The 71,877-nt window shown below is 34.0% G+C and overlaps 4 protein-coding genes and 2 long non-coding RNA genes across 7 annotated transcripts; 1 reads left to right on the top strand and 5 right to left on the bottom strand.

Annotated features, from left to right (window-relative positions):
• Positions 1–1,149: 1,149 nt before the first annotated feature.
• On the bottom strand, positions 1,150–3,696 carry LOC128159746 (uncharacterized). Its single transcript, XM_052822934.1, has 4 exons — positions 3,111–3,696; positions 2,477–3,025; positions 2,069–2,306; positions 1,150–1,905 (listed from the first exon to the last, which is right to left on the bottom strand). Exons 1-4 carry the CDS (start codon positions 3,666–3,668, stop codon positions 1,412–1,414), a joined length of 1,839 nt encoding a protein of 612 aa, XP_052678894.1. The 5' UTR covers positions 3,669–3,696; the 3' UTR covers positions 1,150–1,411.
• A 9,586-nt stretch (positions 3,697–13,282) lies between these two features.
• On the top strand, positions 13,283–31,929 carry LOC128156771 (uncharacterized). 2 transcript variants are annotated; one of them, XM_052819061.1, is made up of 14 exons: positions 13,283–13,442; positions 15,396–15,515; positions 15,774–15,903; positions 16,876–16,973; positions 18,612–18,717; positions 23,470–23,596; positions 27,819–27,822; positions 28,230–28,325; positions 28,597–28,714; positions 29,200–29,288; positions 29,766–29,874; positions 31,385–31,554; positions 31,684–31,789; positions 31,876–31,929. In XM_052819061.1, exons 1-13 carry the CDS (start codon positions 13,374–13,376, stop codon positions 31,771–31,773), a joined length of 1,326 nt encoding a protein of 441 aa, XP_052675021.1. In that variant the 5' UTR covers positions 13,283–13,373; the 3' UTR covers positions 31,774–31,789; positions 31,876–31,929. The 2 variants fall into 2 exon arrangements, 1 of the variants encoding a protein (XP_052675021.1); XR_008239765.1 differs by lacking the exons at positions 13,283–13,442; positions 15,396–15,515; positions 15,774–15,903; ... (8 more) ...; positions 31,684–31,789; positions 31,876–31,929 and adding exons at positions 19,192–19,361; positions 20,127–20,205; positions 20,476–20,564 and having other exon boundaries at positions 18,606–18,717.
• A 2,858-nt stretch (positions 31,930–34,787) lies between these two features.
• LOC128157984 (uncharacterized) lies at positions 34,788–37,512 on the bottom strand. Its single transcript, XM_052820658.1, has one exon. It carries the CDS (start codon positions 36,478–36,480, stop codon positions 35,002–35,004), a length of 1,479 nt encoding a protein of 492 aa, XP_052676618.1. The 5' UTR covers positions 36,481–37,512; the 3' UTR covers positions 34,788–35,001.
• A 9-nt stretch (positions 37,513–37,521) lies between these two features.
• LOC128157995 (beta-lactamase domain-containing protein 2-like) lies at positions 37,522–44,705 on the bottom strand. Its single transcript, XM_052820667.1, has 8 exons — positions 44,526–44,705; positions 40,899–41,090; positions 40,723–40,822; positions 40,436–40,541; positions 39,577–39,699; positions 39,235–39,431; positions 38,442–38,687; positions 37,522–38,128 (listed from the first exon to the last, which is right to left on the bottom strand). Exons 1-8 carry the CDS (start codon positions 44,669–44,671, stop codon positions 37,928–37,930), a joined length of 1,311 nt encoding a protein of 436 aa, XP_052676627.1. The 5' UTR covers positions 44,672–44,705; the 3' UTR covers positions 37,522–37,927.
• A 13,364-nt stretch (positions 44,706–58,069) lies between these two features.
• Positions 58,070–59,287, bottom strand: LOC128177472 (uncharacterized). The gene is made up of 3 exons (XR_008242836.1): positions 59,185–59,287; positions 58,750–58,843; positions 58,070–58,200 (listed from the first exon to the last, which is right to left on the bottom strand). It is a non-coding gene; the product is annotated as an uncharacterized LOC128177472 (long non-coding RNA).
• A 4,347-nt stretch (positions 59,288–63,634) lies between these two features.
• Positions 63,635–64,311, bottom strand: LOC128177671 (uncharacterized). Its single transcript, XR_008242861.1, has 2 exons — positions 64,215–64,311; positions 63,635–63,766 (listed from the first exon to the last, which is right to left on the bottom strand). It is a non-coding gene; the product is annotated as an uncharacterized LOC128177671 (long non-coding RNA).
• Between the last annotated feature and the right edge of the window lie 7,566 nt (positions 64,312–71,877).

Raw genomic sequence — 71,877 nt, 5'->3', positions numbered from 1 at the left:
CGAAAATGAACAAACAAAGGTACATTTAAATACGTGGAATCCTGCTTTTCCTTGAGCTTTCAATGAATTTTCAAATTTATCATATTTGATATTAGACATTTTGATATTAGACATTTATTACATTTAATATATTAGCACAAGGGTTTGAACAATTAAAGAGATGTATGCAGTCCCTGTCTACCTGGGGCCCGTTTCACAAAGTTGTAATAAGATTTATCATAAGACATGTCTTAAGATTGTCATAAGATTTGACTTATGATTATCATAAGATATGACATAGCTGTTTCACAAAGTTGTCTTAACTTTAACTTATCTTAAGATTATCTTAAGATAATTATTATAGGAGCGATTGCATAAAATTCAATCAGTAAATTGTAAAGTAAAGAATTTATTTACGAAATCTGCAGCATAAATATATATGTGTAATAACAGTAATGGGTACTTTATAAGAACAAGGTACATTTTGCACCAAAATCGGCCCAGTTCCGAAATCAAATGAAGATATTAGTGAATAATGTCTAGGATTTCCCTGTTTTAAATCAGTTTATATTTTTTAGATATCTCAAGCTATTCTCCTTATACAACTCACTAAAATTACTATGTCTGATGACGAAAACAACGCTCACGACGTCATGACGTCAACTTGACGTTATCAGATTTCAATGTAATAACATCTGTACTGCGTGAAAAATTGTAGATTTATTAATCAATTTTATGCCGCTATTGTGTGTTTTCTATATATGTATGTGTTCTACTCTTAACCTTTCAGTTACTTCATAAATTGATAATCAACTTTTGATTTGATATTAGTATTATATAGGGTCTTCATGGTGATAAATTCCGACAAATGAAAAACGGTTCAACCAAAACGCAATTGGTAAAACATCTACCGGTACATGTATAGGAGACATTGTTCTTCTCCATTTACCTGACACTCAATTCAATTATGTAATACAATACCTGTTTATCTTTTACTTCATAATATTTAAATATTAGGTATATACATGTATGTTTATGTACATACATGTACAGTATATATATACATACATAATACCTAAGATTGTAGGCGACTTCATTGAATTTATGAATCAAGAAATTATAATTTTTGTATACATGTAATTAAAATGATAATTTTAATTTTTGTCTGTAACTACCTACTATTAAAAAGAGTACCAACATGAAAATAACTCTCTCCCTCTTTCTCATCGAATATATTTAAACATATTGTCAAGGAAACACTTTTTGCTAAGCACGTTGCTATATATTTTCCCCTCACACTCTCTCCGTAAAACTTCTCAAACACTATAGTACTCTCTCTCTCTCTCTCTCTCTCTCTCTCTCTCTCTCTCTCTCTCTCTCTCTCGCTCAATTCAAATGGAACCAAATATAAAACACAATCATTTTGTTCATATTATTCCTCTTCATTTCCGACAAGACTGTCTTCTTCACTATCAGAATTATCCACAGGCAACGCTGCAGCGTCATCAACGTAGCTGCACCAATTGCGTACACCAAGGTTTTGAATGTCTTTGTATTTTGCATATGACAAAAACCATATAACACTTGTGATGTGGGCGCACATACCCACAACTCTAGATCCTACTTTGCATTTACAGAACCATGACTTAATGCTCATCTCATCAAAACCAATCCACAACATATATTTCTTTGCCGAGACATGTCTGCTTTGAAGTTTGGCGCATAGGATACCATCATGGTCATTGTTGACAAGAATTTCATAGTTTCCATCTTTATCAACATGTTCTTGGGCATAAGACTTAGCTAGCTTTATCTGGTATACCCCCATCGTTAACTCTCGTATTTCTTCTTCTGAAAGTTGAGGAAATGCAATACTTGCATCGCTGGCGTCGATCTTCTGCCATCTTATTTCCCGTTTGTCCAGACCTATTGTTTAAAAATCCACGTTAACATATATATCAAAATTAATAGTAATCATTTTATAAATTCATATCAAGTATGACAAAAAAAATATTCTTCAGATATGTAACAATCTAAACAAAATGACCCTAATGTAATGATTTTATGTCGAGTAGTTTTAGCAAATTACCGTTTCTTTCTACATATTCTTTAAGTACATTCGCTTCCTTTGAAAGAAAACGCATCTTTGCAGCAGTGGATAGGTCGCTCTCAACTGCTACACTAACATCAGGCCTGAATTTATTACATATGGCGCTTATGATGCGAACATAGTCTCCGATGTGTGGAATCTGACTATTAGGAATTGTCCTATCTAAGTAGTTCCAGGTCTTGAGCCTACCATTCACACTTTCCACAACCCATCGCAGCTACAATAATTCAAAGTGTAGATTTAATTGATTTACAATAATTTTTACTAAATAGGAAATTTTTCTTATAAGTTTAGTCAAAATACAATTGAAATATTGTTTTTAAAATTTACACTTAAAATACATGTTTATACATGTTTTTTAATCCTAATTTTCAACAGTCATCTTACTTTTGTAACTAGACGTGTTGCATTAGACTCTTCTGTTGAGTGTTGTTTTGCTCCACGTGTTAAGAAGGAAGGCATTTCAATGTGGATTCCAATGTCACTCAGTAGAGCTTCTGCATCCCTAAACCCTCTATCGACTATGAATATGTCGTCTTCCTGTATCCAGTCCTTAATTTCTTCTACGTTCGTTTCTATCATATGCTTCAAAATCTTTGCATCCGAATTCTTAGAGTCAGCCAGGTATGGACCAAGTACGGAAACAATGTACCCCGATGTTGTGACCACTATCATGGGTTTAACCAACGGCCTATGTTTATGAGTACTGTATGATCTTCTTGAGAATGTAAAATTGCCACTTTTCTGCAGGTAAATATACGTCCCATCAAGTACTAGTATTACTGGATTTTCAGCTACATTGCAGAGTAGTTCTTTAGCTAATGGACGGGTGTGGTTTTCTTTAACGTCTTCCCTAGCAATGTGGGGAAATCCCAAATGATGGGGAACAAAGTTTGACATTAGAGCATGTTTTGCTGTCAGTACCGCACGCCTTACCTATGAAAGATAATACAGTAATATATGGTCGTTCTTTAACAAAATATCTTAGTTAACAATGGATATTTTATGTAAAAGAACTTACCTGCCATTTCTGCAAGCCAAAGAGGGTTCCGAGTAAGTGATTACTCATTCCACAACGCAGTTTTGTCAAAAGAATCGCAATACAAGTCCTTGCACTTCTGGTCTTCGATGCTCTGATGTCAACATCTTTCAGGTATGAGAGTAATTCTTCAAACTGGTCCTTCGTCAACCCAGTAAGGTTATAATAGTCTTCATTATCCATGCTATTTGGGTTGTCAAAGTTAAGTCTAGTATTTTCATTCCGTATAGCAAAGTCTCTGGTTTGTTGAAGCAATTCCACAGTCGCTGTTCTGTTGATATTTGTGTCAGGGTTAGTTTGCTGCATCTTTTGTAGAGCATCGACAGTAAACTCATTGTCTGCAATATGTTTTGGGCAACACCTCGAACCGGCAGGAACAAACATTTCTTTCCGTATGAAGGCTCTGACGCGGGCATACTGAGTCACAACAATGAGCTTTGGACCAGGTTTTTTGCATATAACACAGTTTGCATGACTCTTCGACGTACTAGGAATGCTTAGTGTAATAGAGGGTGGACTAGCACAGCCGGATGTTTTCATTCTCTTGCATGGTTCACTTGGACCTGAAGTATCAGATTTACTTTTTTGCGTTGCAAATGATTGAGTTTCACAGATATATCTGCATTTCCTGCAAAGAACATCTTCATTTGTTGTCTTCTGTAAAAACTTTTTTTCTATTATTGTAGCATGCTGACTTTTAATTTTGTATCTGTCATTTGGTGTTGTCCTTTTGTTACATAGAACACATGGATATGATTTTGGTCCTGTTCCTGGCATGCTGCATATATCAGACAAAAACACTTTAAATTTCAAAAGAAAACATTTTAAATAAATTATATATATATAATGCAGTAACCACAATAACTTAAAACCGATAACCACCACCACCACCAGAAAATATTGTTTCACCCCATCACATGTACACCGACCGTATGTACAGTTTAAATAAGTGCGTGCATGTGTAAGATATGAGATGTTTTGCCACCCTCCCCCCCCCCTCCCACCCCTTTTCCCAGTAAACAATTTTAATCGGCTGCTTTACTTTTCATCTTTTTATCAAATTATTCTCTCTCTCTCTCTCTCTCTCTCTCTCTCTCTCTTTACATTGTTGCTGTCTCTCTGAATTTTTTGAGCACTGACACATAAATATATAAAAAAGTCGTATATAAATATTAAAGATACATTAATATAAATACTAATGATATATTATTACGATCTTGAATTAACAAAAAAAAAATGACGAAAATTGAAAAAAAAAACTGAAGGAAAGGAGCTTTAAAAAAAAGTCATATCTAAATATAGACACATTACGTAGGTGACTATATTTACTTGGTGGGCATGTTCTGTATGTAGACAAAACACACACATATTACGCGAATTTCTATCAAACACGGCAACCAACAAAAACAGTTCTGAAGATGGCCATATATTCTGTATTTTGATGTTAACGATTTCTACTGTCCGGCGTGTTTGAAATATCATTCTTTGGAGCTACATGAAAAAATCCGATCCCGGGGTCTTCAATTGAGTTGTAATTATGATTATCCCATGTTTCTTTAGTATCTAAATAAACGCCTAATCTGGATAAAAAGGTGGAATAAATGTATCTGTACATATTTTCATTAACCTATTGCTTCATCGCCGATTCATACCGGCATACCCGCTTACTAGTATTTCATAAAAAGAGGGAAAAATCAATTTTCTACATTGATGCGCAAATTGTTTTAAAATCCCTTGTTCAAAAGAAAATGTTAATGATTCAAGTTTATAACGGAGAGATCACACAGTAAGTACTTTTGAAAAAGAATTAAGCACGCATGCGAATTTTTACATTAACAAGCGTTTAAATAACTTTTATCTGCCAATTTAAATTTATCTTTATACAGTACATTATCATGCGATTAAAAGATATATGTACTAAAAAAATCAAACTTTTCGGGATTCGAACCCAATCGAAAAATCCAGACACGGATAGAATCTATTCTAACTGCAATACCACTTGACTTATCTAGATATGGCTTTAAAAGGGGGGGGGGGGGTTCTTAGATTACAAAGATATATTTACATCTACCAAGTATTATTCCCTCTATATCTTACGAAAACTTATAGTTAATTCATAGCTCTATAGAAACAGCCAGACTGAAATATACATGCCCCGTTTATCGATTGGTCAGTCTAAAGTTATAAAATTTGCTCTTAGTTTGTAAACTCTACAAAATCGGGTCACTTGTTTTGTAATTTTTGTATGTGTCTTAATTAATTAGTCAAAAACTTCATTATTACACTTATGCTAATTCATCATAAAGAATACCTGCATTATATCAATGTAGATAAATAAATAAAAATGCGCATTACAGAGAAGATTTTAGAGTTACCTCTCTTGTCCCTTTTGTAAACAAAAGGGGAAATAATTTTAACTCAAATCCCTGTTGTAAACACTGGAGTTACTGTGCAAAGTGAATTGTTTCCAATGGTCAATTAAGGTAATGATGAATGATTTAATGTATTTTATTGTATGCTATTATAGATAATCAAATGTGAGATGGCACTTTGATGACACTGGTTTAATTTTGGACTTTAAGTTTTATGATGATTAAATTTAATCCAATTTTCCTCTGTTAGTTCATAACACTTTTCATTTTCATGATAATTATATAGTATTATGCCAATAAAAGTTTACATCAAAGTGAATAAGGGTATGCAGTGTAAGTGGATTACGGTATGCTTTACAGTATTACCAAAGAAGTATGTTGCTTAGAATATTATGCAACAGAAACAAAGCATCTTGCTTAGCTCAGAAAATTAAGCACATTCTGTAGAAAATTCTTAAATTTTTAATTCATACGACTCCAGCACATTGCACGGACATGACATCGCTAACCACTCAGCTATCGAGTCACTTACTACATACTGTATAAATATAAATTTACAGTCAATTATGATAACCAATGAAATTAAGTTTATTTCACTCTATATACCTAAATTCTCTTAAAATATCTGTGATCAAATAATAAAGTTACGGTCAATGTTTAGTTTAACTTATTTTGAATATCATTGTTCCCCGTACGTGACTCTCACATCCAATGACGTCATATGATACATATTATGTACAATTGTGAGACTTATCAGACGACAAAAAATGTTACTATAAAGAAATCTTAGCAGCATGAACAAAAGAATAGCTATATTAAGGGCTTTATATGTATTTATGTAATTATGAATTAAATAGTTACCTAAAGTGCAGCTTGCAGACAATCCATCATCTGTTGTCACGGACGCATTTGTATATAGCAAAACAAACCAATCTGGTGTTATTGAAAAACCCGTAAAAGAAATTAAATTTTCAAGAGCAAGGAGGTTCTTGTTGTAATGGAATGTATTTTGATAAATTCAAATTTTACAAATTATTTGTATATTTATTAATTTTTAAAACTATAAGGACGATAAAACTCTCGAAATAAGAACAACATACGCGTTATAGTGTATTCCGGAATAATCAAAACTTGATTTTTAACGATGGCCGCAGCAAACGCGATTGACGGGATGGTTATAAATCAAAACATTATAGTTGAATGAATAACATATATAAGTTTCATGAATCGCGTTCGATGCGACCATAGTAAAAACTGTGATCAAATTTCGAAAAACTGCGATATTTAGAAAAAATATTGGTACATGGTAAGGTTTTGGAATCTACGTAGTATATGTGTGACGTTTTGGCGCCATTTTAATACCGTATTTTGATAGACCCAAAGGTGTAGAAAATAAACGAGCACTATAGAGCTGCTGATGTCGGCGTTTATTTTTTTCATATTTACTAGGCCGATATAGGTAACAACCGTACTTTGTTCTTTACCGTATGTTTTTGTACTTTCTTTTGATAAGAACAATAAAAACAAACCAGTGAAGAAAAGTGTCCTTTTATTGATTAATGATTATTAAGGAGGCTGAATGTTTGAAAGATAAATCTATAAAAATATAAAATGATAATTTTGAAACCATAGAATCTTAATTTTTTCTATAGTATTTCAAAATTGTAACTTACTGTCCATTTGGACTTCTAAATACCTGTATACAAATGCATGTCTCGCATTAAAATGATGAAATATCTTTAAATCACCATTACTTTATCATTACCAGTATATAAAGCAACAGAAACAATTTTGAAATTTTAATAAAATTTGAATGAACACAATATTCAAAGAAAATATGGCAATTACTTAGTTCTCAGAATCGAGTTTGAATTAATCTTCTTCTAACTTCGGCACCGTCATTGTTTACTCCTTGGAATATAACATTGTCTGGTTGTTGAAAAACACGATAATTATTTATGTTTCGGGGCACATGGACGTTGTTTTTGATGCAAATGTTATGTAGCACCATACAAGCAGTCACGATTCCACAAGCTCTCTCGGCCGGAAAAGTAGGGTCCCTCCGGAGCGATCGATGAATCGGAACCTCATTTTAAGGACGCCAAACGCTCGCTCAATGGGGGCCCTGGTTTTAGCGTGGGCATCTCATGGGGTTGCTTGGGTTCAAGACGGGTGTGAGTAAGTGATTCTTTACCGGGCACGCACTGTCACCAACTAGACAACCTCTGTTAATGTTGCCATTCTCAAACATTTGACACAAAACAGAATTTGAGAACACAAATGCGTCATGAGATGATCCAGGCCACTTTGCTACACAATTCAAAAATTTCAAATTGAAATTGCAAACTGCCATCACATTTATTGAATGAAAGTTTTTTCTGTTAACAAACAAATACTAATGAGTTGAAGGTGCCTGAATAAGAATATGTGTCCCGTCTATTGCCCCTATGGCATTTGGGAAATTACATATATGAGCGAAGTCCAGTATTAGTATTGTTTATATCTCTGTCAGTAGAAGGAAATTTAATGTAGACAGGACTTAAGGCAACTAGAGTAGATGTAACAGCGTAAACAATTCTGGACACACTTGCTTCACTTATACCATGCATAGGCGTCGGAACCGGGGGGGGGGGGGGGGGTTGGGGGCTAGGGGGGATATTATTGTTCCTAAATTCACCTTGAAAGATTGAGAAGTATGGAGAAGCATACTAGCCCCCCCCCCCCCCCCCCCGGATTAGGAATTTCATGATTTTGGGTAAGTAAATTTTTTTTTCTTTTGGAAGTATAGGTATACTCCCCCCCCCCCCCCCCCCCTCCATGATTTTGGGAATTACTTTTTTTCTCAATATTTCTGAGGATTAGTCTAGCCCCTCCCATTTTCAATTTGCTTCCGACGCCAGTGCCATGAAGATCTGCACATACAGCTTGAAAACTTCTACTTGCATAAAAGCAAAGCGCAACCATGACTTGCAATGATGTTGGAAGGGCATGTAATTTTTTGGTTTGGTGCTCTAAACGATCATTAAGCTCATTACATAAGTCAAAGATAACATGTCGTGGCAAACGGAACTTCTCTAAGATGTCACAATCGTCCATTTAATATAATGGGTTGATTCTGTCCCTGAATACACGCTCACGCCTTTTACTTATCAAAACATGTTTAAAATTGTCTTAAGAGAAGTATCTGGGTGTCTTAAGATTTTGAACAATCTTAAGATTATCATAAGTTAAGACACTTTTGTGAAACAGCTATGATAAAAACTTATGATAAATTTTGGTCTTAAGACAGATATTTGTCATAAGATAGCTTTGTGAAACGGGCCCCTGAACTCTAAGGCTACACAGACACCTCGTGAACACATGACCACAGTCAGTACGAGGACATCTTCTTTAATGAAGAAAACATGGACGATCAATATACACTCAACACGACTTTTAATTGTTAACCCTGATAAATAGAATAATTTAAAAATTGCGAAATAAAAAAGGGTAGAATTTGAATCATTTCGTAACTTTGATGTATTTTCATCAATAGCATAAAACAACGATTGAAATAAATTACCCGTGACAAAGCGTATTTTGATACTTTATAAACAAAAGCATTAATATGACAAAAATTTATTTTGACCTTAACATTGTTTTAAATATTAAGCAATCCGAAGGAAACGTGATTTTGATAATTATTTTCTCTTCCTTAGGCGTAAAGACATTTACATTGGTAACCTAAACAATCAAAATGCTTTGAGCAAAACTTGCCTAAAGCGGGAGTGTTTGTGATATTTAGTAAAGGTCAAGGTCTCTGATAATAACCAATGGTCAAGGCTAATGCATCATTCTTAACTATTTAAAGGCAAAAAATATTTTTTTACAATGCATCGTTCTTAACTATTTAAAGTCAAAAAACACTTTTTACATGTAATAAATATACATGTATATACATATTGTTAGGTAGATATATGTGAATGCTGCTATTTAAGCTTAAAATGGTCAAAATTAAACCGCTGTGATGGCGGTTGGATTTCATTCTGCATGAAATCCAATTGGCGCAATTTTGACATATAACCATTTGCTGAGGGATACCGTTGTCTCCAGGTCCCCCAGCTCTGATATGGTTTGGTGAATGAATAATTTGTGAATGCTATGCTGCCAAAAGCTTACAAGTGGTAAGATCGGCGCATAGAGTATGAACATGCAAGTGGTATGTTAGCTGTGAATGTTGATATGAATAAAAAGCCATGACAGTTCTGCCATATATGTGTTTGAGTAATTTTTTCATATGTTAGAGGTGATGTTGGATTAAGTACAAATTCAATTTAAGATCAATAAGTGCACAATATATATATATAATTGTGCAAGAGTGGTTCAATATTTATGCATTTCGAAATAATCAAATTTATCCCTTACAGATGAATACAGTTATTGAGAATAAATTAGGTATTTTAAATCTAACAAAATATGCAATTTTTCCGGAAATGTTTTTTTCTATACATCATGACTGATACTTTATTTATTCCTGAGCATGCGCTCTTGGCCTTTTCATTTCAATCCTCGGCCGAGTGAACACGAAAATACCCTCCCACCCCTCCCCTAGATATTATGGTTGGTTTGAACATCTATATACCTAGTTTTGTACATTTTGCATAGCTATTAAGATACTTTTTGCTGCTGTGTATTTTTATTCAATTCGAGATATCGTCATAGCGTTTGAAAAATTGGAAAAGAAATCCATGGTTGTGGTGATGAGGACAGATACATTGATGAGAGTGTTCGCGCAATTTTGACATATAACCATTTGCTGAGGGATACTGTTGTCTCCAGGTCCCCCAGCTCTGATATGGTTTGTTGAATGAATAATTTGTGAATGCTATGCTGCCAAAAGCTTACAAGTGGTAAGATCGGCATATAGAGTGGCATGTTAACTGTGAATGTTGATATGAATAAAAAGCCATGACAGTTCTGCCATATAAGTGTTTGAGTAATTTTTTCATATGTTAGAGGTGATGTTGGATTAAGTACAAATTCAATTTAAGATCAATAAGTGCACAATATATATATATATATATATATATATATATATATATATATATATATATATATATATATATATATATATATATATATATATATGATTGATGATTGATTTTTACATTATGTTATTGTTCTTTCATTTCATTTAAAAAAATGTGTTGTAGTTCATATTGAAACTGAAAAGACTGAAATTTACAGGGCGAAATAAACGACCTGTTTACAGAGCTGCCACTTTTCATTTTCTGTGCTTGTCCCTGCAGTAAGAGTTGCGTTCTTATTGGGGGGGGGGGGGGGGTGTATAACACCATAATCAAAGACAATGATAGTACATTCTATATCAATTCTATAAATCACAAATTTTTCTTTCTTTTCCTGTCCCTATCCTGGCAGACAATACCGATTCCCGGCAGTGCTATCAAAATCATTTACACATGTTCTCTTGAGAAGAAAAGATTTCCTGTACAATTGATGGTCACATCAATGTCTTACTTTGTGTTTATACGTTTACAGCGTGTTGATTGTTTTGTGATCGATCTAAACTTAAGTAACATAGAGAGTACGAACTCCAGGGCTTTACATAGGATGACCTCCGACTTACAATAATTGGAATTAACCATAAGCGATTGTAACCTTAACATACACGAACGACTTTGGTTCTACAGCTGTGCAACGTGCGTGCTGAACGAAAAAAATAAGAACAATATCTAATCTGGCCAGTTATATTTTAAGTCTTCATAAACTCGTTTATGCCTGCGTGCTCACATCTATACTATTACGTAGCAAAATTCAACTCTTTCGTAAAGAATAAAACAGGTCATTTATTGAAGAATACATAGCATAAAAGTTGCATGAAACATAATGCCGTAGTCAAAGTCACAACATAATATAATACGAAATGAAGAATAAGTGATGTGATGTGACAAGTAGGAAATAGGCATATCTTCCAAAAAATCACATAAAACTCGAAGAACAATATTCATACATAAAACCTTGAAAATATCACAAAGTATCCTGAGAAAGAGACTAGTAAAAGTTTTAGACCTTTGGCAGGAATAGATGTTTTGTCTCCATTGCTGCATTATTTGTTACCGTTTAATTATGCATGTTCCAAATTTAAAAAAAAATTATTGTGCTACTTTGTTAAGTTTGATTAAAGTAAAATATTGTGAAACTTTTTATTAAAATAATTGTTTTATTATCAAACATTTTGTGGCCATCAATAAATTGTTCTTGTATTGAACAATCTGCGTTAAATTTTTATTTCTTACACGCATATAGTTAATGAATCACCATTCTTTTAAATCTTCATATAATTATCTAATTATCTAATATTCGGGACGTTAAGGCCAAGTAGTTTCTATTTTTTTTTTACCAGGAAAAATGATATCCCTACAGAAAGCTGATATCTCGTTGTAAATGTAGTTGTCTTAGTGTTTCGCTTGCATTGAACGCATGCGCTTGTAATCGTTGACCTGATTTTACCTGGCGACCACCAGCTATTTCTTTTTCCGTCTTCCAGAACTCACTAGGAAGCCGCCAGATAATTTTCTTACCTGGTACCTACCATTGTTCATACTTTAGGGTTACCTGTTGAATTTATTACTCTAACAAATTTTATGACTTTAATTTCGACGAAACTTTATATCAAATTCAGTGGCTCGTGAGGTGATTTTATGAAAAAAAAAGATTTCTTATCGGATGTGATGTTGTTTGAAATGTTAAAATTCGTGATCGACTGCAAAGATTTTATCATTATTGCTTGATGATATGTGTCAGTTATCAACAAAACACGGATATGTTAATGAGCTTCCAATTAAAACAGTTTTATAAAAGTACATACTGCACAACTATGTTTTGTCAAACATCATTAATAACTGGCATCGTGTCCTTTATTCAACGCAATCACACCCACCATATGAAAACACGGGCCATGATATTGTCTTTGGTGCCTGAACTCGGTTAAACATTGTTCTATAATAGAATTTAAAACAAGAGGCAGACAAAATTACCACATCACTAAAACGAAAATGATTGATAAATTTAGCAAAGATTCTGAACTTAGGTGGAAAAAGGAGAAAAAACGCCAGACAGTTTGATCGTAAAATACAATGTCAATATGTTTTAATAATTGCTTCAGATTTGTTGCTTCGTATACATCAAACCTAGCATTCAAAAAGCAAAATTTTGTGTGGCATTGTAAAATGTCTTAATTAAGGATGTCGAAAATCAAAATGAGCCAAATTGAACCCCAAGTTAACAAAAATCGGCCGTTTTTTTTTTTAGCTTTGGCCCTAAGACAATAACTACTAACACATTCAGGTCAAAATAATAGGTTTAAAAAAAAGTTTTACATATCTGTATGTACTAACATTCTTCTAATATTTTTTTTAAAACGGATATTATGTTAAAAAATATAATGTCTATTTCACGATGAGTCATCCTCAAAGTTTGTTCAATTCTAATACGTGTTCATTCTTCAAAAAAGCAGAATACCTAACTTATATAAGTTCCTAACAATAAAATACGTTAAAGCATTGATAATAATAAGATAATTTGTTTACTTCATTAAGCTACAACAGAAAACATTCCTCTGCTAATTGGCAACAAACCGAGTATCCTAAGCAATACAGTCAATGAAAACGTTTAGAAATCAAATTATAAATCTCTAAAATCATAGATTTGACATTTGTTAATTAAGTTGAGGCAAACAGTTGTGATACTCATCTTTACGGAAAAGGGAATTAAGTTGGATTGAGTTTTATCAGATTTTACTGTTCCGGGAGTTTGTGTATATAAGGAACATCAGCCAAAGAAAGACAGAAGCTTGTTCACTACAACGGTTACCATGAAGAAAGCCTTTACTCTGCTGCTCCTAGCAGTTTGCCTTTTGGGAGTTTGGTCTCAAGATGGAATCGTAAGTTTTGAAACACTTTGTGTCAACCCTTATCATAACACATTGTAGTTTAGATGCTTAACGTTGTTTCACTCTTTAAGGTATCCGATGTACAATTGAGCCAGAGAGCTCGGGATTTTCCGGGATGAGCTCGGTAGATTACTGAGCTTGAAATAAATTTTCAAAAAGTCGCACTATTTTTGATCTGACATAATAAACGATAAATAATAAACAATTGATGCATAAAGTCAAGCAATATTTTTTTTCCTTAATTTTAAAACGAGTTATTTTAACTTTTCCCCCTTACATTGATTGTGACGTTGTAGCAGCTTTACGTCATTTGCCGTTGTATGACGTTATTTTTTTCCCGCGGCGCTCTTGCAATAACGAGAAAAAAAAATCCTAATTTATAGAGTAAAAGTTGCAGTGCACAAGTCACGTATTTCGTCGAAAAATACTGAGTAGGTCGTTTTAATAATTGATTTCGTAGATATTGTGACTGTGCATAACTTGAATTGTTAATTGTCTGTTAATCGTATGCCCCTATTCAATCTGTTTAATTTTTTGTATACCTAATTTCATTAAAAACATACAGAGTGTTGCGGACCTAACATTTGTATAACGGCGTATTTGCTACTATCTATTTTAAATAAGTACTATGCATACGGATTTCGTGGTTAAAATGCTTGTACACGTTTATTGTAATTATTGTGTTAAAACATCTCCTTGTTATTTTCCGTACGTCAAGTTAACAAGAGTCAAATAATGAAATTTCTAATCATTGATTTATTTTTTATCGGGATTCAAAACGATTTTCATCTCTCGCATTTCATATCACATGTCTGTGCATGAACGGTACATTTTTTACTCCTTTTCAAAATCGCTGGATTTTATATCATCCAAATAATACTAAAAGATGCTGATTCCGACTGCTTTAAAGTCAATTCGTTTCATTTTGCTGTTTACATAAAAGAGGCGCGTCACCATCCAATGAAATCAAATACTCGAAATTTGATTGACAGGTTCAGCCAGATAGCCGATGTCCGATGCATGTTATGTGTGGTATAAAAATTTGTACACAATCTTATCGTGTAAAAATGCATGCTTATTACAACATCACAGCGTCATTTATGGTTGATTCATGTTTTGTTATAACTGTGTACAGTAAAGCATGTTGATGTACATTCCACAATTGTACCGATACGGAAACATCGTAGTCAGACTTTATCGACAGTCTCCATTTTAAAACTGACTTAATTTTTTTGTTAAAAAGGATAAAATTTTGAGTAAAAGATAATACAATATATATTGTTTTCTACGAGTTTGGAATGAATTGGTTTGGAATTAATTCTAATAAAACATTTCACACGGTTCTTGCACACTTTGTTCCTAACGCTTTACACACCTGATGTGACCCGCAATTCACGACTTCGTTGTATTAGTAACAATATTTTTTGTGCAAACATTTTGCTGAATGAAAAAAAACTGAACAGTTTAGATTTTTAATTCTAAAATTACAAGTTATAAATGGTAAAGGTATAGAAAACAGGAAAATTACCAGGTAACGGGAATATGCGTTGGATTATGAATGCGACGGCTGACGGGGGGGGGGGGGGGGGGGGGGGGGGTTAAAATCGCGTGAGTCGTCATGGTCATTGTAAAAAAAAAATTCGCAAAAAATAAAAAAAGATATTGATAAAGGTAATCGATTTATTTAAAAATTTTATTTTTATTAAAATATGTTGGCAATTTTTATTTGATAAATATTAATGATTACACATGTTTTCGTCAAAGAAAAGTAGTATTTTACCATGCGTGATTTGCAGAGCTAGAGTTACTTCCCCATAGTGATTTGGCGGGAAAAACATCTATTTTTAGAAACTACATATTCTTACCTATCAAACGAGTACATTGAATATATACCTTACCAGGCATCATTTTTTGGTCATTTGTACATCGGATACCTTAATATAGGGTCCTAAAACCAAGCCACGGAGCAAACGGCAGACTAACTCGGATGATGTTGAGTTTCTAAATGCACATAACGACAAGCGTAGAATCGTCAATCCATCTGCCGCCAACATGTTAGAAATGGTCAGTTGTTTGTTTATTTCACAATAGTTATGTTAGCGATGATAAAAGAAAGATTTGTCCTGTTTGTTTGTTTGTTGGAATCCGATGGAACTTCATATTAATGAATATTTCCCTGCAGTATATATCCTAGTAATTTTTGTTTAAAAGCTCTACTTTCATATATTCATGAAATAAAGCTTTCCAACAAAGCTTGCTTATAAATAAAATCCACATGTATTTCCTTTTTTATTATTTGTTGACTCATTATTATTATTGTAGAAATGGAGTCAAGAACTGGCAGACATTGCTCGCAATCATGCACAGAAATGCGTGTTTGCTCACAATGGACAGCGTTCTGCCCAGTCTACAACCTTTACCTATGTCGGTGAAAATATCTACATCGGACCAGGTAAAGTTTTATCAATACATTGCAGTTTTTTATTGTTATTCCTTTTTTTTCTTATCAAAATTGTGAAAAAATTAGAATCTAAATGACTATGCAGAAATGTGTTTGCGTGGGCCCTGAGGTCCACGCAGAAAATATATAAGCGAGGTTAAACCGGATGCTATGGGGAAATTCAGCCTGCGCATGAGCTAGCCTGGTTCCTGTGCGTAATGGGTAGCTCAGGAAACCATGCTAGCACACGTTTATCTGAATCGGGATCGGGATTCCGTGCCATATGTACACTTATATAAGTTCAAAGGCGCTGTTATTGTAAAGTTGTCGGTAAACAATACAGAAACAAGTATTCCTTTAAAAGAAATGATTGGCATGTGATATGAACTGTCAGTAATATGAAAGTTAATGTTATGCCGAAACTACAACATGCATCAAATAGCATAATTTGCAATGTATTGTTGTTTTCGGAATACACATGTAACTTAACTTTACCTTTATAGTAGGCGAGGCTAGAGTACTTCCCGATTAAATTTTTTAAGCATTTAAGTATGATTGAATAATTATGTCACTGTATAGAAGTTTAAATGTTAAGAAAAATGCATTAAAATATGAAATTTTTAATTTACACAAAGCTGTCCCTGCATAGTTAACAAAGTAGTGCAACTCGTAATGTGTGAGCAAATAGTAGAATTCACCGAATGCCAGATACTATACATGCAAACTTCATCAATAGATAGATCATGATTATTTAGGAAGTATGAAGCCTTTTAATTCTGAGATAAAAAGTCAGGGCTATACATACATGTATACGTAAACAACGTACAAATTCAGTGGTAAAAAGTAAGCGGCTAGAGTCAGAGGAACCTCTGATAATCTATTAGCTTTCACGTTTTCATTGGAAACACATGCAGATGGTCCACGTATTGTAGTCTTTTTTAAGGACAGCAACTTGTTTATAACATTCGACTTTACATAAATCAGCTTCAGCAGCCGCTGTTGTGAAAGAATGGGATGATGAAAAAGCTGTTTACGGATTTTCCGGAAACACATGTAGCGGTGTATGCGGCCATTATACACAGGTATGATTATCTTTTTTACTTTTCATCTAACTTCGACCAAACAATTAAAGCGTTCTTATTGACTTTACGTGAAGTTTTAAACACTCTTGATACTCTGGCTTATTTTATATGCTTAGAATACCAAATTAACAGCCAACCACCTATCGAGAACCTGTCCAAAAGTTCTATGGAATGAGATTGCTCTCTACAGCGTCAACTAGAAATCTATAGTTCAGAAAAATAACCTTAATGTTCTCAATATTGTTTTTATAAATTGTGAGGTATTCAAGATTCAACTTTTTGAAGAGTGCCTGTGGTGTATATCGTTCAGGTAGCATGGCATAATTCTGAATACCTTGGCTGCGCACGAGTTGAATGTGGAAACAACTATTTCTACAGCGTTTGTAATTATGGACCAGGGTAAGAAACTGAAGGAAAAACTTCATCATATAAGATTTTGACGATAATGATATAAATGTATGGAAGAAAATAGGGAAATCAAAACATCCACAAATGTTTGACCCCAAATGAAGCATTTTGTAACGCTACGGCAACTGTCCGCACGAGAAAACGTGCCAGTCATTCCGCCGTTATTTATTGATTATGCAAAGTGATTAATGATAATAATGATTTATTTGAAAGTATTTGCTTTCAATTCTAAAGATTAAATTAATTTTTCCAAAAAGATGAAATAATATGTTATGAATTTGGTTATATTTTAAAGATAATTAAAAACAATTCTATTACTAAAGCGGGAACTACAATGGTCAGCAGCCATACACAGCTGGTAATTCATGCTCACTGTGCCCCGACGATTATGGATGTAACAACCAACTATGCAGCAAATCATCAAGTATGTTTTTAAGCATTCAGACATTTCTTGGATTTTAAGCCATTTTTCATTTTCGTGATGATCATTTAACATCGCCCGGGTATTGTAGCTACAAGTAATCCCTGTAACCCGAACCCTTGTTTAAACGGAGGAACTTGCGCACAATCATCTACCGGAAGCGCGGTTTGTACATGTACTCAGGGATGGACAGGATCTGTATGTCAGACACAAGGTAAACTGAAACAAAGAAAGTACCATTTACTGAGTACCATTTACTGTTACTATAAATGTCACCTTAATCCATCCTTGTCAGAATTGGTTAAGTAAGAGTATGTAACGATTAGAAGAGTAGAATTGTGACATATAATGACGTAATTTGTTTATTGTTTTACCTTCTTATCTAGTTTCCAGTGGGAATACCCTGCACACCTGTGATTTTGAGTCCAGACTTTGTCTCAATAATGAAAACACCGACACTGCTAATTTCTTCAGACTTCAGGCGAGTGTTTTGTATTCTACTTTATGATTATACATGTAATATGCATTTGTCGATAAAACAGGTTTGAAGCCACACCGTTACACCGGCAAGGAATCGTTCTTAAAGAACATAAAGGAAATAAAGCTTTTTGTTTCAAAGAAATTTCTGTAGACTTGAAAAGAAATGTTAAATGATTACAAAATATGTATTTGAAATCACAAATTGGATACAAAAACATCAAGAACGTCCAAGTAGTTTTCTGTCGAGTAAAGCAAACTGGGAAATATCGTAAAAAATTGTTCATTGAATGCTTTGAGGGCGTTTGTTTATGTTGGAATTTGTTCTTCAGTCGTATTTCGGAATTGGTCCATCACAAGGGTCGTATTACGCTGTGTTCACCAGTTCCTCTACAACACAGCAGTATGCCTTTTTGGTCGCAGAGGCGTATCTCCCAGGTAAGTTGCAAAAGGTGTCATATCATATCATATCAAGAAAATCTACCAAATGTGTCGATCAGCGCTGTTAAGGATACTCCAGATGTTTTGTGTATAAACACGTTATGAATTATTAGTGACTGTCCATTTCAAAATTAAGAAATATTCGTAATCTTTATTTTCGTGAATCTTCGCAAAAGTTCTAAAAGACTCTACCCATTTCATTTATAGATATGGCCCAACATATAATACATTCATGGTCAAGTTGTTGAGTCTTAAAGTTTATTTTAGGAAGCATCCTCATGTGAAGATAATAAGTTTGAATTTTTGACGAGTTTTGTGAAAAAATCAGTGGTATAGCTCTAATGTGTGAGTAAATTAAAAGCTCACTCAAAAAAGAAATTACTATAAACAAAGTATTGGTATTCTTATAAGTTTGTTGTTTTTCTCTTTTATTCTAAAAATCAGTTTAAAAATCATTTATTTATCTTACAGAATTTTCTGTACGCGTGACCTTCGATTACACAACCTATGGAACAGGGAAGGTGTACTTTTCATATGGTCAAGGGGAAACAACCAGATATACAAGCCTGTTCAACTCTTCTGGAGATAACAAAGTATGGAAGACAGCAAGTGCTACCATACCAGCTGGCAAGAAGAGTTTCGTGAGTTGAATACATAATCAAAGTACTGAAGAACTGGCGGGAGTTGATTTTGTCGATGTTTATTTATTTTAAAATCAATGATATGTTATTTTGCATGACAAGTACATGTATACGTAGTTTCTAATTTGAATTACGCATATTTTTATAATATGAATTTTTGAACTTTTTCGACTAGAATGTCGAGAAACCTCCATACAAATCATGTTAAATAATATTTAAAGATAAAATTAATTCAATCAAACTATGTATCAGTGGTAGAAATATTTCTCGAAAATTGTATGGATCCAAGCAATATTGAACTCTAGTCTCGTTCAACCAAACGCTCGGCTGACACCGTAAATCTCCGACAAGGGTTTACGGAGACAGCCGAGCGTCGAGTTGAACGACACTATATTGAACTCTGGCGTAGGAATACATACGACTACAAAAAATATTTAAATTGTTCGTACCATTTAATATCTGACTATTTTTAAGGTATTTGTAAATAAGTTTCCTTGAAAAACAATGCTTAACATACATTACATCGAATTCATCAATTATTTTCAAGAACTAAGTCTTGTCAGGAGCAATGATTTGTGCTGAGGTCCAAACACTGTTTCACTTTCGGTTTGTCCGAGTGACTGCATAGGAGAGTTGATTAAAAATCAACTCCCAAAAATATTATTTCAGTGCGAACTAATCGTTCTTCTTCTTCCTCATTGAGTTTAGAGTACCATTATCGTCATATCCTGACTTAAACGGCATTACTTTGATTTAACATTACAGTATTATTTCACTGGGTATGCTGGTGGTAATGGCTTTGGAGTGGTTGCCATTGACAACGTACGAGTCACACAACTTTAGGGTAAAACTAATCTATTCGAGATTTGTTTTTAGTTTTTTTTTTAAATATCATGCTCACAACGATCAACAGTGCTTAAATCTGTTAAATGAAATAGTACATGTATAGCAAAACATACATAATTGATCTGATTACTACTTGTATTAAAGTTGATAAAAGACTGGGCATGATTATTGTTTTTCATAAATAAAATGCACAATCAATAACTTATAAGCTATAGCTATAGTTTATGATAAGTTTTCTCTCGTTGTTAGTAGATTTGTTTTATTTTAGAACTTCCCTTTTGACGATGCCAAGGTGAAATGGAATTTAAGTGACGTTTGATTTGTTACATAACTGTTTAGAATAAAAGTTTATGCAATATTTGTTATTTTTTGTGCTCTTATGAATATTATGAATACTTCATTGATAATTTTCAATAATCATGGATGGTAACAAATGGTCCATGGGTATCTTGTTCAAACTGACATGTTAAACGTAGTATGTAAACAAGAACTTTATATCATCATTGGTCATAGGTATAAATCCAATTATCTTAGATTGGTATACTTTGTAATTAATTCTTATCATTTCCAAACAGAAGACCTTATAGTGATTGTAATGTTTCTTGTTATCCCCCTTTTTTGTCCACAAGATTTCTCAGAGATAACTAGAAATATTATCTTGAAATTTTCAGAGATAATAGAGAATAATGATATCTCTAGGCGTTTTTTTTTCTTCATCTTTTTCCAAAACTTATTACCTGTCGTCGTTTCCTGTTCCGCGACGAAAAGCGATCTCACAAACGATTAAAACTTTGTGGGATGATAGACTTATAGCTGTAGATGCGTTCAAGTTATTTAGTTTCGTTCGTCATTACTTCCGGTCGTCAATGGAAGAATTCAATTTCTTTTATTTACGTATGTAATTTAATTTACATAAAATGAATATATACGTATAAATCCCCACAAATTTCATCTTTGCGATGTTAAATAAAAAAAACCTACTATCGGTAATATATATCTCAATTATCTCAGGTAGCTTTTTTAAAAACAAAGTTTGTACCCGCGAGATCTTAACAACTGCAAGTGACCAAGACACGAAACTTACTTGGATGATAGACATTTTATAAGCATTCAAACTTTGTGGGATGATAAACCACTATGTGTAGATGTATTTGAACTATTCTATTTCGTTCGTCGTAACTTCCGGTCTTCAACGGAAACACTTCAAAAATTATTTTTTTTACGCATTATATATATATATATATATATATATATATATATATATATATATATATATATATATATATATATATATATATATGAAATATAAGGATACATCTTTGCATATGTCATCTATATGATGTTAAATAAAGGAAAAAATTCTGTTTCTGGTGGGATATCTAAATTGTTTCAAGCATCTTTTAAAAAAATTATGTCCGCAAAATCTTAGAAACAGTATGTGATCAAGACACGAAATTTACATGGACATTAGACAGAAGATATGTTTAACGTGTTTTATTTTTTCGACCGTCACTTCCGGTTCTCACTGGAAGAGTTTAAACAAATCAACTGTTTAAAAGTTTAACTGTTTTTCTTTGACAACTTTAGTCAAATTGATATGTAAAAATGTACTGTTTTCTAATGTAAAAAAACTTCTTTTTTTTCACTGAACACTTCCGTTTATCCGTTTATCACCCGATATAAAAAAAACCCTTTGACTCCACGAGATCTAAAAAACGGTAACGACTTAACAACCAAAACTATGTGAAATATTTATACCTATGTATGTAGTTATGTTAGAACTATTTGTTCGGCGTAACTTCTGGTTGTCACAAAAAGTACTTCAAAAATTAGTTTTTTACATGTCGAATTTATCTAAATAGAATGACTATATAGGTATTAAACTTAACATATGTCATCTTTGGGATGTAAAATAAACAAAAACTTCCGGTTAGACATCATTAGTATCCTAAGTAGATGTTTTTAACTCCCGTCAGATCTTATAAACTGTAATTGATAAAGACACGAAACTTACATATATAGACTTTTGATAGAAAATGAGTTTAACGTTGTTCATTTTGTTGGCAGTCACTTCCGGTCCTCACTAGAAGGGTTCAAAGAATTCACGTTATATGTGAGTTTAACATTTAGATATCTAGATATATAAGGAACAATTGTCAGATTATAACCTGGTTTTATAGTTTTTCAAAAGAAGAGATAAAGTACAAGTTTTCTTTCGAATCATTCAGTCCTATCACTAGCAGTACAATACACAGTAGGCGTAAAACTAATGATTAAAGATAGACAGTGAAATCTATAATTCTTAAGATAAATAATTCAATAACAAAACAGTAGGTGGACATATCAAGATTTAATCAATCGATTAGTTGTTCGTTTTGTTTGATTGCCCTCCTTAAATGTCACGATAGAAATCTTAAGCAATGAAATGTTGAAAATAAAGTGTCTTCATATCTTACTCTTTCACTTTGATTTCTTTCTTCCACGATTTTGTAATGAATTATTAATGTAAAACAAAACACACATGTATAACCTTTCTCATACAAGTATGTTTTACTTATATATCGTTGATTTAGGTACTATTGCAATAAACATAATTGTTTTCTATCCAAAGACCTCCTTCCCCTCAAAACCCCAAAACAAAGCAAAACAAAACAAAGGGCATACGAAAAAAAAACGTACTTGAAAAGTTGACACTATATTGATTATTGGACACATAATCTCTATTTGTTTAACAGATATTGCATAATGACCAAAGGTTACAGAGAACATCAATAATAGATCACAGATAGCGACAGATATTGCATGTATCACCACAATCACAACACATATATAACACATATATATGTATAAAAAGACGATAGCTTGCTACACAACGAAAACCATTTCTCCACGAGACGTTCACCATGTTGTCTAGATTCACATTACTGATGTGTGTTGTTGGCGTTCTCAGCGCTGAACTCCATAAGGTAAGAAGGCTTAGGTTTGTTAAACATTGGCAGATAGTATATGTTAAATTGATGAGATTATAAAAAAATCGTTAAGTATCGCATTTATGATGTATTGCTATATACATATATCAGTAAATTTTGAAAAAAGAAAACGTTAGGATTTCAAGCATCACAAGTCAAAAACCGTGGTTTTCAATGATGATAAACAAAACAGAAACTTAAAAAAGAAATTCAAAAGATATTTATCTGAACTAACCATAAAAGAGTAAGATTGTTTGAACCCGTTCTTATTCGATTCTTCTGGTGATTTGAAGGGACACTCACAGAAATCCCTGGAAAGAAGAGGGGACTTCTTCGACTCAAAGATAAGGATGGCCAGACTGTCTCGAGCAACTCCAAGGGTGAGACAGTCAATTTCTTTGTTCTATTTGATCTATATATGTATAATTGTAAGAACATAACGTATGTCTAATATTTAACAATGTTCCACTTGTAGACAATCAGTGTCTTCATTTCGTGCGATCCAAGCCCTTGCCAGAATGGAGGGACGTGTTACGTGTACCATAAAAGCTGCAGGTGTCCCAGTGGCTGGACCGGGCGCTATTGTGAAACTAGACAGATATAAGAGAACGTACTAATCACAGCTTTATAATAAAAACGTTTTCAATGTTACATTTACTGTCAAAAACGCTTTGCGACTTCTGCACACTTATACTGATGGTGGACTCTATCGCTTATTTTTCGTTTCAATAATCATTTACTCTACCTCCTGAAAAACCAAAATAAAACAAAATCTTTGCTTTTTTCGGTTTTGTTGTGTGAACAGAAACCATAATGCAGTGTATTGTATATATTGAATTAATATAAACATTTGTTTTTTCAATTTATTTTCCAGATCAGACGAGTAAATATACTGCCAAAAGGCAATCTAAATAGACGTCACAGGGGATGAAAATAACCAAAATAGAGTTTGGATGATGATTTCCTAAGAAATTGTATCTTTTCACAAGTAGTCCATTAATGTTAATAAATATTTCAAACATGATTGAATTTGTGTTCTTTGATGTAGAACCGATAAAAAATTCAAATCAAAAGTTGTCTTCTATTAATTAGACCAGGCAGATTGAATTAGTTGCTCTTGGGTCATTATGAGACTGATTCTAACCTATTTACAGTCTCTATCAAGAACTGGAATGTTTAAACGTGTGCAAATTGTTTTGATCACATGCCTTTAACAGTCAAGTAAGAAAGTTGTTAGTAAGTTTGTTGTCAGACTGTTGGACATATTTGCATCGACATTTCATTTTGGAAAACTGTAAAGGCTCTGTTCAAGCTGAGAAAAAAACATTAGTTACGACAAGCTTAAACCAACCTTCTCTCTTCCACTGAATATTGAATTAAAACGCTAATGTCTACTGATGTATTGAAACAAGTGCTACAACTTGAACTCACAATATGCCAAGTCTAGAACTTCGTTTTAAATAATCAAACAACCTGTCAAGTCGGCTAATATAAAAGATCTTGTTTTTGTTCCTTTCAATAAAGTTAAAACCAAGTTTAAACTCACATAGTACCGAATATAAAGCTGTATGTTAAATCTTAACCTTTTCAAGTCGGTTGACATAAAATATAGCTTTTAGAGATTCAATCAGTACGCTTTTTATTTTTTCACAATTTTGAATTACTGAAAAAAAATTGCAAATTTACACCATTCATATATATTTACATCTATCAGGTATTATTCCCTCTATATCTTACGGAAACTTATACTTAATTCATAGCTCTATAGAAACAGCCAGACTGAAATCTACACGCCCTGTTAATCGATTGGTCGAAATCTACAGCGGCTAGCTGAAACTGAAAAGAAACTGACAGGACTAAAAATTGACACGCCCTCTTTATCGATCTGTCGAAACCTACAGCGACCTCAGAAAAATCACGGACTGCACGAAGTTATCGTGATGATGTCAGACTCAAAGTCTCACAGGAGACGATTTGGCTGTTCTTTTAGCTAACGTACTTATGTACATTAACAGTAATTTAGTGAAGTTTTCATTATCAATTTATTAATTATTATCAATTAAAAAAAGAAAGATATTAATATAAACAATAAAATGCTTTCTTTGATGATTCATGTGGGTTATGAAGGTAGCGATCATTGCAGAAAAATTTTTTTCTGCAATGTCGCTACCTTCATATCCCGAATGAATCACCAAAGAAAGCATTTTATTGATTAAGTAAAGACATCCATCTGAACGCACACATTGTATTTTATGAAAATGTAGGAGGATAGTGTCACACATTTGTGAAGTAAAAAAGTTAAATTTAGAATTTTTCTAATGAAATATGGTATGTATCATCAGGTATGAATATGTTTATTGCTAAATCATCAAAAGTGTCATTGTGAATAATTGTAATGCCTACAGGGACAGAGGACATTTTATTTCATTTTCATATATTTACATCTACCGAGTACTATTCCTTCTACTTCTTACGGAAACTTACAGTTAATTCATAGCTGTTTTGAAACAGCCAGACTGAAATCTACACGCCCCTTTTATCGATTGGTCGAATCCTACCGCTACCTGAAAAAGAAAAACATTGACTGCACGAAATAATCATGATGATGTCAATCTCAAATTCCATAGGAGAGATTTGGTTGTTTCTTTTAGCTTTTAGCTAACGCAATGTTGTACATTTACAGTAATTTAGTGAATATTATTTACTTTTTACAATCAATTTATAAATCTGTTATAAAGGTGTAAATATAAACGATAAAATGTTTTTTTTTTTATGATTCATGCGGGTTATGATGGTAGCGGGTTATGTATTTTTCTGCAATGTCGCCACCTTTATATCCCGCATGAATCACAAAAAAGCGTTTACTGCATGTTTAAGAAATGGTTTCTCTGACCAAGTTACATATGTAATTGTCTTGAATATGTCGTCTTATTGCCCAACTCTGGATCAAACTCTATGCTTGCTTCATTAAAAAGAACAATTTGCATATTAGTTAAAAGTAGATTAAAAAATTGAAACACACATCATACTAGCCCTGCTTTTAATACTCTATCAATACTCTTTTCCAATACATGCTTTGATTTGCCATAGGGAACCTTTGCGTATTAGTTTTGATTACATGACATAAAGCGTTTAGCGAATGCGCTAACCGCTTGAAAAGTACGGACACGTGTCTTTCAGTCTAGTCAAAAAGGGGCATGGTCATGATTTTGGCAGTCAAATTTTATTTTTCCATTTTTATTGTTTACAATGCTTAGTAATGCATCTCTAATGATCAATCAAAATTTGAGTGTCAGTCGTACAGTTGTAAGCAAGATACAGCGCTTACAATTCTTCGTATATGATTAAAGTATTTTTGCACGAAAAAGCCGGATTTATTTTGAATCTTGACAGAAAGCTCTTTTCTATATGAATAATAAATGGTAATACCGGTATGTACATGTACAGGATGTTCAAAATAACTTTACAAATATATGCTAAAAAATATTTTATTCAGAATCAATTAAATCAAATGGAAACATCTTTTTCTTTCAATTCAAAGATGATTCTGAGCGGTTGATCGGCTGGAAACGATGCATTCTTATAAGAACCCTACTAGATAAGTGTTGACGCTCAGGTAGGTCTATAAAAGGCCCAAAACTTGATGAACTTTTGTATCAGCTCGTGAAAATCATTATGGAAAAACAAATCATTAGATGAGATGTAGAGATTCGCCTTGTTTCACTGGATGATATCAAGTCCACTTATCATTATAACAGTACATTTTTATCGAAACCATCGTTTTCAGACTGTATAAAAGAAATACTTTTTTGTGAACAAACGTAACTAAAAACAATGCTCGCACAAGTGACCATCAGCCTTCTGATTTGTTTCCTGGGATGTTGGGCCCTCAGACCAGTAAGTTTAACTGTAATCTTACATCTAGGAACTACGACGGTATTTACATGTACATGTACTTTGGTTTTTGTTGAGCCCTAGAACTAAGATGTATGAAATCAATTAAGAGCATATTGAGTACATCTATCAGTTTATTAATGTTCTGACAAATACGTTTTTACTAACCATTACAATTGGACAGTCTCTATAAATTCGGAAAAAAGTGATAGATCCAGGCCGCATATCTTTCTTTTATTTATTAAACATACAATGAACAATGCTTATATGGAATATAAAGTAACAAAAACTTGATACGTTTCAAATAAATTTCTTTAAAATAAGTTTTGATCATTATATGTGTTAACAATTAATTACAGGAGATACTTTTACAGTAAAACTTGTTTAGTACGAACACAGATATAGTGAGTTCTCGGATATAACGAAGTTTTTTGAGTCATCGGTAAAGTTCTTAACAAATATTTGCAAAATTCTATAGTTTGAACGAATTCGGATATAACAAATTTATCGATATATCAAACTGATTTTGAGTCCCGTAGAGGTGAATTATAACGAAATTTAACACTTTTATAACGAATTTCTCTAAAGTTTAAAAGGTTTGCACTACCATTTAACATAATAGGTTGAATGGATTTATTTTCATATAATTTTTTCAATTCACAATCCGATTATTTAAGGTATCAAAAGAATGTTTTTTCATTTTAAGCCTCAATTAGCAAATATTATAGTCTGGTGAAAGAAAACATAGTATAGTATAAAGTGAATTCGTTGTAGTTATTATTAAGAATTCCTTATCTGGTGATAACGAATTACGGATATATAGAAGTAAATCCATTAGTCTCTAGGACTTCGCTATAACCGAGTTGTACTGCGTTTTCTTAAAAACCTTAACATCACATATATTTACAGAGCTGGTGAGGGATTAATATATATAATCTATATGATATAGAGTTTAATAGATAATCAATATACATGTGAATATGGCTTACATTTAATAAAAAAATCAAATTACTTCCAAAATTGCATATATTTAGTTAGTCATACATTTTGAATTTGCTATGTAAAGTTTTTGACATAGGTGAAAATAAGACTACATATCTACGACTACGTGTTGATTTCGTTTAAGTCTGTGTATGATTCATAGCATCTGTTTTGATAGGGACCTTCTAGAAGCATTTTGAAGCGACAAGTCTTGGCTCCTAGTTCTTTAGACACTCACATAAGAACTGCACGGCTATCAAGAAGACTCAATAGGGTAATTATTTTTCTGTATCAATATATCATTATATTTTACAACTTAACAATCATCTTCATCGCTTACCTACATAATTTGAATCTAAATAAGCAACACCTATTACATCAGATATAGCAGGCTTGTTTATCGCTTATGTAAAGTCTTAAACATTGCATTTAAAAAAGTGAACACCAATACCATAACTTCAGACAGAGAGTAGTTTCTGATTATGAGACGGTCCCCTGTAAGAACACAGATTTTAACTTTCAATCACATTGTCTTCTATATCCAGACAGTGATAGTGGTAATTGATTGTGAGACGGTCCCCTGTAAGAACAACGCCACCTGTCACCATGAGTCTCACTGTGAGTGTGCCCCGGGATGGACCGGTCACGTGTGTGATAAAGAAGGTACTTTATTATACAAGCAAAACAATCGTATAATGGTTTGAAAGTATTTCATGAGAAAGTACAAAATTAGTAGTTCCTTATTTATAGCCTACAATGTGAACTGACAACCATTACACATTTCTATAACATAAAAAAACGTTTAGGAAGTGAAAGGTTTCAAAATACTTCACACTTTTAAAAAATGCCAGAATATTTATGAATGCCCCAAATACATGCTATGAACAAATGATTATATTTTTATTTCTAATCATTAAGTTTAAAATATTTCTCTTTTAAAAGAATAAAAGGCAAAATTTCACTAACACTGTATATCATAATTGTACATTCAATTCATCAATCAATAAATCCATCAATCAATCAATCAATTTATCCATCAATGAATCACTCGATAAATCAATCGTGAATCAATCGTTCCCTGCATTGTATATGTTTTTCAATGAATTAATTAGCACGTTGCTGTAATGATAGTTTTTCTATGTAATCAGTGACACATCACGTCCAGAAGTATGGCTTTGAGACAGAGCTGGGGCTGACCAGTGACCCAGGCAATGAGGTCGACTTCCAACTCGCCACGGTATGTCACGCTGTGTTTTCTGGAAGTGGATCGTTTTACAAAGACATACATATTATTAGAAAGAAGACTTTTTAATCTACCCCTAGAAAAACCGTTTGATCTGTTTGATAAAGTTGTAGTACCAGAATTGCTCTATGGTTGTGAAATTTGGTGTTACAAAAATATAGAGATTATTGAAAAAAATCCATTTGATTTTTAAAGATAAGGTTTATGTTTGAAAAGTAGTACGCAATCGTGTATGGTCTATGGTGAATCAGTTTGTTAACGCAAATAACACAATTTTGTACCTCATGTACATGTACCATTGTATTTTAAAGGCTTAGGAGAATGAACTAAGAAGTGCTTTTTATTACTCCCTCCCTTAAAAAAGGAAATGTAAAAATTTACAAATGTAAATATATCAGAATGGTGTTCTTTGAACATATATTTTCACTTCTGTAAACTACTTAAGAAGTGTTTTCTTCACTTTTTGATAAGTATTCGGAATACATCGGAAGGGGAACAGAGGGTAATAGTTACGCCTTGGTACAGAGTGACACTACATGCCACTATCACACACAGCTGTACTCTGATCCTATATACACAGGTAACTCATTTTAAACTTCGTGTCACATTAGAACATTTAAGACGCACCACGACTGTGATCGGTGGGAACCCACGGTTGACCTCTCTTCATCACCCGTTCCCCCGTTTATGCTTCGACGCTCGTTTTAATGAGCAAACTATCAACAAATATCATCCAATCAAATTAGTCGTTACAGAAATGGAACCCTACTGTTTTTGTGGTCAGCTTTGGCCGATCACAGCTGTATTAATATGAGAGATTAACTATTTGCGCACGCATGGCGCCCTGCACTACTTTTTGGGAGTTGATTTTAATTAACTCTCCTTTGCACTTACTCGGGCAAAACGAAAGTGAAACAGTGTTTGGACCTAAGCACAAATCAATACCGCTGACAACACTTAGTTCTTGAAAATAATCGATAAATTCGATGCTATGTATTCTGAAGCATTGTTTTTCAAGAAAACTTATTTATCAATACCATGAAAACAGTAAGATTTTAAATTGTACAAACAGTTTAGATATTTTTTAAAGTCGTATGTATTCCTACGCTAGAGTTCAATCTAGTCTCGTTCAACCAGACGCTTGGCTTTCTCCGTTAATATCCGACAAAACAGAGTCTCTCTTGATTGTGGAAGATAAACGGAGACAGTCGAGCGTTTGGTTGTACAAGACAAGAGTTCAATCTTGCCTGGATCCATACAATTTCTCAGAAATATTTCGATTTCTGATACTACTTGCCATGCAAAATCACATATCGTTGATTTTGAATAAATGATAATCGATAAAATCCACTCCCGTCAGTACTTCAGTACTTTAATTTTTAATAGCGAGCGTAGCGAGAGGCGAACGAAGCCCGCCTCGCGAAGCAAGGCTTAATGGTAACACGTATATAAGAAAATCAATGAAAAATGAAAGATGAATCTATGGTACTAAGGGCTGAAAATTTTACTTCCAGCTCCTGGGCGCCGCCATATTGGCCGCAATTTTGTTTGAAAAAGTTAACTTATTTATTAAATGGGTCTTTTCTATGTTAATTGTCCATTAACTCTATTAAAACTTTCGAAGTTTTTAATGGAAAGTAATTTGATAAACAAATTTGACTAAACAAGCCAGATGAATTTTAACAGAGCTTTAATCAGGAGATATGTCTAGTTTAACGTATGTCTTATTAAATTATTAGATGGAAAATAAAGATATCACCGAGGAACCGATCTTTAAGACACTGAGTGAAGTAAAAATAGAAAATTTATCAACTCATGAAATGAATAAGCATTGAAACAAGAAATAAAAATTCTCGGAATCACGTTCACTGATTTAGTGACTTTATTATATGCAAATTGATTGCGAGTATATGGAATATGCCAATATAAAGATTGTTATTCGTAAAAGGAGGGCCGATCTGAAAATTTAAAATATTAATTAATATTATGTTTACCACCTTCGTTAACCCTGATTTTCTGGAATTCATTTAATATTCCGGATGATTCGTTGACGGCTTAATTCAAAATGCATTTCAAATCTGTTATTGCAGAAAGCAGCTTGCTGATTGAGTTTGACTACACGACGTACGGTAACGGGGTTCTGGACTTCCATGTGCTTGATACGGATGGTTACGGGACTTACCATCTCCTTTTTGACACAGGGAACAACGGAATCTGGAAATCCTTCAGCTACAGCATAGCAGGGGGGTACAACATACAGGTAATAACTAACAGAGAGAGAGAGAGAGAGAGGAGAGAGAGAGAGAGAGAGAGAGAGGGAGGGAGAGAGAGAGAGAGGGAGAGAGAGAGAGAGAATAGTTTATATGTGGCTGGTTTCTATTTCCCTCAGTACTATTTCTCGGCGGTTACTGGTGGAGATCCGTGGGATTTTTACGGAGCTGTGGCCATTGATAACCTACGCATCACCGTCCAAAAGTGAAAGTAGGATAACACAAGTACAACATTTTTTTGCTTTTTAATTTACCCCTTAGATTACAATGATTACAGTGTTGATGGCATGCTGAATTTTAATTATTTGCAGGTTTATGAAGACCCAAGTCTGCACTATGTTCTAAATGTTTCATGTTGATCTATCTAAATAAAATGGAACATTTCGTATACAAAACATTCTTGGTTTGTTGTTCTGCATGTCGGTACTGTATAAACATATTCTGTATTGGGCGGTCTTCTAGGACTCAGTCACACATAACATTAGTATTGTCAAAATCTTCTTGTTCACAAATAGTGATTAAGTAGTAAATGAAATATTTTTCTTCATTCTGTTTACAAAAATATTTAGTTATTTCAGATTAATGCTTTTCGAAGAGGATGGGCAGACAAAAGGTGTAGAGCTAACTTGTTCCTTTACTTACGTGAACAACAGCGATTTATTTGATATAATCAAACGCTTGTGGCCCTCTTCCCCATTGCAATCTGTTTGGTATCAAACGTTTCTTTGTTTAGCAACAAGCGATGTTTTTGTAAAAAAAAAAAAGGTTACATCTTTGATAATATAACTCCGTTGCAAAATCCCGCCGAATCGGAAATATTCCATTAATATTTTGTCGGTATGGTTGTTCTTGACAAGTTGTGTTAGCCTTTTTTACACATCAATGCATGAACATTTTATGCAATTCTTTGTTCAGTGCAAAACAGATTTATCATTAACCATTGGATATCTGTATTAAACAACTATGTTTTGTTCCTGAGGCTTGGGTTGAAGTTCAGTCGTACTGAATTATCATAATGATTCAAATTTTTGATATGTTTTAGGATCTGTAAAACAGTACTGAATTTTAAAACCACTACAAATAAAATGTTTCTTTTGTAAAGTTACGTGTTATGTTTTATGGTTTTTGCAAATGTGGAGTTCGGGTTGAATTCAGTGATTAATTTGGGAACTCAATTACCAGAATATGATTTTTGATAGTAAAGTTTTTCAATAGCCGTTTGTTTCTGAGGCCCAATTATACTTGTATATGAACTCATATCTATTTCAAGAAAAATCGTGACCGTAAATTTTGGATGCTTGCGCAGACAGAGCAATGGGATTCGACTAAATCTTAAGAATCTACTGAAATATAGGGGCTTCATATTCAACGTCAAAAGCAAATATGTGCTCGCAAAAAATATTATGTACGATGCAAATAAATATTTTGAATCATTATTTTGTAACTTTTAAATTCAGCGTCTGTTTCAATAAAATATAATTGAGGAATGAAGGCATCATTCTTTGAGTATTATGAGGTGAAAATTTTGGTCGAGCGGGGTCAATTCCAATTAAGCCCGAAGGTTTATGATAAATTTGACCACACTCCGACCAAAATTATCATTTCATAATATTCAAAGAATGGTTCCTTATATCTTATATTTATATTATTTCCAATTTGTATATTAAAACAACATTTTATAACAACCAATTTGTATATTAAACAACCAATTTGTATATTAAAACAACATTTTATTTTTCATGTAGCACATGGTATGTATTACTACGCAGCGCAACCAATACCGTTTTCCCGTTATGCAATAAGACACGCCCATTTTCTGTCGCTCATCTTTTATGAAATTATTGGGTTATAGGGTTCAAATTTGATGTTATCACAGACAAATACGGTTGTAAGTATTCAACCAAAAAAGAGAACACTCCACAACTATGTACAAAAACCGTACATGTATTTAACCGACGTCCAATTCCTTGACCCCCCAAAAAAACCAAAAACAAAACGATATATGTGCGTCACACATCGTTACCGACTTCACAGATGATATGACGCATGGGATGAAATGCACTATAACATAGTATAAATACGTTATTTAATCATTGAATGACCTTATATAAGAAAAGTCCGCTATGTCTGTTTCAACGAGGTTACACCATATTTGTTTCACATTTGTGCACTTGATATAATGTAGGAAGTCAGACCATTACTAATGGTGGGGGGGGGGGGGGGCGCTCTCCCCCACTAATTTTATATTCGATATATTGTAAGAAGTCAGAGCGCTACTAATCTACTAATGAGGGGGGGGGGGGGGGGCTCTCCCCTCTAATTTTATATTCGATATATTGTAAGAAGTCAGGCCGCTACTATTGAGGGGGGGGGTCTCCCCTCTAGCTTTATATACGATATATTGTAAGAAGACAGGACGCTGCTATGGGGGGGGGGGGGGGGTGTGGGGGCTCTCCCCTCTAATTTTATATTCGATATATTGTAAGAAGTCAGGCCGCTACTATTGAGGGGGGGGGGGGGGGGCTCTCCCCTCTAGCTTTATGTACGATATACTGTAAGAAGTCAGGCCGCTGCTAATGGGGGGGGGGGGGGGGGGTGGGGTGGGGGCTCTCCCCTCAAACTTTATATAAATTTGGTGGTGTGATGATCCGAATACAAAACTAAATGTTGGTCCCTGAATAAATAGTATTAATAATACAGTGAGACTCTGGGTAGTGGCGTATGGCTCGGCAATTAAGGTTAGTGATCCTGTTAAAGGAAATAGAAAATCATGCGCGGATCTTAAGGAATCAAGTGTCCGGAAAATATATACTTATTTCATTCAAATGAAGAAATAGTGTGCATCTGATGCGATATTTGTTAAAAAAAATGAAATTGAAAATTTGTTTGATAATTTTTTTACGATTTGTACGCATATGGAAAACCACATTCTTTGAGTAAAATAGAAGAATTTTGAATTTATTATAAAACTGCATAGACAAAATCAAATGCAATAATAAATATAATTTGCAATTTTGTAAATTTTAATATTTTCTCCGGGGGTAGAGGGGGGGGGGGGGTGAAGTAAGATCATTATTTGTAACTGAGAATGCATCTTGTTATTTGTATATTTTAATACATTCATTAAAATATTACCCTTAATTCAGTCTGTTTATTCCAGAAAATATTCACTCTTATTCCTCACTTCCATAGATTTTTTCCTGTACTTGAAGAACTTGAGAAAAAAGCTTGCACGTGATTTTTATTCTAAAAGCGTCAACTTAGGAAATATTCTTTAACAATCTTACAAAGCTTATAAATATAAACAATTATAAATAAATATATTCTTTGGCATTGCAATAATATGAAAATTATGTCACTGCACATTCTTTTCATCGGGATTTGAACATAAACATTTGAAAGACATAAAGCAAAATATTAAATTCGTCTCCATCAATTCACCGCCGAGAGATACTCCTTTGCTTGCAATTCATACAGCTTTTAAACAAAAACACAACTTCGTATTTGAATTTAGGATCAAGAAATCCATAAACAATGGGGTTCGCCATATTGTTTATAAAATAGGATCTGAGGAGAAAGTTATAGCCCGTGAAAGCCCACGGAGACAGGTTCTCGAAGCCTGCGGGGTCCATAAACTCCAGGATCAGAAGCACCAGATGGGGGAGATAGCTAATAATATAAACCAGCGTTATCATAAATAACATTCCCGTAATTCTGACCGTCCGTTTTTGTCTTTTAGAAAGCGACTTCCCTGACAAGGAGCTCCGGAAGGACCGCTGACTTTGTTCTCGGCCTTCTTCGCTGTCCTCATCACTGATAGACATTGTCTGTCGTCTGTAAATGTCCAGAAACTTCTTTTTCTTTCGGCTCTCTCCCCTCACTGCGTTCCGAATCATCGGTGAGTTTGGGGATCTCGCCTGCGAATTCCGAGAGGCGCTGGAGTCTCTATCCTGTTGTTTGACGCCGGTGAAAATCGGCGTCGCTGCGTTCTCGTACTCCAACTTACATTCCGACATGCTCTCCGCGTTTCCTTTTTTGTAGGAGATGGTCTTCACTTTAATGGCGGATATACTGTCGTCCGTCTCCGACAGAATCTCGTTGGATGTTTCCGGATCGGACCCGCAAATACTGAAGGACCTGGCCTTTGCGACAGGCCTCTCCTTTCTGGTGGACCCGTTGTCTGAGCTGATGTTGGTTGCTCGCCGTCGGATCTTGCATCCAACTAGAGAATACAGCACGATCAGAGCCGTTGTTGTGGTTATAAACAGGAAAAAGAAAAACCCAAAATAAATATAAGACGTGGAAGACTCCTCGTATTCATCTTTAATGTAGCATTCCACTCCGGTAAAATTCGCGCCCTCGACTTCTATAGAGGCATTGCCGTACATAACGATGTGCGGGATGCTAAATACAATCGCCACAATCACCGAGGCAACACACGCCTTTTTAGTTCCAAGATCCGAGATCTGTTTTCCAAACGGTTTGCATATTTTTTGGTATCTGTCAATGGCGATTATAATCAAGATAATAGAAGAGGCTGTCACAGTAACTCCAAGTATATAGGACAGTCCTTTACAAGAGGCCTCGTCATAGTAGATGTAAGTATGGTACATGTCATAGATATGGTAAGGCATTCCTATCACACAAGCCACAAAGTCCAGCATTGCCAGGCAGAGAATAAAAGCGCGAGAACTGGAGCGTTTAAATCGGAATTCGTACACATATAACACAAGAAGATTGCCTACGATCCCGAGGACCATGAGAAGGGAGAGGAACGCGATGACGGGGGTGAGGAGGTGGGCCCGCTCATCATTCACCCTCTCCAGAATCTCTCTCTGGTTCTCGGTAAGAGACAGATTCAGGACCAACAAGCTCTGGGTCACCGGTGTAGGACCTTCAGTGGTGTTTTCTTCCATGGCGAGCAGGTAGCGATCGGTCAATTGATCACATTCCTCGGGGCGGGCGATTAATTGACATGTAATTATCACAGATACTCATAAAGCAAATGACGATAATATCAAAACTAAACAGGAAGGTACACAGGAAACACAAATAAGTCTGTTGCCAATGCTACTGTGGCCAGCCCAGGAAACACGCTAAAACGGATACCGGAAGAATAATACATCGTATAATACAACAAATAGGATTTCCATTGCCGATACGTCTGCAGTGAGATGAGGTAAACATACTCTTATCAAAACGTTTGAATGATGTCAATAATGTTATTCAAAGCACCGTCATAAACATTTCGTCTGGACCCGGAGAATACAACCAACGACAGACGTGTACATGACAATGTATGTCATGTTCACATTGTAACAATTCATGTCTTTAACCTTCAATGTGCATTCACGTGAAGAGCAAAGATAACCAGTAACTTTCTCCAATACCATTAAGAAGAACAAAAGTGAGCGTGTTATGTGTAAAGGTTTTTATCTCCAAAACGATCCAAACTCTTGACTAATATAAATGCGCTTCTTGTACATGGTATATTTATCTAAGTCGTACAGCTTCATTAAGTACAATTAAAGCCTCAGTTAGAGATTGCAGGGTCTGTTATGATAACAAGTCCCTGAACAATGTCCTAAACTAACGTAGGAAACGATTGACAGCTCTCATTACGAACGCACTGTCCGATATAAACGGACAGCAAAGCGGATACCGGAAGTCTAAATGCATCACGGGGCGATCACCGAACAATGAGCTACTTAACAGCCCATTCAGTTTTTGTATAATTACACTAAATAAATACAAGTATAAATGGCTGTCGATCTAATTCCGAGAAAGAGGACATCTTTATTTTATCAGATGTATGGGGCAATTGAACGACTCACACAAGCATCCACTTATCAATACAATAACTTTCTACTATGGGTGAATTTTAGAAAACTAATATAAAAAAGATGGAGTTCAAAAGTTTTTAATCTTTATTGACTTTCAAGTAGACTAGTTTCGAGTTCAAAAGTTTTTAATCTTTATTGACTTTCAAGTAGACTAGTTTCCGGTAAATAAAGTAGATAATGAGACAACATTGGGCTAATCCATACAATTTGCAAAAAATCTGCCAACAGGATATCCCTGAAATACATGTATTTACTATTTCACACATTAAGTACGAAAGTAAAAAAGGAAATCGATGATTGTTAGTAATGTTAATTATGTTGTAAAATATATCACTTATATATCAGAAAATAAGGGGTAAACCCATAGGAGATGAAAAAAAACCCACTCACAAACAGGATCTCCCTGAGAAAAAAAAATAAAATTTTTAGTAAAACAAAAAAAAAATTCACAAGGAAAAAACCCATAAGATTTAGGCATTGTGGATAGATTATTACGGAGTTCCCCTAGGTATGCCTTTGATTATGTCTTTGACTTCCGTTTGTTCCGGATGTGACGTTCCAGACACCGGTAGTAAGCGGCCCGGTACTGGAAGTTCTCCCGGTCACCCTTGACGCTGATGCTCTTCAACCGACCCGTGACGTAAGCCATGCCTGTCTTCAGGGTGGGGTCAGCAATGGCTGACTGACCCCCGGAGCCATCGTGTCCGAAAATAACGTTACCCTTGATAATGATAAAGATACAGAATAATAGTAGATCTTTCCTCTCCATCCGCTGTTTTCATAATTCGATTTTCCTGTGTAACATGCTATCATTTTTTTACGAGTACACTTTATAAGATAATAAAAAAAGTTTTCTAAACAAATGTTTTGAATTCAGTAACTTGTGTAATGAAATGGCTAGAATACTGCATATTGTTTGAATAGTGATATAAACATTTATTTTCGATACATTGCAATCATTAGCATAGATGTCACAATACATCAGCATAAAGTTTCATACATAATAATATAGAAAACCCCGTTATATTCCTTACCCGCTCGTCCGTCATCACCACAACACCGTAACCAAACGTCAGGTTGATGATTTTGTCCACGCTGTCTCCGCTGGTCAGGGGCTGTTTCAGCGTCTCTATGGCCTTCTGGGAGAGCAGCACTCCTTCTTTAGTTTTCCCGCCATTAGCTACGATCCCGTACAGCTTAGCCAGGTTCCTAGCGTTGCTATAACCATTCATGGAGGACTGGGGGATCCTGCTGTATTCAGGGGTGTTGAACGATAATTCCTACCAACAATAGGACTTGTCAGAGTTTGATAATAATCTCAGAGAACAATGTGTAATGTTCGATACAGAATTACGTTTGCCGTCTCTTAAACCTTCAATGACCAGTCATACTAACAGGACCATAAAACCAAATAATGCACAAAGTCCTTTGGTCAAAGCAAATCATGTAAGATACTAGATACATGTATTAAGGCAAAAAAAATTAAGGACAGAGTACGTCGCATATTGAATCATATCAATAACAAGAGGCCCAGGGACGACATCGCTTACCTGAACAATAATAGCTTGGTGACTTTTATAAAGACTCTATGCCGAAACCATTAACACTAGATCAAATATTATTAATTATTCAATGATTACATGCTATGCACCCAAACATAAATTGAAAATATTTTATATTTTAATTTCCTAGATTGTGATTAATGAGCATGTTAAAAATCTTAGAGTAACCTACTGCGCCTTCTTTTTACAAACATGTCTATTTCTATGATTTTTGATATATATTAACATATACTGACGGTAAATTGCCAGTTGTAAAATTATTTACCGACGGGAGTTGATCAGTTCCAGAGTAAGCCATCTTGGTCAGCAAGGAGCCGGAGAGCGCCAGGCTGCCCAGCAGTGTGATGGGTTCCATGTCAAGGTTAGCTATCACGTTCCACAGAGTCACGTACAGGGGGTTAGTCTCGTGCCGCGCGGCGCGGTAAAACAGCTGATTTGGCAGACCGTGATACATTTCTATACCTGTAAAGACAAATAAACGCCAACTCTAGAACAACTTACTGATTCACATGTTATGTAAATTCACACAATAAAAAACGTGATATTGCCATTATTTCAAATTTGATTGACTAGATTATGAAATCCCCATCTTCAAATTTCATAATACCAAATTTATCGCCTATTTCTTCTTTGAAAATCTGGTCCACCCGTCTGTGTTTTGGATCCGCCTTTGTCAAAAGAGAATCTACGTACAGACCAAACGTAATACCATGGTAGGCGTATCCACTACCTAAAACAAAGTGAATTACAAACATACCGTTAAAGATAATGCCGTGGTAGGCATATCAAGTACCTAAAACAAAGAGAGTTTGCAAACATACCATTAGAACCATTTGAACAAGACCTTGGACTTTCAGTAGGGCGTAGCTATCTATTTCTTGCACCAAAACAAGTTAAAAATGACGCGGTTTTAAGCGAAATATGCATCGATTGCGTAGTATTAGCTCAAAAGCCAGACGAGTCTTGTTGATTTCAAAGTGACATGCCTGAGTGGCCAGCATGAAATGGACATGCCTACGTCATAGTGCTGTTTGACACAACTACCAAATGTCCAAGCTCTTGTTAAAATGGTTCCAAATATCACGCCGTGGTAGCCATTATTTAAATACAGAGTCTACAAACATAACTAACTTGATGAAATGGATCGCGTAGACAGTACCCAAAACAGAACTAACAGTTAACAGGCGCAACGTAATTGTATAGTTACTGTAGCTAGAAAAACATTACGTACAACCAAACATCATGATAGAAATAGCTACTACTTATTGCAATTGCTCATGAAAATATTACTCTGAACTGAAAAATACATGACCCTTTCGCTTCATTTGTATCGTAATATCGAAATGCAATAAACATAAACAAGTTGTCATTCTCAAATATGATGCAGAAGTTTTTTTCTTCTTCATATTATATTTTTCATTCAAAATTTTATAAATTGGTAAAATGAGCCTATTCATCTGACTCACCTGGGGGTACATACGGCCTTTGTTTTTCTAGAAACTCATAAACCTTTTCTGGTTTCTCCTCTATCCATTCCATAGGTATAGTTCCATTTGTAATAAAAAGACCTCCCTATTGATAAAAGCACATTTTTACAATCTGCGCGAATAAACATTGTGTTAATGGTTTAGTATTCAATTTGTTGTGAACTTGTTCAAATGTTTCAAATGACTGCACGTTTCCATTACAGCTAAGTTATATTTCTACATACAAGGCTTCAGTCAAGAACTATATTCCTCCGCGTGTGATTTACCTGATGACTCAGTAATAGCGCCACAGTGATGTTGTCTTTACCGTTCTGTGCGAACTCAGGCCAATAATGTGAGACCGGTTTACTGTAATCCAACCACCCCCTGTAACAAGGCGGGAAAACATTACCAAAACGGACGGACAGATAGATAGATAGACAAGCGGTTATTTCTTATTTACCTGTCAACAAAGAGCGCAGCCAACAAAGCGGTGACTCCTTTTGTGGTGGAGAAGATGATAGACAGGGTATCCTCAGCCCAGGGTCGCCTGGTAGCCACATCGGCGAACCCTCCCCAGATGTCAACCACCGGCTCACCCTCGTAAAAGGCTGCGAAAGACGAGCCCACCTCCACTCCTTTCTCCAAATTGGCTCTATTCATCAGAGATTCAAAGCATTCTATAGTCATCAGGTGTGGAAATTAAACATTTTTTTAAAAAAAAATCGTACACAAATAAATTTAAAGGTTGGTAAGGGATATGATAGATAATTGAAATAGTATCGTCATGTATTCGTGTGCAAAACGGGGAGATCATATATTCCCCGCTTTGCAAAAGACACCACGTGGCGATGCAATAGTACACATTATTACGATATATTAGGTGAACATATACATGCACATGTACTATATGTTTAAAGAATTACAGTAATGTTACGATCTCTCCCTTTCAAATGCATTCTATAGTATAGATACAATAGTTTGTATTAAAAGAATATGGGGGAATAAGCCGAGGCAAAAACCACATAGGTTAATTAAAAAAAATATTTTATTTCTAGCAAATTTCACTTTCGTTACATTTATTAAACATATGTGATCATATACATGTACATTCAGTGCTGCCATAACCCACAAAAAGTAACTTCACTTTAAATTGATATTAAGACAACAAAATAGTGATATGCTAATTTGGCAACAAAATGATATAGAAATCGGATGTTCAAATTATATTTTTTCATGGAGTGGGTCATCGTACCATTTTTTAAAGAGCGAATATTGTTAACACATATTAACGTCTATCTTTTTCAATTTTCCAAAAAAATGGTATGAAAACCCTCTCTATGGTAAAAAGTAAGTTTTCTTTTTTAATTTTTAAGATTGGTCTTTAAATGACTAAGTCCAGTCGTTTGCGTAAAACTGATAACAATAAAAACAGCTATATTATAGCATCTAAACAAGCGAGTCGGTGGTGTAGTGGTAAGGGAGGAGTTCTTTAAACAATTGTAACTATAGAAGTGGGTGTTCGAATCGTACGCATTATGGGTTTTTTGTTTTTGGTTTATCTTTTTGTTTACATTGTTAGAATGTAATTTTCTTTTTTTTACTTAATAATATACATTGTTAAAATGTAATTTTCCTTTTTTTTTTAATAATAAAAATTTGCTTATAATAACTTTAAATATTTGATATGCGATTTCTACTACTTTTATTACTGTAATTATAAAATGTATGTTATTCTCTTTGAGATTGCACGATTTCATATTGTAAACAAATGGTTGTTGTGCATGCAAGAAATGGCAAGATAAAACGTTCCATCTTTTAATCCTTGAGAGTCTTGTTAACACAACAGGGACATACGCTGGACAAAAGCATGTAATTGTGCACAAAATGCAGAATACAAGCTAAGTCAAATGTACAGTATGCGCCTAAAGAAAATTCAACGATTAACTAGGCTAGGCATGTATTTCACTTCCAATTGTATCGGCAGGAAAATCACATTTGTTTTGTTGTGAAAGAAAAAGCATAGTAGTTCTACCAAAAGACACAAATGTCATGTTGTAAATTTTGAATTTACCGGGTGGCAGTAAATACAAAATAGTTGTCTTGTTGTAAATTTTGAATTTACTGCCACCCGGTAAATTCAAAATTTACAACATGACCCAAAGACCACTTGGACCAAAGACCAACACAAAGTTTGACCAGTGACTTATAACAAGCTTGTTATACGTTACTGGTTTGACTATCGCTGTCTTCCGTGTGGTAAAGATCAACCGGGGGGGGGGGGGGGGGGGGGGGCTAAGGGGGAGTTAGCCCCTCCCCCCACTTTTTGCAAATTTATACATAGCAAAGACGTTTTTTTTGGCTTGTCAAGATTTTTTATAAGTCTAGCCCCCCCCCCCCCCCCCCCCCACTTTCAATTTGCTTCCGATGCCACTGTATATTTCTTTTGAAAATACTTGTTTCGAATACCTACAAAAGGAGTTAATTAAATTCTTTCTGTCTCCGAAGCGGAAAAATCGACTCCCCCATACTCTTTGTCGACTCCCCTGCGTTAGGGGTTGTAAACGATGACTGAGGTAAATTAGTAAATTAAATATTGTTAGAAAGTAATCAACATCTTTAAATGAGTATTTGATTGTTATTGTAAAGAAGATGGGTGGATAAAACGTGTAAAATGCCCATACGCGGTCGGACAGGCTACTGAAAAATTAAAGTATCAATAAATCTGATGGGTTTTAAATCATTGAAAACAATATATATTTAACAAATCATTGATTTTTAACCTATAGGTCTGTTCACTACTTGGAATATGTTGACTCAAACAGGCGTGCACGTATCAAAACCTGCAAATACTGTCGTTTTTTAGAACTTCAGGGCATTTTCTTGTATAGAGTGGGTCTGTGCTCCATATTTTTCTCATAGTCTAATTAAGGTCTATTGGAAAACAAACCGATTTCAATCAACAAAAACGTGGAGAGATGACCCACTCTACATTAAAAATATCATTTTGTATCCCAACAATTGAACATTTTGAAAAAATAATACAAGTCCGGTAGTTCGTGGCCTTAGTCACACATAATATTTAAAAGGCCCTATTGGTTGTATCTGAAATGGCTCAGTGGTTAGAGCACCTGGCATAAGCTAACATTATGTATCTAGGGTTTTTATGTTACGGGTTCGATACCACCAACATTTTCGACAATATTTTTTTTTCTTATTTTTTGTTAAATACATTAAAAACTGACTATAGTTAGAAATTTTGCTTTTTGAAAGATTTAGTATAATACATTTAAATAGATTTAATTGGGGGAAAATAAATTCAAAATTGTATTTCACTACTAAACCGAATGGGCATTTGCGCCATCTTATTCCCCCATCTTCTTTGCCAGTTTAAAGTATATGTAAATACTACAAAATTTAAGCACAGTTACGCCTTTCAATTGCCCCTTTCTCGCATTTTTGGACATTTTCATTTGGACAATACTGTCCACCGTTTCAATGCCCAGTTAACTCGTACGTTTATTACTTTTTATAAGACGTATGAGAGGTTCGTGGGCATTTGCAACGGCTTATTCCCCCAGATTCTTCTTCAGTTTTGATTTTGTTATTTTTTTTTTATATGTGGGTTGTTTTTTACACGAAATGAATTGTGCACGTTCCAATATTCAAGTAATCATAAAGAAAACACTGGAGCTTATAACAAAAATACCCCCCCCCCCCCAAAAAAAAGCCAAAACACACAAAAAAAAACCACATCAAAAATCACCTTGTGCAAACTGTCCTAGAATCAATAACACTGTTCTAAATAATGACCCCATTTTTAAATCATGCTTTACATACAAATGTTTGTTTGCGCAGGAAAACATGTGGATTCCGGTTTGAAAGAAGGGACACAATGTAATACACACAGTTAATGTCTAGAACATTCTATGATGCTGCATAAAATCTATCAAATATTTCATTAAAAATGTTACTCTGTGTAATTGCCGCTGCATATACCTGTATAAACGAAGTACTATACCATATATATACTTCATGTACAAGCCTGACGGTACACCGGTGATAGATTCTGGCGGTCGTCGTTACTTACCTGTAGAGGTCAGCCACTTCCTGGAAGTCTGGGTGGACCCTGCCGTTATACAGCACGGGGAGGGGGGTCTGTAGGTAGGCTTTGTACAGGTACACCAGTACAGCCGCCGCCAGGACCAACACACTGACTCTTCTCACGCCGCTCATTGTTGAACGAGTTGTCTCTCTTTGTCATCACTAGTCTGACGACAAAGCTATGCACTGTGTGTGCGCAATACGTAGAAATTTTACTGACAATATATCAAATATATCAAATATGTGTGCGTGCGGGGGAGGAGGTTATGTCAAGTTAGGGTGACATTTTAAATCGGCTCAACATATTAAATACACGTGGATAAATGATCAGGCAAGTAGCAACCTTTTTGAAAGTGTAAGGGGGGGGGGGGGGGGGCAGACTTATCCAAAAAGTCAAAAAAATCAAGTTCTCAAATCGTGTAAATAATAATCCAGGGAGGGTTGAAGGGCGCATACTAACATACTTACTATAACTTTCACTGTTAATTTTCTGATTTACACTTCAACTACATGCTCCAAAAAATGGGGAGGGGGTATGGGGGGGGGGGGGGTCGGGGGCATTCCTGATGCTATACATGTCTGATCATTCTTTTTTCTCGAAATCTTGTTGCTGTTATAAAAGATTTTTTGACATTGTCACCACATCATTGTCACCTCTTGGATTGAACCACTTAAATTACTGGTAGCTTTATTTGTTTAAATGGGGGGGGGGGGGGGGGGGATATATGGGAACTATCTCATTACTAGTACATGTACATCCAAAGGTCCATTACCTGAACTTCGACCATCGTAGATCTGATTGTACAGCCAATGGCACCGTTCCTGGATCAGGAATTGCTCCACATAGTTAAAACTTACACAATGTATGTATAATGTAAGTATTAATTTTCAATATCATTTTTTCTTTGAAAAAGTAGTTTACCTTACCGTTTTTGCTATATATTACTAGCTAATGAAACAGTATCGTGTTTTAACAGTTATATTTAAACTTATATATCTTTTTGAAGCTAAAACATTCTGGAATAAAGTCACATGAAATGCCTAATATTTATCATTAATTTTATTTATCAATTTATATAATAATACCTCTGTGATTTGTGAAATCGTGTTGTGATGAAATTGGTTTTGATTTTTGCATTGCCTAAACATAAGACAATCGCGTTCTACATTAAGCAAAGAGGCGCAGCACAGGCAAAAGTGGAGGAAGCGCGCGGTTAAAGCAGTGAATTGTTTTTTTATTTGGAAGGCGGGACACCATTTTGATATATATTTGCAGGAGACACCCGTCGACCACAGTTGTTATCCAATCGACAGAAAGTTGTTCTTCTTATTCTCATGTTCAACAAACATCTGAGTTAACAAGTTTACGGAGCTAGTGCAACGCTAGGGTGTAAGACATACACACAGCTCGGTCGCGTTGCAAGTTACATATATCTTCGCTAGCCAAGGTTTTTCGGTCCACTTTGCTCCCCATAAACCGAAAACCATTGGCTAGCGAAGATGCACGTTACAGTATTTTTTAAAATGATACCAAGTAGATATTCATTAGATAATAATTGGATTGTCGAGACATCTTTAAAGGGCCGTATGGTCAACACATTAACCATTAGACCTGCCCCAAAAAATTGAATATAACTTTTTTTCTATCTTTGAAGAGGTCTGTGTTGCTCTGCTTTGAATTAGTATTTCGTTTTATGAAATTTTGAGATGTTTGACAGTTTGTTATTGTCATTTTTCATTTCAACCGAAAGGAATAATTGTGATAATTCTGATTAACTTCATCCCCTTAACCAATTTCTTCACCCTATATTATTTATACGGAAAAAAAAAATCAAAGATGAGCTTTCTCTACATTTTTTTTCTCTGCCTGCCTCTTTTAATATGACTTTAGTTACAGAATTCTATTTTATTAGTTTTTGCTGTACACATATAGGTTAAGCTCAGCGTGGATAACAGAAGTTGGTCACTTCAAAGAACCCTACATACCAGCGTCGGGAACACCCGCCACAGTAGTATGGCCTGAAAAAAGCACATAACATTCTAATGATTTAACGAGTAAAAGTTAACGCTACAAAAGAGCTAATTTTGTTTTTAAATAGGAAGATAATTAAACTGGCATATGCTTTTAGGTCGTGAAAACTATTGGCTTGAAATCAGATTCTTAGCATACTCAATGCTAAATGTGACACTTTGCAGTTTAAGTGTTTGTTTTCATAGCGTTTTAGTACAGAGGTAAAAAAAGATATTATATCATACCGACAGGAGGCCATTGGTATGTTGTAGCAACCATTGGACACATCACAGGGATTGGCAAAACAATTCACAGGGCGGGATCCATCTGGACACACTGCAAAAAAACAAACATAGCTATTTGAGAAGCGAATAGACGGACCTAACGTAATGTGGAGACAATCTTCTGGAATGAATCACGGGACGGTATAAAATTTAAATAGACTTGTAAAATAACGTATGGAATAAAAAAAAATATGTACTGAACATCACCATCATCATTAAAAAGATTCAGTCTCAATCTAGCAACTAAAACATGCATATTTCTTCATTTCGTCTCATACCAATAATGAATTTCAATTTACATCTTTGCAATAAAGACTAATACAGCAACAATTTTCTGACAAGCAGATCAAGCTAAATACAAGGAACAAACATAAACAAGTATTCCTTTTAAAGGAATGATAGGCAATAATGATATATAGATAGCTAGAAGCAATCAACATGATCAGTTTGATGTAAAATAAATAAAAAAGTACTGTATTTTTACAAAATATGGAATATTTTGAATCTGTACACCATAATTTCATCACTATAAACCGTCAACAAATTTAATTTTGAGATAAATTTGGGGAAAACCGATAGTAAACTCTTTGTCTAATTTTATATTTTTAACGTAATTATTAAATGTTAATGTATCTTCTTCTAGATCGATCTTCTTCAGAATACTGAGTAGGGCTCTTCAAAGAGCATTAACACGTGTACAAAGAAAGAGTTGTATTAAAATAGTTTTATGCAACTGAAAAACATTGAATGCCATCATAACTTGCTATTGAGGTTGCATTATAACGTAACCTTGTTTCTAAATCAAGCCGTCTTCCTAGCTACTGTTATGCAACATCAATAGATCGAGGTCCTTCTTATGATCGAGATCAGTCCATCGAGGTCAACTGCATTGCTTAATGAATCCTTACGCGTGAGACAAAATGTGCATTCTTGAATTAATAGGTCGAACTGTATTTAATGTATGTTTGCATCGCTTAAGGTACATGTAAATGAATTGAAATAAAACTGAGTAAAATGTTATATAAAAATTTTATACTAAACCAAAGCTTCAAGTTTTTATAAGAACTACGTGGAAGCATTTGCCGGATGCCTCATATGGACACAACAGTGATCGGCTGAAGCCGATCACAAAAAACAAACACAAATTCTAGTAGGAATGCAACAGAACAAACCTGTTTGTCCTGATGCCAAAACCAGAAAGGATCCAAAAACAAGCAAAGAGGCCCACAGTGTCATCTCCATATGATTAAATATGGCTTTCAATCTTGATTTTGTTTTATTATTTATTTTGTTGATACGTTTTGTATTTATAGTATTTAGTTGGCATTTGCTGTAATTAACGTGTTGGTGTTTTAACCACGAAAAAAAAATCAGCGCTTTAAATTTGTCTTATTTGATTGATACCAAATGAATATTTCTATAGAATTTCCAGTGAAACATCAACTTTCGTTTGATTATCAAAGATGTAAAGTGAAAAACGCATGTCTTTTGTTCTGGTGTTTTGGTGCAACAGGAAATCAGTAATGATGAACATGATGCTTACGAGTGAAATGACATTTTACACACGCATAGGAACAACGTTTATTCAATGTTTTGAGTCATGAAACATTTGTGTAGACAAAGTTTTATTCTCATTTTAAGTAAAGGAATTTACTTTAATTAAGTAATAACTAATAAACTCAAATTTAAATATAACCTAAAACTACAATATATGATGTCGCAAGTCGTAAGTCTCATTCGTTATGCTTGATATTTAATGAAATTCATATTACACAATCTTTACAAATAAAAAATAATTGAAAACTAGATACGATCTCGTTACAAGTAACGAGTAGGTCTTCCGATCGATTTCTGTTTTAAATACCTTGAATAATCGATACAATTTCAGAATTAACCCCCTGCCCCCAGTGGCGTAGCGCCCTTTACGCAAAAACGCAAATGAATACACAAATTTTGCAAAGCATAGGTCTTATGATTTGAGTTTCCTTTTGTTTGCACGTAAACAAATCGTATTGAGACTCCACTGAATTATAATCTGCATATTTAGTATTCAGTTCTCATCGTAAACCACGCAATTACTACGATTCCGGAAAATACCGTCATTCCATACTTTACATTAATTCATACTTTTTATGCATCCGGTTTTGAGTTTACTACGTAAGAAATCTAAATATAAAAAGTATGTCAGTACAAAGCAATTTAAAATCGTTTTTAAAAGCACAACAGTTACACAATGAAGGCAAAGACGATCACGACACGGTCACCACAAAAGAAACTGACATCAGTCAATCATGCTGCACTAAGGATTAATATTTGCATGTAATTTAAAGTCGGCGGTCGGGTGATTAAAATTTTGACAAAGTCACAATACATTGTGATAAACTTGATAAAAAATTTGTCATTTAGGTAAATATGTTACGGTTTGAATAATAGACCTGTTTCAAAACGCCTATTATCTTTAGTCATATGCAGTTGGTTTCCGCTGGGGTATCAGTGTTTCATATATCATTACACATTCTTTTAAAATTCAACCTTTCCCTTACACATACAGTATGTAAAATTGTAACATTTTGAAACAATATCTCATCATCAAAAGCCTGTAAATCTAAAAACTAAACCTAAAATCCAAGAGCATCGGGGGTCTTCAAATTTTAAAGAAAATATTCGAAGAGAACCAGGTAAATAATGTTTGTCTCGGAATTCAGCAACTTTTGTTCATATTTATTGGAATCATGATACTTAAAAATGTCATATTTTTAAGACTGTTTTGTCATTCAAATAACATAAAATCCAGGAGCTTCCGGGGGCTTCGCCCCCTGGGCCCCCACCAGACCCCCTACTTTTTTTTTAATACAGTAAATTAAAAGGTAGCTACGCCATTGCCTGTCCCCTTTACTTTCAGATAATGTATAAAAATAAATCATTATGTAATAATTGCGTGTGGCAATGAGTTTTCCAGATAGTTATTGTTACGATCACTAACTTTGCTTCCATAATGCATTACAAAATCTTAATCATTTTAAAGTTATTTGTTATAGAATTGACGAGTCTCTTGGCCCCTAAATGAAGGGGCCAGTCCATTTTACTTGATTTTGGTGGAAAGATCTCTTAGCTACTCACCCACTTTTGTTATATATGTCTAAACAAAATATCAACGTTAACTGATATTAAGATGCAGATCAAAACGTATGAAAATTTTGAAACAAAATTTGTACCCAACTTTCGCTGGAAACGGAAGACCTTAATTACTTCGCTTGGCTTTCAATTATTTGCATTGAGTACATACTAGCAATGACTAATTTGTTAAATATAAACACAGACGTTGTTCAACTTGTTACATTTAGCAACTCGTAGGGACTTTCCAATGGATACCGTTTCATCGAAAATCTTTTTTTTTACTTCAAAGAAGTGTGATTGACAGTCACTTGTTAAACACCATCAAACATAAATTTATGTGTTTCCTTCAAAAGCCATTGAAAGAAGACAAAGAGATTCGAATATGATAATAAATTGAAGCCAAAAAAACCCAAAGTTTACTGTCTGATAAAATATATATGAAATTTTTAGTTACATCTCATATAAATTATAAATATATTAAAAAACATTCTGAACAATTTAACGGTTGCATAAATGCACGCATATCAATGTAAATCTTTTGAAGATCGGTAATCAAACATGTTATGCCAAATTTAACTATCAAAAGAGGTATGCATATATATACACTGAACACTTTTCGGCATGTAACCAACACTATATTACGCATTTTTTACCCAGAAGCTTAACGGATTCGCTATCTATGATGTATCACACTATTAAAGGCTGGTTCGGTTTTACATATGTTAATGTTTTTAACAAAATATGTCTGGCTATTAGAAAAAATACACAGTGCATTGAATTTTGAAACAAGCGTTACAAAATCAATTTCCAATTTCTTCGATGTACAACGCAATGCGAATGCTTTGATGCTTTGTAAACTAGTTCATAATAATTCATGCGCATTGAATATGTGTCCAAAATGCATTGTTTTGTTTTTAAAACACGTAATTAATACAAACTAAAAAACAAAAAAAACCCAATACACTCCCCATTTTCGTAGAATAGTATTCTAGATCTAGACCTTTTATTACGAAACTAAACTATATAGAAAGAAACCTTGATCGTAAACCATATCAGCAGGAATGATGTCTCCAAGCATTGAAATCTAAATGAACCTATTACGGTAATCTGTTGATCATTTCTCTCAAGTAGTTACATGTATTAGATGTTGACTGTATAAAGTCAGTGTGAATGTTAATGATCCGCACTGTTCTGGGTAATAAACAGACAGCAATATATCTATATGTTGTTTATCTTACCTCCAAGTTCTATTAAGTGTAAGTTGTTCATATCTACAGATAGCGTGGGGTATGTTGTTACATTTGTTTATTTATTCACTTTATCTATTTTCTAACTAATGAAGCATGCCTCCTTTGTCCGTGGTCACAGTAATGAACTAGACATTGCTGCCAGTATCACCACAGTCTTCATGCTCATATTTTTCCAGACAAATTGCTATCTTAACAACCTAACAGGTCTGCATGTTTTTGATGATTTTCGAAATTTTCAATCCTTAATTCTCATTGTTATTTAATGGATTTCCCAAAACGCATGTGCATGCAATGGGATTTTACCTTCTTGTGCATTTAATTTATCTTTTTTACATAAACACTTTTTTTTCATTATACAAATGCTAAAAAAGCTGCATAGAGATGTAAAATGTACTTATTTCAAAACGGAATAGGCCTACAGGCTCACATCCGAAAAAATCGAAACAATGAAGATCCATTGATAAAATAGTGGCATCTTCTAAATAAATTGTATCGCAGTTTAATTAAATTTGTAAATATTTGATCATAACAGTAATTATAAGTTTGTGTCTTTATATAGCGCAGTTTAAAAAGTTCCAAATGTATGATAAATATCCACGATGTCGCTAATACTGCATTACAATTTAATATGGCGAGCAAAAGAAATCGATATTTGGTCAAATTAATTGCAAATCATGGTTACTAATGAAAAAAGAAGTTTTTTCTGTAGTTGGTGCACTGAACATTCGGTGAATATTAGTTTCGATGTTTTAATTTCCATATAAATGAGTCATTCAAGGAATTTATACAAATTTATACAAATTATTAGCTTAGAAACATAACAATGCAATGCTCTCTATCAAATATATAAAGATTTTATGTTCTATATGTTTATACTTTACAGGTCATACGCTCCGGTACTTTCCGTAAGGTGTCATATATGTACTAAATGTAATATCTTTATTAATTTAAAGCCAAACGTATGGACACATATCACAAATTCGGCTCTGGAATTGTTTTATTTATCCCTGCTTTCGGTTACATATTGATTATATTATTTGAAAATATAAAATACCCCGTAAGATAATTGATTAAATATTTAATTAATATATTACTAGACTTTGACCTGTGCGTGCACGGGATGACATTGCATATGATAACGAACATTTACGAAATAATACATTTACGTAACCAAGCTTTAAGCATACAACAATGCTATTAATTTCACTACACTCTGCTTAGTTACAATAATCTAACTATGACTCGGGACAGGCCTTCACTACAGTTAAAATGCCTCCCATATACCCGTAATGTAGCAAAAAATTGCAGAATCGCTCCGAAACGATTTTCGAACAACTTTATGAAACTGCATTGAAAATAACAGTCGAATTAGTAATAAAAACCCATTTTGAGGCTGTAAATACCATTCATCTAAAAATTTAATTCATATTAATGAAGAATTTTTTACCAACGTTTTTTACTCGCTTCGAATTTACAAATGTACATATGTCTTTCGAGATTTTTTAAAATATTAAATGCACTTAGTTAGAGTTAGGCCTATCTCCCGTATTTCCTTTGATGAACAGAATATATATATGACAAATTTTCAATGAAAATTTACACGGATTAGTAATATCGTTTTTGAGTTTATCCATGCAAATGTGATATTATGGAAACATAAACTAAAGAGCCTCCAGTGATTAAAAGTGAATGTAATGCGCATGCGCAATATTGTAAAATCCAAAAAAAAATGCAGACGATTTCCGGATTTTTTAAAGGAATTTTCGTTGATTATTTAAAATTAGCGAAGCTTGATTCGGAAAAAATAAAAACAAATAAGTAATCTTCAAGTACTAATGATGTTTAGAATATATAAAACAAAAGACAGTACTCTTCCGATTTCTCGGTATTAAAGCCCAAAAATTCGAGTCTATTATTTTTATATAGTAGTATAGATGTCAAATAGTTAACCTGGAATACAAGGATCTGTTACTTCTTTTCATAGAGGTACCAGAATCTATAACCCTTCTACAGTTGTTAGGTCTGAAACGATACCATGCATTAACTTACACAATAAGTATATAAGTACGTAAGTTTGTACTTAGTGTGTAGATAAGTAAGTAAGTCGGTCAGTAAGCACGTAAATGATCTATAATAGTGACCTGTGTTTCATAAACAATTTCAAAACCCATGTGCTAATTTACGCATTGTTATTCTTAAATAGGATAGGTTATCTGCACATATACGCTGAAAATAAGAATTTAGCAATTTCTCAGGGAAAGTTCGATAGACTAGTGCAGTCCGAGTCGGACAAGTTAATTAATCGATGGTAATAGTCAATACTAGTGAAGAATGCGGTTCTAAGTTTTGAATAAGATGTACAGTGTATTACAAAAAATGAAATTCGTCTTTTATGGCTTACACAGAACATATAAAAGATAATTGTTTACTTTCTCCTCCTTAAATCGGCCCGTTTCTATTCTGATACAAAGACGATTCAAAGTATCTGCTTGATGGTTAATCGCCCTCACTTTTCACCATGATGTTAATTAGTCAACCTGCAACCTGTGCAATCCATTCTGGAAAATTCTTTCCATCAAAACTAGGTTCACGTCAAATTTGTTACATTTTATTTTTTATGGGTTTTTTTGTATTTGAAATATGTCCGATCCAAGTTATCTGCTATGGTGCTTGATGAACGCGTTCTGCACTTTTCACGTTAACTAGTCAACCCATTCTCTTGGTTCTCCCGCTCTGAAAAGTTCTATCTCTCTCGTACTTTGCAAGCATATGAGTTCTATCCATCGAAACCAAATCTCAACTTCTATGAATAATCTAATAGTACGTTCCCAGTAAATATATTCCCTCTTTACCCCAGCCGGCATTTCAGTGATAAAACAACGTTGTTTCAACGTCAGACAGCAACGTTGAATCAACGTTGAAATATTGTAGGATAAAGTTCAGGCAACGTTGTTTCGACGTAGAATTGGTGTTAATATCTAGTTGAAGATATGTTGATGTGACGTTGAAACTAGATTTTAAAGAGTGATTTTTTTTAAGTGTTGCATTTAATTATACAGTTCTTATTTGTTTGCGTTGTTTAATGTGTTTTGACACTTTATTTCTAAACATTATAGATTCGAATTTGAAAAGTCGCCGTTAATATAAATCATGGTAGTATAAATGAACACAAACAAACCATGTGTATTCCGCCAAATGATATTCATGGTTGTTTTAAATGAAATAGTAAGAGCACATGATGTAAACACAATATTGTTGAATCCAGAACGGTCAGTTCTTCATGTGCATTCTGCAGACTGTTCTAAAAATACTCCAAAGATACTCCAATGTAAATATAAAATAGTCTAAAAGCTTTAAACAACCGGCACTTTACTGAAAATGAACTCCGTGTAGTGACACGTATTTCACAAAATAGAAGTAAAACCTAAAAAAAAATCTCAAGAAGTTGGTTTAAAAGTTGAAATTGTTTATACAGTTCATCTATTAGGACGTTGTTTCCACGTAGAAAAATGGCTGATGCCTTAAACGCCAAAGCATGTTGGGTATTTAACGTGAAACCACGTTGAGATACATGTATGGTTTGTGTTTAAATGTTGATTCAGCGTTGAAATATAGTTCACCAACGTTGCAACTTGAATTTAACCATACCTCAACGTTGAAACAATGTTGCGTGCTCACATGGTACGTTATCATTCAATATTATTTCATTGCAAGGATATATTTTGATGCAAACTTTTTAATTTCGAGAGAATTGTCTATCGTTTTTAGTTTTCTTATTAATAACGTGTTTTAAAAACAAGACTATGCATTTTGGACACATACAATTCGCATGAATTTCCAATAACTACTTTGCTGCGCGTTGAAGAAATGGGGATTGAATATAAAACGTTTGTTATAAAATTCAAGGCAGCAACAGTTGAACTTTTTTCTACTAGACAGACATATTTTTGGGAGTTGATTTTAATCAATTCTCCTATGCACTTACGCGGGCAAAGCGAAAGTGAAACAGTGTTTGGACCTAAGCACAAATCAATTATACCGCTGAAAACACTTAGTTCTTAAAAATAATCGATAAATTCGATGCTATGTATTTTGAAGCATTGTTTTTTTCAAAAAATTTTTTTATTAATAACATGGAAATAGTAAGATTTTAAAATGTACAAACCGTTTAGATATTTTTTAAGTCGTATGTATTCCTACGCTAGAGTTCAATGTTTCAATGTAGTCTCGTTCAACCAGACGCTTGGGTGCTCCGTTAATATCCAACAAAACAGAGTCTCTCTTGCTTGTCGGAGATAAACAGAGACAGCCGAGCGTTTGGTTGAACAAAACTAGAGTTCAATCTTGCCTGGATCCATACAATTTCTCAGAAATATTTCGATTACTGATACTACATGTACTTGCCATGCAAAATCACATATCGTTGATTTAGAATAAATGATATTCGATAAAATCAACTCCCGTCAGTACTTCAGTACTTTGATTGTTTATAGTCGCCTCCAAAATTTGGTCGCTCTCTGACGCTTTGCCAACATTAAAAGCATGATATATATATATATATATATATATAGAGAGAGAGAGAGAGAGAGAGAGAGAGAGAGAGAGAGAGAGAGAGATTTTCAGCCTTTACTACACAATATGCATAAAGACACACCAAAAGAGCCCAGCTTTCAGTACTCCAGTAGCGTTAGAGTGTTGAAGCAAGCATGCGTTAGATGATGTATCTTTTTAAAAAAAAAACTTAGTCTAATATAAAAAATTCCATTTTCGGTAAAAATAAGTACTATTTGTAATATTAATTCGTAATTAATACAGTCATTATATTTTTATTATGACATTAATCAGACAGTTTCTGTTCATAAACTTGAATAAGATATCTTTTGGCAAAATTAAAATCTCCACCCTTAACGTTATCTCGCACATATGTGATTTAAAAAATGAATTTCTTTTAAACAATATGTTATAAATAGTTTGTGAATATAGTATTAAGATGCTTATAAATGAAGGTTTTTTTGTTGTACGAAGTATTTGAAAAACTGTCCCCAAGACTCTACATTTATTGAGATAATCGAATATAATATAAACCTGAAAAAACAGTGGATTTAGTTTTGGAATTTGTTTTGAAAAAAGTAACCTAGCAACAAAATTTTATGATAAACGTAATGACTTCAATGTTTTTGTAGTCAGCTTTCCTTTTCATTACTGGCATATAAAGGTTTTGTCTCTCAGTTCGATACGCAAGGGCATGAACTACGTATAAACAGTTTTCAAGAAGAGACAATCTGCTGATAAAAAGTTGATAAATCAGGACTATCAACAGTCACGATTAATGTCATCTTTTTAAAAGTTCTATAGTCAAAATAACGACATTGTCAGCAAACACAGTATTCCATTGGTTCACATGCTGACTGTCGTTTTTCAGACCTATTGTTAGACAATAATTAATCACCTAATTGTCTGCGGATTTTCCGTTTTTTCTGATTACGACAAAGAACACACGGTGGGTGTGACCGATCAGGAGAGGATGCTCACTCCTCGATAGCACCCGATCCTACCTCTAAGTTTTTTAAAGAATTCCATGTCTGCTTTGCTCCTGTTTTGTATTTTCCTTTGGACTATTGATTTTGAACACTGTTCATCACCACCATATGTCATGATATACATGTAAATAGCTATTTATTTTTAAGTGTACTTAGTTGCTCTGGTGATCAATGCGACCGTTTGCCCAATGTTTTCAAACCTGTGTAATGAATCATATATTTAGGTATCAGTTTTATAGCTTATTAACATTACATTAACCATGTAGATCCGGTTTTCGCTCCATCATTAAAAAAGTTTTTTTTTGTTTTCTCTTTTTAGTAGTTTCCGTTAATAATGATGACATTATTTTGCCTTAAATATTTTGTAAATTCATGATTAATTCATGATAAAGTGAAACAGCTTATTTGATGTATTATCCATCTATTTGAAAAGGGGAAATTCTCCAAAACATGCATATTGCATCTAAAACAAGTTTTAAAGTTCTTTATATCATAAGCCACAACTCTTTACTGCGTCTTGGAAGGTTTTTTTTTTTTTACCGCCTCAAGATGTCTCATATTATAGATATTGGAATCAGTGAGCAACATGAAAATAAAAACAAGTCGTTTTTTATATAACCAAAAACCTTAAATTGTGCTTCCATCTAATACATCTTCTTAACCAATTTTAACATTGCATATCTGTAATAATTGGTAAGAATGAAAAGAGATTGATTAAATAAATTTACCTTACAGCTGTAACATATATGTTTGGTTAAGGTAGTGAAGCTCTAGATATTGCAACACTTATCAAAACGTTTATAATATACAATTAGATTACTAAAAATCATTCCTTACTTATTTTAAGAGCATTACCTGCTTGAAATTATTTTACAACAGCTGGGAAAGAGGATAACGTACATATCATATCTCCCTATTAACCTGTGATCTAAGGTATTTTCTATAAACCTTTGCTTCAAAACATGACTGAGATCAAATAAATCCCTCAATCCTGTCTTGAAAATATCCATGGCGTATCCACGTACAAAAGGAGCATGTCTTTATCAAACAGTGAAAATTAAAGGGTGTGGTATATAACAATTTTACTTTAGTACACACCTAAAAGCGCAAAGGCATTTAAAACTTTGATGTACTATTTTAACATTTTTGTAATTTCATTACTTAGTGGAATTGTAAATGATTTGTTGCATTCTTTATTCATGTGGAAAGCAACATTTCCTAATAAATGCACATATGCATCTAATACAAGTTTTTAATTCTCTGCATATCATAAGCTACAACTGAAATCTCTCTCCTGCATCGTGACATTACAAATGTAAACAAACTGAATAAGCTCACAATTTTTATTATTCTATTTCCCCACAAAGAAAGATGATCAGCTCAGCGTGGATAACATAAGCCGGTCACTTCAAAGATCCGTATATACCAGCGCCTGAAACACCCACCACAGTAGTATGGCCTGTAACGACACAAACAACATTTGTACGTAAGTGATCTAGTTATTCATTAATCATCCTGGAACACAAAGACTAGTTACTTCTCTCATGGACATGCCATCGTCTGTAGCATCACCTACAGTTGTTAGGACTAAAACGACAATGAACCTACACAGTAACTACGCTTGTCTTACGCACTGGTGTTTCGTAATTGTAGATATTTGTTTGATATTGTAACAGATATTGTAGCATCTATTGACAATATTATTATAAGTTTTATGTTAAAAAGGACGGACAATTATGGTAGAAGCAAACTAACTGTATTAATAATTCATATATTGGTACGGGCATCTACAAACTAAAAAAACCACACGTGATGGTTAACGTTTTATATTTCAGCGGAATATTGGAGCATATAGTCATTCGTAAAACATGGTTTTGGCAAATTATTGCATCCAGCCTATAGATGTTTTATTATCATTACAAATGTACGTTACCTTCATCTTACCTAGTTGCTCATACCTACATATATTGACGGAAATTGTTTAAACAGACTGTTTTATATTCCTTACCTGCAATAAGCCCCTCTTATATTTTTGCAACCAGCATAACGTTCACGGCATGGGTTTCTTTTACAAAAAACTCTTGGACGATCCTTTGGACATTCTGTTAACATTTTTAGAATTATCAGCTGAAGTAATACATACTAATATTAAAAGGAAATGAAAATAAATTTGAGTGAAAGCGGTGTAATCTTGCTTTAAAACTTATTAGCAGAATGTTCCTTTGAAAAAAAAAAACAGTTTGTTTTTGTTCCCTTAATCTCCCAAGAAATTAAACGTGCATGTACAGTGAAAAATCATTATTTGCATTGTCTACATATAAAAGAAAAGTTATGAATTGCACACACAACAATTAATCAAAAGATAATTCTCATTTTCAATGTAAAAACGGACTACCTACAAATGCATTCACCATTTAAATAGGTAACAAAAAATGTAACATACCAGACCGAAGCAAACCGTCTACCATGATCGCAAAAACGGCTAAAGACAATGTTAAGACGAGTACTTTCATGTTGAAAAGTTTTGATAAACTTGTGTGTAAAAGTATTCGATTAATATATATATATATATATATATATATATATATATATATATATATATATATATATATATATATATATAGACACTTGGAATTTCCTTTAAAACGTTCAACAGATTAATCCACATTGTCATGGATAAATCAAGTTTTTTTATAAACAGACGAAGAATGTGTTTTCCATATTGAAATTAACCCGATAAACTGCTGCAAAACTTGAAATGAAGACTGATCACAGAGTTGTTTGAGTTTAACAGATTGGCGAATGTAATGATAAGTAAAGGTAAAAATGAATATTGAAAATGTGAAGTACCTTTAGCTACTTAGGTTATTTTATATTTCCACATTCATTCGTCCGTAAACATGAATGTTTTTTAAACCTGCACTAAAAATAGCAGAGCAATTTTTAATTCAATGAACCATATTCGATAAGGTCTTATTTCCCAGGGTTTTTTTTTTTCAAAGTTGAAGACAAAATACTCTATGATATCGAGAAAATAAAACATAGAACTGAATATGTTAGCTCCTGATATCTATGAATTTTACAACACCGATCACTCATAGTGCTTCTATGACGTCAAGTTAATGGGTCATTTCCCATTATTTCCCCAAATCATGAAAATTTAAGTTTTTCTTCATATTTCAATCAGTAAGAAGTATAAAGCACAATGTTGCACTATTTTCACGTATATTATTGTTTTCTCTTTTTAATTTGGAGAGAGTTGAGCAGGAAATACAATGTACTTCAAAATTCATGGCAGCAACTGTTGAACTTTTTTCTACTATACAGGCATAATTTTGTTTATAGCCGCTTAGAAACTTAGGTCGCTCTCTGACGCTTTGCCGACATTAAAATCATGAGAGAGAGAGAGAGAGAGAGAGAGAGAGAGAGAGAGAGAGATATTTTCAGTCGTTACTACACCACAATTGGCATAAAGACACACCAAAAGAGCGAATCCGGGATGGTTCGCACCTATGTTTCGCACGTCCTCGGAGCGAAACATCTCACTGTATTAAGATATTTAACTCGTGTTATTTTTGCTCTGAAATTAATTTAATCTAAATAAGAATTGAAATAAGTTATAAAAAACATTGAAACGGTGTTTGCATTTGTATATGCGCCGCTAGTATTATATTTTTTTTTTCGTTTTCGTTGGGTTTTTATTAAGTCATTGAAACCATGGCCTTATTATAAAGGTTCAGATCAAGAGGTATTAACTGTGTTGAGATAACAATTATAGCACGTCTTTCACTTGAGATTTACCAGTATTTTTATGAAAATACAGGGGTGTTATTGCAGGTAATTAAGTACTACAGATCTAAAGGTGGGGATAATTTAATTACATAACTTTTCTGCTTTAAACTTTACATTACCGCCTCTGCATCCATTCAACTACCATTTTTGTATGTGTGATATTGTTTGATAATTTCTGTTCCCATATATTTATGAATTTTAAATAATTATGTCATTGGAGAATGACATACAAATTACTGAAAAAACACACAAAAATACACACATATAAAGTTCTATATGCAGAATCATTACTCCTAGTATAAGGAATAATTTGAGATAAATATTCAGAGACATACTTTTTGAGGATATTGTACATAGTGGTAAATTAGAAAAAAAATTGATAAATTATCTTTTAAAACAACTTGGTAACGATTATTTGCACAATTCCGTATAAGCAAAATAATACTAATTTTTTTATAGCACACACATTTATTATCGAATTCATTTTTATACTATTTTAAGCAGCAAATACAACTAAATAATTAAGATATGGTCCTACTCAAGTGACATTAAAAATACTTTTAATGTTTACATAAAATTTAAATGTTTATTCTACCGACACTGGCTACATAAACTTAACATTTACATGTACTTGTTTCATAAATCATTCATTGTTAACAATATATTAAGTGCATTTTCAAAGATCTAGGTTTCAATTCTACACATTATAATCCTACTTACACCCATGAAAAATGACAATAACAAACGTTCAACCATCTCAAAAATCCATAACACGAAATACAAATTCAAGCAGGACAACAAGTACCTCCAAAAAGACGGGGATAGGATAAGGTGACTAAAAGGAGTAAGCATCTTCTGCTGACCGGTCACACCCGCCGTGCGCCTAATGTTTAGCAGTCTTTCCGAGCAGGAAATACTTCAAAATCATAAATCGGTTTTTGATATCTTTAATATCCCCAACAAACAAAATGAATTTGATTTATCTTATTTGTACTGGATTCCAATGTTTCACAAAGTCCTTACAAACACAGATATATAGCAGGCTCCAGTAAATGTTCTACCAAACCTCTCTCTTTGCTCCTTACTAAAATTCTTACAGTAGTGAAGAAAAAACTTCATGAGTACTATACAACAATATACTCTAGAAGCAATTTGAATCAGACGTGGATACTAAAAACTCTAAAGATTTATTAGAAACTTTGAAGTCTCAAAATCTTACTAAAATCAATAACATCAAAACGTACTATTTTTCAGCACTTTATACAATCATTTCCTATGACAATTTAAAATCGAGGCTTTTTGGTATCATCGACACTTGTTTCTTTGATAGAATGTAAGTTGTAAAAATGCTTAACTTGTCATTGGAAATCTTAAAAATTATTTTGTTAAAAACCATTCTGATTGCACTCACAAGTACTCTGAAGTTGACATTAAAAAGATACTTGAGTTTCTAATACACACTATCTATGTAGTTTTGGGAAATCAAATGCAACAATCTGTTGAAATTTCCATGGGTACCAATTGTTCCAAATTGTTAGAAGCCCTTTTTTATTCTTATGAAGCAGAATTTATTCAAAAACCTGTTCGTGAAAAAAAATCACTTGCTGTGACCTTCAACTCAGCATTCAGGTATATCGACGACGTATTATCAATTAAGGTGGAATAACGCATCGTCATAAAATGGCTGACCTCTGATCGAAACGACATTCTGTTTTATTAAGAGGATTTTATCGACGGCAACATATAGCTTTCCGCATAGCCGAATGGTTAAAGTGTCGGGCTTGTGATCCGTACATACCAAGTTCGAATCCTGCAGGGGCTTTTGTTGTTACTTACTGAATTGATTTTTTAATTTTCAATTTTTATCCCCAATATGCAAATTTTCGTTTTTTTGACATATGTATAGTTTATTTATCATTATATCTTTCATAATCAAATAATTTACATTTAATTTGAGTGACTTTTTCCAGGTGTGTTATTCCACTTTAACAATTGTTATTTCCATACTTACGTCGACTCGATATATCCCAGTGAACTTGAAATAAAAGATACCACAGAGTCTGCGTCATTTGTTTCTTATTTGGATATTCTACTGGAAATGGACATTGATGGTAACCTAAAAACAAAACTTCATGATAAACGCAATTACTTCAATTTTTCCATGGTCAACTTTCCTTTCTTATGTAGTTATATACCTTCATCATCTGCATATGGTGTTTTTGTCCCTCAGTTAATTCGATACACAAGGGCATGCTCTTCATATGAACAGTTTCTAAAGCGAGGCAAGCTACTGACAAACAAGTTGATAAAACAGGACTATCAACAGTGTCTCGTTTGAAGTCTTCTTTTCGTAAGTTCTGTGGTCGATGCAACGACCTTGTCATCAAATACAATCTTCACAAAAGATATTTCTATCTAATAAATCTTCTTTTACAGTTTTAAACAATGCATGTCTTTAAAGACTGATAAGAAAGAGAAACCTAAATGAAAATATTAACGTTGCAGTTGTAGCATATGTGTTTTGTTTTTGAGGTGATGCTTTAATTAGTTTTTGTGCCATACTTTTGTAAAAGTTCCATGATATATAACCAAATTAGAATCGAACATTGCATATTTTTTTTCAAGAATGTTAGATACTATAAATAATTTGCAGAAAATGAGAAGAAAACATCGTGCATATCGTTTTTTCTTGTTAGCTTGTATTTTTTTTTCTCTTAAAACATTAATGTAAAACACGACCAAAGTAGAATAAACCCCATAATCCTGTCTGGAATATATCCATGGCTTATCCATTACAACAGGAACCTGTGTTAACTATGCAGTGAAAAGTCTGAAATGTCTGACCTTTTTATTTTAGTACACATAACATTACAAGGCCATTCAAAAATTTTGATATATTATTTTAACTAATGCGTAAATTCATGTATAAGTAAAACTGTGAGCGATTTTTTTGCATTCTATATTTTTGTTGAAAGTAAAAATTCCTTATTAAATCCATATTTCCACCAGAGAAAATTTTTAAAATTCTCTATATCATAAGCAACAACTCATGTTGAAATCTCTCTACAGCATTATGGAAATTCAAACATAAACTAACTGAATAGGCTCATAATTTTTATTATTCTTATATTCAGCACAAAGAAAGATGGTCAGTTCAGCCTGGATAACAGAAGCTGGTCACTTCTAAGAACCCTAAATACCAGCGCCGGAAACACCCGCCACAGTAGTATGCCCTGTAACGACACAAACAACATTTGTTCGTTAGTAGGCTAGTCCTTCGTAAATTCATTCGTTATGTAAAATACGTTCAATTAACAGGTATATGGTGGATGAATCTAAAGTTTTACATTGTATGTAATCATTTATTTTTTTTAGTATCACAGATATTCTTTATATAAATGACAAAAGTTATTTTAAACTTTGATTTTTTTCCTTTAGAAATTGATAGTTCATTTCTATTTTATACAATAATGAAATGAAGAAATTTATAAATATATATTTATTATATATAATGAAAAATTTATATTGAAAATGAAAAAACCCACTCATTTTGTAAAAAAAAATTAAGTAGAGGGTAATAAAAGGAAAGACCATATTGTAAATAACACTTCAATTTTGTTGAAGGGTGTAGACGCTCCAAGCTTTAATGGTTTATCGTATTGTAAATATTCCTTATCTTACCGGCAGGTGGCTCCAGGTATATTGTAACAACCAGTATTAGGTTCCTGACAAGGATTGATAAAACAGTTCACCGGGTTTGAACCATCAGGACACACTGAAAAAACCAAATGGAGCCGCGATTTCATTAACCCAAATTGATTTATATTTAAAGGGGCATGGTCACGATTTTGGTCAAATTTTATTTTTCTGTTTTTATTATTTTCAATGCTTTAGAATTGCATTTCTAAGGATCAAATCTAATTTGGGTGCCAGTCGTTGAGTTTTAAGCAAGATACAGGGCTTACAATTATTCGTCATGTAAACAAGGCTCGTGCCCTGTTTTTGTTTACATAGGTTCAATATACCAGTAAAAAATCTTTTTTAAACAGGTTTGTCTATCTTATTATTTATATGAAGCATAAAAAAAACAGTTCCTAACGATTAACACATTCATTTTAGGTCTAAAACTGGAATTTTCACTTCAACACTCAAAATGTAAAAAAGTCTTTGTTTACATAGCGAAGAATTATAAGCTCTGTAACTCGCCTATAACTCTTCAAATGACACTCAAATTTTTGATGCCTATTAAAAATGCCTTACTGAAGCATTGTTAACATTAAAATTAAAAAAATAATTTTTGACCAAAATCGTGACCATGCCCCTTTAAATCATCAAGCAAGTACGTGTTTCTGTTAAAGCCTCATTGTATTATGAATCTACCCTTCCTGTATATCATGGAGGGTAGTCCTTTTAAAAAATGCAGACATGTAAACTTGAACATCTGGATATGCAATCGTGTTGGTGTGTGAGTCTGAGTATGAATAAGTGGTATTCTGATTGTGTACAATATAAAACTCGGGCATAAACACATTTGGATTTGATTCAGTTTTTTTTCGCAGGGCGCACATTTTGCAGCTTATTTGTTTTTGTTAATTAATATAACCTTTAACTTTGCACTTTTTTAATCCGTAGTTCCTTAATTTGTTTCTTCATGCTCGGATATAGCACATTTGACATGATATAAATTGACATTGTAACGTCTACAAGTTTTTCGAATTTTACATGACCTTTAAAGAGGCAATCGGTTTTTAGAACGCAGTTCGCAGTTCGCAGTTCGCAATTGAATAGTGAACTGCGTTCTATAGAACGCAGTTCGCAATTCAAAATTTAGTGCGATTGAATAGTGAACTGCGTTCTATAGAACGCAGTTCGCAATTCAAAATTTAGAATTCATACTTGGGGCCCGCTTGCCTTATATGCAATTGAATAGTGAACTGCGTTCTATAGAACGCAGTTCGCAATTCAAAATTTAGAATTGATACTTGGGGCCCGCTTGCCTTATATGCAATTGAATAGTGAACTGCGTTCTATAGAACGCAGTTCGCAATTCAAAATTTAGAATTCATACTTGGGGCCCGCTTGCCTTATATGCAATTGAATAGTGAACTGCGTTCTATAGAACGCAGTTCGCAATTCAAAATTGAGAATTCATACTTGGGGCCCGCTTGCCTTATATGCAATTGAATAGTGAACTGCGTTCTATAGAACGCAGTTCGCAATTCAAAATTGAGAATTCATACTTGGGGCCCGCTTGCCTTATATGCAATTGAATAGTGAACTGCGTTCTATAGAACGCAGTTCGCAATTCAAAATTTAGAACTCATACTTGGGGCCCGCTTGCCTTATATGCAATTGAATAGTGAACTGCGTTCTTTAGAACGCAGTTCGCAATTCAAAATTTAGAACTCATACTTGGGGCCCGCTTGCCTTATATGCAATTGAATAGTGAACTGCGTTCTATAGAACGCAGTTCGCAATTCAAAATTTAGAACTCATACTTGGGGCCCGCTTGCCTTATATGCAATTGAATAGTGAACTGCGTTCTATAGAACGCAGTTCGCAATTCAAAATTTAGAATTCATACTTGGGGCCCGCTTGCCTTATATGCAATTGAATAGTGAACTGCGTTAGAACGCAGTTCGCAATTCAAAATTTAGAATTGATACTTGGGGCCCGCTTGCCTTATATGCAATTGAATAGTGAACTGCGTTCTATAGAACGCAGTTCGCAATTCAAAATTTAGAATTCATACTTGGGGCCCGCTTGCCTTATATGCAATTGAATAGTGAACTGCGTTCTCTCTAGAACGCAGTTCGCAATTCAAATTGTTGAATAGTGAACTGCGTTCTATCTAGAACGCAGTTCGCAATTCAAAATTTAGAATTCATATTTGGGGCCCGCTTGCCTTATATGCAATTGAATATTGAACTGCGTTCTATCTAGAACGCAGTTCGCAATGCAAAATTTAGAATTCATACTTGGGGCCCGCTTGCCTTATATGCAATTGGAGAGTGAACTGCGTTCTATCTAGAACGCAGTTCGCAATTCAAAATCTAGAATTCATATTTGGGGCCCGATTGCCTTATATGTAATTGAATAGTGAACTGCGTTCTATCTAGAATGCAGTTCGCGATTCAAAATTTAGAATTTATATTTGGGGCCCGCTTGCCTTATATGCAATTGAATAGTGAACTGCGTTCTAGAACGCAGTTCGCAATTCATTTTTGGGGCCCGAAATTTTCAGGGGCATCTACTAGTGGTATTTCACTACCACTGTGAAATTTGGTGATGCAGTAATCTATAGTTTTTGAGATCTGTATGGTGTCCGGATAGGGCCATTTGCATTAGCGCGACATCGCGTTCAGATAAACGAGACATTGCGCTAACACATGTACACAACACACCGTCGCGCTAACGCAACTTTGCACAACACGCCGTCGCGCTAACACAACTTTGCGCAACACGCCGTCGCGCTAACTCAACTTTGCTTAACACACCGTCGCGCTAACGCAACTTTGCAAGTTTCACAGTCTAGTAGGAAGTCGTGTCCGGAAATATTAGACTGCGCATGCTGAAATATGCATGCACGCAAGCATGGATAAAAAATAAATAAAATGTACTTTGAAATATATATATTATTTTCATTTATTATCAGTGCATATGAATAAAAATATAGTTATTAGTGTGTCACTAGGTAAGGATATGAATTTCGTGGATCATTGTTTAGTTGATCCACGAAATTAAATATTCATTGAAGTGCAATTTTAATTAACATTTTGTATTGATAGGTTCATTGGCCACTAATTTACATATACTTGATATTGTGATTTTCACTTTATCCACGAAAATCGAAGCCCTTGAATATCAATGAAACTACAGTATTCAATTGCATATAAGCCCGATTCTCAGAAACTATAGATAACTGCATCACCATATTTTCACAGTGGTAGTGAAATACCACTAGTAAATGCCCCTGAAAAATTCAGGTCCCGAATATGAATTCTAAATTTTGATTTGCGAACTGCGTTCTATAGAACGCAGTTCACTATTCAATTGCATATAAGGCAAGCGGGCCCCAAATATGAATTCTAAATTTTGAATTGTTCTAGATAGAACGCAGTTCACTATTCAATTGCATATAAGGCAAGCGGGCTCCAAATATGAATTCTAAATTTTGAATTGCGAACTGCGTTCTATAGAACGCAGTTCACTATTCAATTGCATGTAAGGCAAGCGGGCCCCAAATATGAATTCTAAATTTTGAATTGCGAACTGCGTTCTATAGAACGCAGTTCACTATTCAATTGCATGTAAGGCAAGCGGGCCCCAAGTATGAATTCTAAATTTTGAATTGCGAACTGCGTCCTATAGAACGCAGTTCACTATTCAATTGCATGTAAGGCAAGCGGGCCCCAAATATGAATTCAAAATTTTGAATTGCGAACTGCGTTCTAAAGAACGCAGTTCACTATTCAATTGCATATAAGGCAAGCGGGCCCCAAGTATGAATTCTCAATTTTGAATTGCGAACTGCGTTCTATAGAACGCAGTTCACTATTCAATTGCATATAAGGCAAGCGGGCCCCAAATATGAATTCTAAATTTTGAATTGTTCTAGATAGAACGCAGTTCACTATTCAATTGCATATAAGGCAAGCGGGCTCCAAATATGAATTCTAAATTTTGAATTGCGAACTGCGTTCTATAGAACGCAGTTCACTATTCAATTGCATGTAAGGCAAGCGGGTCCCAAATATGAATTCTAAATTTTAAATTGCGAACTGCGTTCTATAGAACGCAGTTCACTATTCAATTGCATGTAAGGCAAGCGGGTCCCAAATATGAATTCTAAATTTTAAATTGCGAACTGCGTTCTATAGAACGCAGTTCACTATTCAATTGCATGTAAGGCAAGCGGGCCCCAAATATGAATTCTAAGTTTTGAATTGCGAACTGCGTTCTATAGAACGCAGTTCACTATTCAATTGCATGTAAGGCAAGCGGGCCCCAAGTATGAATTCTCAATTTTGAATTGCGAACTGCGTTCTATAGAACGCAGTTCACTATTCAATTGCATATAAGGCAAGCGGGCCCCAAGTATGAATTCTCAATTTTGAATTGCGAACTGCGTTCTATAGAACGCAGTTCACTATTCAATTGCATATAAGGCAAGCGGGCCCCAAATATGAATTCTAAATTTTGAATTGTTCTAGATAGAACGCAGTTCTATATTCAATTGCATATAAGGCAAGCGGGCTCCAAATATGAATTCTAAATTTTGAATTGCGAACTGCGTTCTATAGAACGCAGTTCACTATTCAATTGCATGTAAGGCAAGCGGGTCCCAAATATGAATTCTAAATTTTAAATTGCGAACTGCGTTCTATAGAACGCAGTTCACTATTCAATTGCATGTAAGGCAAGCGGGTCCCAAATATGAATTCTAAATTTTAAATTGCGAACTGCGTTCTATAGAACGCAGTTCACTATTCAATTGCATGTAAGGCAAGCGGGCCCCAAATATGAATTCTAAATTTTGAATTGCGAACTGCGTTCTATAGAACGCAGTTCACTATTCAATTGCATGTAAGGCAAGCGGGCCCCAAGTATGAATTCTCAATTTTGAATTGCGAACTGCGTTCTATAGAACGCAGTTCACTATTCAATTGCATATAAGGCAAGCGGGCCCCAAGTATGAATTCTCAATTTTGAATTGCGAACTGCGTTCTATAGAACGCAGTTCACTATTCAATTGCATATAAGGCAAGCGGGCCCCAAATATGAATTCTAAATTTTGAATTGCGAACTGCGTTCTATAGAACGCAGTTCACTATTCAATCGCACTAAATTTTGAATTGCGAACTGCGTTCTATAGAACGCAGTTCACTATTCAATTGCGAACTGCGAACTGCGAACTGCGTTCTAAAAACCGATTGCCCTTTAAAGACAACTGCTTGCTGCGGGATAGACATGCTGTAGTCGACGAAATGGAGTATGGTGATCATAAAATTCAGGTATTACTGTTTTAGTAAACTTAAATATATAAGTACTATTGTACTATTTTCTAGAAATAAGACGATCAAAATATTTTTAAAACCCTGCCTTTAACGCTTGAAAGATTTTTCGATCGGGTTCAGTATTTTTGTACAGCTTATAACTGTATAAACTTTCATAAAATTAGAAACTTCTCTACTATTTCAATTCAATTACTTTGCCAAAATATATAATTATCTGCGGGCCATAAATAAATACATTGGAACGTGTTACGACGCTCCGGCTTCTATACTATTACGATGCGTATTTACTGTAAACAAAACAGAAAGGCAAGCACGATACAGGGAAGGCCTGCTTTCTTCACTGAGTTAGCCAAAAAAAGGTTTTAAAAATAATTAATAGAGGCTCCGACCGGGGCAACTCGTAAATTTATTTTGGAGACCAATTTGTTCGCTGAATGACGAAGAAACGGGAGCTGTACGACACACATGCAGGGCTCGCGAAGATTCTCATGGACAGGTTTGTTGATAGAAATTGCTCAATTAAGGTGTTTCCCTTCTAAGGTCCCACTATACATGTATAAATGGTGCCTATTTGGGAGGGTAACTATTGAAATTGACTACCTGAGAAAACCATTGTCAACCGACGCAAAGCGAAGGTTGACAATGGTTTTCGAGGGGTGTCAATTTCAACTTTTACCCTCCTAAATAGGCACCATTAAATATATATACTGAATGTCTTAATTTTAGAGAAATTATTACTGCTTTTATATAGAAATGACGTGAATTCTACGGTGAACCGTACGCGCATAATTTAGGCACATGTAATAATTCGTTGTGTTACCCAATGCCAAATGTGTTTCGTACGCTGAGAGTAATAGAACGGATTATCAAATGCGAATAAACCAATCAGATTTCAGTATTTACCATAAAAGTATAATGATATATAAATGTGTCCTTCCTAGTGTTGCAAATACTTGTAAAAACCGACTGGAAAGTAAACCATTTACAATTTGTCGAGAAAGTGATAAATGTGTTCCGTTTAGAGAGTCCCTTTAACCTCGTACTCCATTATGACGGTAGTCGGGCGAAGATCGTGTAGCTTTTGGCACGTCATATACTCGAATACTGGAATTTTTTATTTTAAAAAATGGGGGTGTTGCTATCTGGCTTAATACGGTTAAAGTGTACAGCAAGCTCAAAATTTATTTTTTTTGAAAAATAATACTTCATCACATTTTAAAAATTGCTGTTATCAAGAGATAACATGATTATACCCTATAATATGCTGTTTATTCTATCCCCATTCTGGCGATTACGGCATGCCTTTTCCTGGCTCCATATTAGGCATCTGGCTTTGTTTATATTATATGTTTATTAAGTATTAATGGATAAGGAATAATTTTTACGATTGAGCAGTTTGTTCCAGGGTTCACCTTGGTTTCTGTATTCTCTTTACTATCAAACAGCTGTGACAATTACCGCCAATAAATTTATAAACTTCTCACGTACAGTTTTTCTTAATTTTCTATATACATCTCTGTAAACAATATTTTGTCCTTTATAAATATTTCTTAGAAATTCCTGATTCATACTATCAATCAAATTAGACAATTTTAATGCGTTGTTAGATATTATGGTTATCAGACCAAGAAAAATAAATTACATTTAATAGATCAAAAACACTATAAATATGAAAAAAAAATCGAAAGCCATTTCATTAATAACATGGCGATGACATTATATGCCTTATTGCTTGTCTTTGGATGCTATCTGGTTTTTACCTCTGGGCAGACAGGTATGTTCTAACGCAATGCTACCATAGAGTTGTAGAAAAAGTTTAACCTATATACGATAATTGTGATAAAAAATCCAGAAATGTAAACTTGCAAATCCGAATATGCAGTCGTGTTGGTGTGTGCGTCTGAGTATTAATGTGTGTTATAGTCGTAAAGAAAACAAGTATTCCTTTTAAAAGAATGCATGATCGGCACGTTTTATCATTGGCTGTTAATGTAATTCAAAAGCATTAAGGTACATACATGTACAATAAACACGATAAATAAGATACGTCTCACTCTTTCGTTTATTTCCGAAACAGGAAGGGATAAATAAACTTTATTTTTATTAGGCGAATTGTATTTCCGATTAATATTGTAAGAAGTCCGTCTTCTTAATCACTTTGCAGTGCAAACTTAGGAACCACTTTTATATTCACAAGCAATTTATTAAAAAGCGTGAACGCATAGGTTTGTCAAAGTCATAACATTAATTGAAAACAGCCAAAATTAAAGATCTGCCATAATATCATCTTACAGAGGACTATGTAACATTTACCGGACAGTTCCGAC

This window comes from Crassostrea angulata, chromosome 1 (assembly GCF_025612915.1).
Source record: "Crassostrea angulata isolate pt1a10 chromosome 1, ASM2561291v2, whole genome shotgun sequence".
NCBI lineage: Eukaryota > Metazoa > Mollusca > Bivalvia > Ostreida > Ostreidae > Magallana > Magallana angulata.
This window is presented reverse-complemented; position numbering and strand designations above follow the sequence as displayed.

Excerpts from the sequence above, each read along its gene's own strand:
- LOC128157995 (XM_052820667.1), bottom strand. The coding sequence starts at position 44,671 with ATGAGCGGCGTGAGAAGAGTCAGTGTGTTGGTCCTGGCGGCGGCTGTA. Across the intron at positions 41,091-44,525 it reads GAAGTGGCTGACCTCTACAG|AGCCAATTTGGAGAAAGGAG; the intron begins GTAAGTAACGAC and ends TCTGATGAATAG. Across the intron at positions 39,700-40,435 it reads AAGGCCGTATGTACCCCCAG|GTAGTGGATACGCCTACCAT; the intron begins GTGAGTCAGATG and ends ACTTTGTTTTAG.
- LOC128159746 (XM_052822934.1), bottom strand. The coding sequence starts at position 3,668 with ATGAAAACATCCGGCTGTGCTAGTCCACCCTCTATTACACTAAGCATT. Across the intron at positions 2,307-2,476 it reads CAACACGTCTAGTTACAAAA|CTGCGATGGGTTGTGGAAAG; the intron begins GTAAGATGACTG and ends GAATTATTGTAG. Across the intron at positions 1,906-2,068 it reads AGAATATGTAGAAAGAAACG|GTCTGGACAAACGGGAAATA; the intron begins GTAATTTGCTAA and ends TTTAAACAATAG.
- LOC128156771 (XM_052819061.1), top strand. The coding sequence starts at position 13,374 with ATGAAGAAAGCCTTTACTCTGCTGCTCCTAGCAGTTTGCCTTTTGGGA. Across the intron at positions 18,718-23,469 it reads CGCAGAGGCGTATCTCCCAG|GGACACTCACAGAAATCCCT; the intron begins GTAAGTTGCAAA and ends GGTGATTTGAAG. Across the intron at positions 31,555-31,683 it reads CAGGGGGGTACAACATACAG|TACTATTTCTCGGCGGTTAC; the intron begins GTAATAACTAAC and ends TATTTCCCTCAG.
- LOC128157984 (XM_052820658.1), bottom strand. The coding sequence starts at position 36,480 with ATGGAAGAAAACACCACTGAAGGTCCTACACCGGTGACCCAGAGCTTG.